The sequence below is a fragment of the Cibotium barometz genome, chromosome 9 (genome assembly GCF_041138505.1).
Source record: "Cibotium barometz isolate CiBa-2024 chromosome 9, ASM4113850v1, whole genome shotgun sequence".
Taxonomy (NCBI): Eukaryota; Viridiplantae; Streptophyta; class Polypodiopsida; order Cyatheales; family Cibotiaceae; genus Cibotium; species Cibotium barometz.
In genome coordinates this window covers 10,874,309-10,946,397 of record NC_141054.1, presented here as the reverse complement: position 1 = coordinate 10,946,397, position 72,089 = coordinate 10,874,309, and the positions used below count along the sequence as shown (strand labels likewise).

The following is a 72,089-nucleotide window of genomic DNA, read 5'->3' as shown; positions in this document are numbered from 1 at the left end:
CAGTCATTTAAAAACAGGTCAAAAAAACAGTTTCTATAATGAACTCTCATCTTTCCACATTGTTTCACATCAATCCTCATTTATTTCATATGTATTTCTATTCTCATCACATCATTTTCCATCTCCTCACATCTTTCCTCATTTATCCGCATCAGATCTCATCCACGTGTATCTACTCATATCCACATCTCATAGTCAAACTTAATGAGAATAACACTTTTGAAATAAAAATAACTCTTTTATGCATCTTTTTATGCATAAAAATTAAACTTAATGAGAATAACACTTTTGAATAAAAATAATTCCTTTATGCATCTTTCTATGCATAAAAATCAAATTTAATGAGAATAACCCTTTTGAAATAAAAATAATTCCTTTATGCATCTTTCTATGCATAAAAAATATATTTAATGAGAATAACACTTTTGAAATAAAAATAATTCCTTTATGCATCTTTCTATGTATTGAAATCAAAATTAATAATTAATATCAGTGATATCCATGCATATTCATAGGTGAATATGTACATGGAGTAATTAGAATATTTCTTTTGGATGCAAAAATGGTGGGAATTACTCTTTTGGAATAACATAAAAACAAACTTTCTTTTCCACAAAATTCTAGAAAATTTTGCCATAACCTCCTTTGTATGGCTGACCATTTCTCATTTTTATCATTCTATTTTTAACTTAAATTAACCCAAATTAGATTCATAGAACTCTAATCTACACAATTTTCTAAATTCAAGAGAGTAAACAATAAGAAGAGTTTAATTAATCCCTTAGTTAATCTTTCTAGAATTAAGAAAGGCTGGAATGTAAAGAAGAGAATGGGGGTGGCCTTTTCCTCAAAGGCATAGCATTTGAATTTAAATCAATCAACTGTAAAACATGAAAATCAAGAAAATCATAGATTTAAAATTAAACAAGTAAGAAAATTAACAACGTCATTCCTTACGAACATCATCACGGGGACTCGTCCCATTCATCCTCATTGTGGTTTTGCTCAGCTTATCGCTTTTCAACCAAAATTCAGGAATCATCATTTTTCAATCAGAATCCAAATCAGCTCATCAATTCTCAACTAGAACTTTAAAATCATATAAACCACATTCAAATTCATCATCTGGATAGCATTTTTGCTTATAATTTCAAGGTCTTAGATTTACTCGTATATACTGAGCTACAATTATACCCTCGGTATATATGGGTAGTCACGGTCTTTGGAATTTCAAGGTAAATATCATCATGTCTAGGCCTCAAGCAAGTCTGGGATTCCATACAATTGCGGTACTTCCATTTGAAGACCCAATTATCTATTTATGAATCTTCATTCTGAATATCAATTTGTATGAGTTTCATCACACAATTACAACCTTTTACTGCTACTTCATAAATTTTTGACATTTCTGGCTTCTCGGATTCACTTTAGCCAATTCGCACAGATACCAGCTCAAAGATCCCTGTCCCCACACTGCGCAACAAATCTTGGGGTGCTAGCAGCGGAAGTAACACTTCTTGCGCGGGGCAGGGTCCTTCACTCGGGGCCTCGCCCCCCACAAATATCCAGACAAGAGACTAATCCCTCGGTTCTTCCAAAACTGATAAACCCGAAAAAACTTCCCTCACTCGAAAAGCACGGGCGATTCCTCCAAGATATTTTTACTCTAACGTAGTCAAGAGCCTTAACTAACTGAACTGATCTAACAGAACCCGTAAGTATCATAGTTAGATCAAGGAAAAGACTTGCACTTGGACCATAGAGACCAACGCTTTTTTCCTCATTGAGAGGCACAGCCGTTGTTTCTTTTCCATAGAACAATTTTTATCCGAGATTTACTTCATCTATCATACTATAACAGAATTGAGTCTCATTTTAGGGATCCATCAGTCCAGCCTAACCCCATCCAATCTCGTGGGTTAGCCAACCGCCCAACCACTGTAGTGATGGGATCCATTTAAGAATTTGGTTAGGTTTTTGTCCCAGGTACCAGGGAAAAGAGTTCCCAGGTCCCCTAGCCAGATATTCATGCAAACTTAAAACTAGTCGCACCACTTACACACCCAATATGAAATTGCCTTTTTCACAGATTCCGCTGTCTTTAAAACAATCTTTTAATGAAACTATAGTATCACTGATCATAGTCCTCCAAAATTATCCGGTTGAATCCTAATTTCTAATTTTTCCTTCATCGATGTACCTATGGCATCATTGGCAACCAGAACGCTTGTTAAAATTACAGCAATGTGATGAGCTATGGTGGATCAAATGCTAGAATCAACATCATTAACAAAGAGATTAGATGATAATTAAGATGTGAGCGATTAATTGATATCTTAATGTAAGCATGGATAATCAAAAACCAGCAAATTCTCATTAGGCCAATGCCTCAATTTATAGGGTTTACATCTAAGCATCTAATCCCACTGATTTCTCCTTGATTCTCTCTACCTCTTCCCAGAATATTTCCACACCTCCTAAATCTCCTCATGCTACCATTTATTCTCTCCCAGTAGATGCTTCTCACCTTTTCACAGGTTCTCTCACATTTACAGATTCTCTTTTACAGCCTCTAGCTAAGGGCTTGTTCCCGCACACACCCTATTCACTTGTATATTTTAATACCTCTCCTCAAGTGAATACTCCTAGCACACCTGGACCCTATACCAAGTTTCCCTCTAACTTGATAGTCTGCGATGAGTGCCTCAAGTCCCTAAACTCATAGTCCTTGATACTCTCTCTCTCTCTCTCTCTCTCTCTCTCTCTCTCTCTCTCTCTCTCTCTCTCTCTCTCTCTAAGGCTACTACAAGTGCCCGTGACCTTGACTAAAGTGCTCACACATACATCTACCACATGGCCTACATCATCAGTGGCTTAGAGGTGGTTTTACTATGTTGGGGCAGGTTACATTGGGTTGTGGGGTTTCTCTCTCTCACTCTCTCAGAAAAGATGATCTGACTCCACTTCCTTAGGAGCCTCCATGAAGTTTGTCGATGTCGTTCCTTCTCCACCAGGTTTGCTATAGCAATCTCTTGCCATGTGCCCTGGCTTTCCACAGTTGTGGCAAGTGAAGGTCCTTCCTCCTACTCTACCTCTTCCTCGTCCTCGTCCTCGAGAGAATCCTCCTCGGGTGATGAATGCTTTTTCTTCTCCTGGCTGTTGAGTCGAGCCATTTCTTCTCTTTGCCTCTGGTCTCTTACTCTAGTAGATCTCCTTCTATCTCGTGTAGCTTCAATTCAGGTACATTCTTTAGTGTTGCTACAATGTTTTCAAATTCACCTTTGTCCACACTCTTCAAAAGCATTGCTAGTGCCTCATCATCTTCTACCTTTTTGCCAATAGCTGCCAGTTGTTGCTTAATGCTTTTATATTTGTTCAAGTGTGTGATTAAAGGTTCACTTTCCTTCATATCCAATTTGTAGAATTGCATTAACAGATTTATTTTTGAATTTTTAGCTTGTGTGTGCCAAATAATTTATTGAGTTCATCCCATGCATCTTTTGCCCATTGTATCCCTGTGATGTGATGAATGATTTCATCATTTAAAGGCTTGGATCTTTGCGGGGTCAGGAGAAATCCCATCCTTTGATACTATGAATCCCAAGTATTCCACCTGGTCAATAAAGAAAGAACACTTGCTTTTTTTGTAAAGAGTTGGTATTTCTTTAGGATTTCCACGACCTTGCACACATGATCTTCATGATCAGCTGCATTCTTTGAGTACACCAGGATATCATCAAAGAAGACAAGAATAAAATTATCCAAGTATTCTCTAAGAATATCATGTATAAGACGATTAAATGTCGCCAGGGCATTAGTCAATCCAAACCGCATGACTGTGAACTCATAATGCCCATAGCAAGTATTGAATGCTATCTTCAGGATGTCCTCTTCTTGGAAAGGTTAGTTAAAGGAAATGCTATCTGAGCATACCTGATATAAAGATCCTATACCATCCGGTTAATCCTAGGAATCCTCTGACTTCCTTTACTGTCTTGGGTTCCAGCCAATCTACGACTGCTTGGATCTTTGTGGGGTCAGGAGGAGAAATCCCATCCTTTGATACTATGAAGCCCAAGTATTCCACCTAGTCAATAGAGAAAGAACACTTGCTTTTTTTGTAAAGAGTTGGTGTTTCTTTAGGATTTCCATGAACTTGCACACATGATCTTCATGATCAGTTGCATTCTTTGAGTACACCAGGATATCATCAAAGAAGACAAGAACAAAATCATCCAAGTATTCTCTAAGAATATCATGCATAAGACGATTAAATGTCGCCAGGGCATTAGTCAATCCAAACCGCATGACTGTGAACTCATAATGCCCATAGCAAGTATTGAATGCTATCTTCAGGATGTCCTCTTCTTGGAAAGGTTAGTTAAAGGAAATGCTATCTGAGCATACCTGATATAAAGATCCTTCACCATCTGGTTAATCCTAGGAATCCTCTGACTTCCTTTATCGTCTTGGGTTCCAGCCAATCTACGACTGCTTGGATCTTTGCGGGGTCAGGAGAAATCCCATCCTTTGATACTATGAATCCCAAGTATTCTACCTGGTCAATAGAGAAAGAACACTTGCTTTTTTTGTAAAGAGTTGGTGTTTCTTTAGGATTTCCACGACCTTGCGCACATGATCTTCATGATCAGCTGCATTCTTTGAGTACACCAGGATATCATCAAAGAAGACAAGAACAAAATCATCCAAGTATTCTCTAAGAATATCATGCATAAGATGATTAAATGTCGTCAGGGCATTAGTCAATCGAAACCGCATGACTGTGAACTCATAATGCCCATAGCAAGTATTGAATGCTATCTTCAGGATGTCCTCTTCTTGGAAAGGTTAGTTAAAGGAAATGCTATCTGAGCATACCTGATATAAAGATCCTATACCATCTGGTTAATCCTAGGAATCCTCTGACTTCCTTTACCGTCTTGGATTCCAGCCAATCTACGACTGCTTGGATCTTTGCGGGGTCAGGGGAGAAATCCCATCCTTTGATACTATGAATCCCAAGTATTCTACCTGGTCAATAGAGAAAGAACACTTGCCTTTTTTGCAAAGAGTTGGTGTTTCTTTAGGATTTCCACGACCTTGCGCACATGATCTTCATGATCAGCTGCATTCTTTGAGTACACCAGGATATCATCAAAGAAGACAAGAACAAAATCATCCAAGTATTCTCTAAGAATATCATAAGACGATTAAATGTCGCCAGGGCATTAGTCAATCCAAACCGCATGACTGTGAACTCATAATGCCCATAGCAAGTACTGAATGCTATCTTCGGGATGTCCTGTTCCTTGATTTTGATCTGGTAGTACCCGGATTTGAGATCTATCTTGGTGAAAATTTGGGTCCCACTTAACCGATCCAGAAGTTCATCAATCCTAGGGATAGGATACTTATTTTTAATTGTTAATTTATTCAATCCTCTATAGTCAATACTACAGAGTCTTAACATTCCACCTTTCTTCTTTTGAAAGAGAATGGGCGCACCCCAAGGTGAGACACTGGGTCGGATGAATCCCTGCTCTAACAGTTGTCTTAACTGTTCCTTGAGTTCTATGGCTTCAGGGACTGGCATTTTGTATGCACGCTGGGCTACTGGCTGAGCTCCGGGGGTTAACTCGATCTCATGATCTACTTCGTAAGACGGAGGCATCTCAGTCAGCTCTTCAGGGAACACATCTGCATTCTCACTTAACCACTCTCGTTCTTTAGCCTTGCATTTTATGTCTATGGGATTCATCTTAATGACATAAACAGCTTGCCTCTTTTTGAGCCCTTTTAACAATTTAGAAGCCTTGACTAATTGCAACACTGGGGATCTGGAAATTCTAATTCCTTGAACTTTATTCCCGTGAAGGTCAAGGAAAGAGATGGTTCCATTGTGACAATAAATGTCAGCTTGATTCTTATGGAGCCAATCCATTCCAAGGATTCCATCATAGACTCCCAAGGGTAGGACTCTGAATTGGCACTCTGTTACGTTCCCATCTAGACTAAACTGAATAAGATCTATCTCAAGGTGTGTGAAAAGATTCTTTCCATTGGCCAATTCCACTTGCATAGGTTTCCCTGATTTTTGATTTAGGACTAACTTACGCAGACATCCTGGGAAAATAAAAGAATGAGTACTGCCTGAATCAATCAAAAGCTGGAATTGCTTACCCTGGTACTCTGCTAGAGTCTGGAGGACTGAAAATTGACGGCTATTCCCCTGATGCTCTATTGCGGCATAGATCTGTCCTTTTTCTTCCTCTGCTAGAGTCTGGAGGACTGAAAATTGACGGCTATTCCCCTGATGCTCTATTGCGGCATAGATCTGTCCTTTTCCTTCCTCTACTTCCTCAGCTATAGTGACGGCTCTAGCTGCTGCAGTCTAAGGTGGAACTCTCTCTCTTTGGTTTTCGCAATTCGGGGAGGAAGTTTGGAGACTGCTAGAGTCTGGAGGACTGAAAATTGACGGATATTCCCCTGATGCTCTATTGCGGCATAGATCTGTCCTTTTTCTTCCTCTACTTCCTCAGCTATAGTGACGGCTCTAGCTGCTGCAGTCTAAGGTGGAACTCTCTCTCTTTGGTTTTCGCAATTCTGGGAGGGAGTTTGGAGACTGCTTTGCATGGAGGCTGTAGACTGAGCTGGCACTCTTCTGGGGTTGCCCTAATTTTGGCACGGGGGGCCCTGATTGGACTGATACGAAGGAGTCTCTCTCTGAATTCTGGGACCCTGGCTTCCTTGGCCCATAAAAGGAGATGGGCAATCCTTCAGCTGGTGCCCAAACCCTTGACATCCAAAGCACCTGTTCTCCATCCCTCTCTAGTAAGCTACTAAATCCTTATCCTAGTGTATCTCCTACTAATGTATCCTGAAATGTTCGAATCGGGGGTTTTCACCATTTGTTTCAATTGCATAGCACCCCCATCGTGTATGGACTGGATTTTTTCTTTGCCACCTATGGAAACAATAACCTATCATAAATGTGACCACTCTAATCTCTAGAAGATCAGCAAGGTGTGGATTTGCCAACTTGGTGTGCCGTGCCACATTTTTCCACAAGGTCCTTCTCTGCCCACCATCAATATTAATTCTTCCATGTTTGGCATTGGGGCTCGGAGAGGATAGGGAACATTCTGTTGCTGCTGCTGCTGCCGCCTCGACCCTATTGTAGAGTAGGCCTCTAGCAAGATTTTGCATGTTGGCTCAAAAGGAATGATCTGAGGAGTACTTAGAACATCAACTTTGGCTTCAAGAGTGGGTCTCCTGCTTTGATTAAGCCTTTGTACTCTCTCACCTAACAAAGAATCCAATGCATTTTGATTAGTAAATGGTGAAATGTCATCCTGGGGGTGGAGAATACACACCTCATCGAGCTGCTTGTGTGGAGATACGTTTGTTTGCCACGCCGGCAACTCCTCGGGGTCAAGAGGGTTAGTAGGAAATTCAATAGGGGGTGAAGAGTAACGTGAAAAGATACACTCTGTCTTGCACAAGGAGTACTTAACCATACCATAATACAATTGGGAATACAAAAGCTCTACACCAAAAAAACGATTCAACCCACTATACATGCCTATCATGCGGCGACTCATGCGACTCCAATTAAAAGAGCAAAGGGACTCCTACGTTTGCTACAACTTTCCAAAGTTCTCGCCATTAGAGTTTCCAAATATTTCTAGTCAAACGAATCAGATGCTCACATGGATTCGACCATGGCATAGAATTCCATATCCAGACATAGTGGTTGTGGTTAGATTTCTAAAATTTATTGGGATTCTCATCGACTAGCCAAAAGAGAGATATGATGGGCATGATGTAGAACATCTTTGCTTCGACATGAACAGCCCAGATGAATGAGGGATGATGCTCTACTATCATTGCCTCAAGTGTCTACCATGATATATGCATGTCACATTCGAAGATATGAGACACCAAGTTCTAGACTTCCCACTCAGCATTTAGAAGAACTCTAAAAAAGCTTCAGTCACCATGATGCAACTTCTACAGACATGAGTTCGGTAACCAAGTCTTCCGACCTAGGTAAGAGGTTCTCAGGATAGAACCTACATCACGTAGGGGGGATGTTATTCCTATTTTAGATTAACAAATATGATCCTCCATTTGAGGACATTAACAAGTGTTATGTAAAGGCACTATAAAGGTTGTACATTATGAGATACTGGCCATCCAAGGCTTTAGTAAGTTTTGGGCGTCCCAAGTGTGAATAAGGGCCAAATGTATATAAGGCAATTTCTCATAATGAAAAGACACAATCCCCCTTTGTGCTATGAGAACTCTTGTCTTGTCTTGTGTATGAGAGGGAGAGAGAGAGTGTGTATGCTAGCATGTGCCTCTTCTATGCTTGTGTGTGGGAGAGTGAGAGAATGATTGCCTTGCATTATGGTGTGAGCGACTCCATGACAGAGTGGAGGTGGAGATTGGACGATTGGAGCTTCTACAAGCGAGCTTGGAAAGCCTTAAGGGACATGATCTCAAAGCATTGGTAAGTACCCTATGATGGTTGTTGCCTATTGCTTATTCCATTGGTGAATGTGTGGAGTTCTCTTGGGAGGTGCAATAGGCCATAACAATAAGCTAAGGGATGACCATCCTATATGAGGACTACCCTAATCACATAGTCATTGGCATAGAATAGTCTAGTAAAGTCACAAAGTTGTAACAAAAGGACATGAGTAAGAGCTTCTTTCAAAGCTTGAAAGGATCTACATTGTGTATGTATCCAATAGAATTGTTTAGCTTTCTTTAAGAGACCTATCATGGATGTGTAATGTATGTAAAGTTCTTGACAAAAATTCCTATAACAACTACATAATCCTAAGAATGATCATGAATCATGTATGTCACAAGGTCTAGGCCAAGTAACATACATGATTCCAAATCCCAAAAGTGCATACTACAGTAGAAAAATCCTTGTCATGTGTACTATAGTTGCACTCTCTTTGTTTCAAATTGTGGCTCTCATAAAAGCTAAGGGATAACCGTCCTATATGAGGATTTCCTGAATCACATAGCCATTGGCATCGTTCGCAACTACTATAAAGACTAGAAGTTATAACACAAGGGCATGAGTAAGAGCTCATTTCAAAGCTTAAAAGGATCTATAAATGTCTATCTATCCAATGGAATTGTTTAGGTTTCTTTAGGAGATCTTTCAGTGTGAATGAAAAATTCTTGACAAATTTCGTATAATAGCTACATAATCTAAAAAATGATCATAAATCATGTATATCATGAGGTCTAGGCCAAGTGACAATGGACTCAATCTTCTTTTGATCCACTTGAATGCTCTTGCGACTGTGTGGGCGGCTAAGTACTACTCTTCTCATGTTTGAGATAGCATTGATTTTCTTTCAAAAGAGAGAATACTAGCCCCACATGTTTTTTTATGATATTCAATATTTTTATTAAAGACTAGGATGTCATCAAAGAATAAAATCTTGATGTTTGAGGAATGAATAGCTCATAATCGTACGAGTGAAAGTCTAAGAGAATTGTTAAGTCCGAAGAGCATTACCAAAAACTCATACTAACCAGAGTGAGTCTTGAATGTATTCTTATACATATCCTTCTCCACCATTGTTACTTGATGATAGCCAGACCTAGGATCAATTTTGTTGAGCATATTCGTCCCTCTCAATTTATCCAATAAGTCATCAATTCTGGGAATGGGATACCTATTCTTTATCGTAATCTTGTTAGGACTCTATGTTCTTAAAACATACAGTAAATGCCATTCTTTTTCTTAACTAAAAGTAGGGGAGGTGTGTTGTTAGGTCTAATAAATCTCTCTAAAAGTTCCTCTATCAAATACTCAATTTCTTTTTGATCTAGCGTATTGACTCTATAAGGTAAACATCTCTCTAAAAGTTCTTCTATCATGCTCAATTTCTTTTTTCTCTAGCTTATTGAATCTATAAGGTTCTTTGCAAGGTGTTGTGTTACCTAGGAGAACTTCAATATTGTCGTCTTCAGGTATAGAATGTGGTAGCCTAAGAGGCAATTCCTCTAAGAAACAATCTATGAACTTAGAGAGGAATGCTTACTGTGGGGGAATAGTAAGTGTAGTTTCCATGGATGTAACTTTTTTTACCAACACCATATAAGTTTTCTCCCTCTTACACAAAGCTCTATTAACCTGGGTGTGGCTGAGAAAAGAGTTAAGCTCTTCCTTCATTTCAAACCCTAGTAATTAACCCTTACCATATTTGGTAATTCACATATGTGTATCACAATCAATCTATGGGTTATATTGATGTCCCTAAGGCATATCTAATATGATGTCTAGGTGCTCTTCCAAAGGTGCTATTAGGAAATTCCTTTTCTTCCCATAAGGTTTGATGCATAAACCTACATCTTTCACTACCTTAGTGTAATTATACTTTGTGCTAGTATTAACCTTATAATGTGAGGGAACAAACTCTAGCTAGGTTAAGAAACCTCATAGTTTTTTTAGAAACAAAGTCATGTGTGCTACCATCATCGTGCAAAATAGTAACATCTTTACCATTAATAGTTCCTTTCATTCTCAAAAGATAATGAGATTTGATTTTACCTTCATAGTCAAAATACTCATGATCATTGTCATTACCCTCTTGCTTGAATGAATTTTTACTCCTCATCCACCTCGATCATGTGTAACTTTGCCATGTTCTCTTCTTCTCTAGACAATCTATTGTAAATATGGCTTTCTTTGTTGCACCTATAACATCAAATGACACAAGGCAAAGAGTCCCCTTTGTTAGACTTGCTAGAAGTGTTAACGCTCTTGGTGGTGTTGTCACTTTGTTACCCTTGGGTTTATAAAATTTCTTTAGGAAAAATCTTAAATTTTACTATTTTTCCACTTTATGTTTGGAATTCTTTGCCTCTTTTGGAAATCCGTTTTTCCTCTAACAATTCTTGGCTAAGGGAATATCGATGAAACATATTTTACCTTAGCTCTAATGTAGGTCTAAGGCTCACTATAAATTTCGTCTTTTTCTCCTTCCCATGGACCTTGTCTATGGCTGTAATTGAAGAAGGGTTTGTTAAATCTACCAATATAGGTGGACATAGAATCTTTCTATAATTGGTGAAAGGTGTCACATTGCTCCCTAGCCCTAGCCTTATTATATTGTGGTGGTAGAAAATTCTTTTTGAACAACTTTCTTCAAAATATTTTCAAGTTTCGGATTGATGTTTATTATTGGTGAGGTTCCACCATAAAGCATAGCACTCTGCACTAGATGGTTAGTAGCACACTTGATTTTATCCCATTTAGAGAATTTCTCAATAATCATCAAGGTAGCTAAGCTAATAAAGTATAATGTTATCATCTTTATTTCCATCATAATTTTGAAAAGTAAAAGCTTTATGGCTAATTTTATACCCTTCATAGAATCGTGAGCTTGTAAAGTGACCGCAACACTCTTAAGGATTCTACAGTCTTCAGAATCTAATGAATTTGTGCCTCTACTCCTCTTTCTTTGGGATAATCTCTTGTCTAGCCCCTCCTCAACTCCATCTCAGTAGCTATTTGATTATGCAAAGTGTTAAGGCTTTGAATAGATAGAAGTAGTGGATTTTTCCCCATGATATAGAAAATTTAAGGAAAAATAGGAGATATAAATGATCAATTTATGGAAAGAGAAATAAAGCAAATAATCATGTGAACGTGCCTACAAAAATCTTGCAGAGCCAAAATGGGGCCCGAAATGTGCTCAAAATCTTGCAATGGGAATGGGATACTGGGAGTTGAGGATAACAGTGACCAACCTCCATAGTGGTATGTCTACCTCTTCCAAACACATGTTAAAGTCATCACAAAGGATGTTGGTTCATTCCCATTGCAAGATTTTGTTAGGCATACCACAATGTATGTTTTTCCTCTTCAATATATTCAACACACAAACTATCAGAATCTGCCACTCTTCACCCCCCCTTTGTCAAATGTATCCACAACCACTCTCCATTATTATTGGCAACCCATTAACAAACTATCCAATATTTGTACATCGCTATGAGGGTGCCCACTTTGCCATGCCCCCCCCTTCCTGTAAGCAAACAATATCCACCTCTTTCCAAATCTTACAATGAATTCATAACTCCCCAAGCTTCTAATACTAGTTGGAGACTCCACATACATTCCAACAATCTTCATGAATTTAAGAGTCTTTCTTGCCTCTTGCCAATGGAAGTTCCATGAGTACCATACATAATTCATTTATCTAATGGACATAGAGGGACGAAGTCCTCTTTTGGGTTTTCTTCCCTTGCTTCCTTGTCAATCTCATGTTCCATGGTTGTTACTAAAACATTTACCTCTTGCTCATATAAACTTTCCCCAAGCATCTCAAATCAGTTGAAGTAAACTGTGGATGCTTTTTCCAAGGATTTTCCTTTTCAATGCCAACCAAGGATTCTCCTAGCCATGCAAGCCTAGGGTTTCTGGGTTATGGCTATTTCAATAAACAATGATGCCTTTGCTGGTGGATAACCTATTGCAAGCACATGACCAAGCTACTTTTGAAATGTGCATCTTCTTACGCTAGTGGGGCTTACCTTCTGTTGTGTCGTTGCCATCCCCATTCTTCCATCTCCATGGTTAGAAGCAAAAGCACCATCTCTGTCTTTGATATGGTTGTTTCTTTGTCAGCCTAGCTTGCAAGGCTTGTCCCTTGCTTCTACTCTAGTTTCCCTTGAAGTCTACATGTAGAACTTTGCAAGGGACTAGCCTACAAGGCCAAGGCTAGTCCCCTACTTCTACTCTAGTTTCCCCTGAAGTCTACCTGTTATTTTTAGACACACGGCTTAACCTTTTTCACCCCCCTTTTTCTTTAGCCATTGGGGTAAGCCCTTTACATGCTGTTTTTTTATCGTAAAATACAACCGCTTATTTTTAGTGACCATCAAAAATAAGGTAAATTGTGAAAAAACCTAAATTATTTCTACTAAACCCATCATTTTGAAGGGTGACCTAGCCCATCCAAAATCATCCTTACATGCTAGTTATAGCACCCTTGCAATAGTGATCGTAGCTTTTTGTCATGTTGGCCACTCATTTTCCTTATCACATTTGGGCCTGCGAACAATGAACCATGTGTAGCCTAAGCCTCCAGGCAAAAAACGCCATTGGCACGACAGCCCTAACATGAACCTTAATCTTGAGATAGAGATTACATTCTAAGCTCCCCAAGCCTAGCGTATTTGTTCAAAAAAAATGTAGTTCATTATTTCTATATCTTGGTCGGTTCCATTTCCCTTTCTTTCATGTTTTCACATTATGTGAAATAATTGGATTTTTTCCATGTATGTCAATGAGACCAAAAAAAAAAAAACTATATCCAAGCTCCACCAAGAAGCTCCTCGAGAGATGGATTTCTTGAGTACCCTTATCATTCTTCTGTAACGATAACCCGCTTGTTTTTTGCTAATGCATCATGCTTTGTCTCTTTTGCTCTTACAGAATCTTCCACATGGAAAAAGAAAAAGCAAGGCAAATAAACTTACACATTGATTTCTCACATCCTTGTGATTGAGTCAGAAGTCTTTGCTAGTCCACACATCAAACAACTCGAAAGCAAGGGCATTGAATGGAGCCACTACTGTATACCTATATATGACTCTTGACCTTCCCATGTTTTCACTTATGGGACAATCCAAGGCACTTATAAGGCAATCTTTGCCAATCCACACACCAGAGAAGACGCACACAACTCAAAAGCAAGGGCATTGAATGGAGCCGCTACTATATACCTATATATGACTCTTGACCTTCCCATGTTTTCACTTATGGGACAATCCAAGGCACTTATAGGGCAATCTTTGCCAATCCACACACCAGAGAAGACGCACACAATTCAAAAGCAAGGGCATTGAATGGAGCCGCTACTGTATATCTATATATGACTTTTGACCTTCCCATGTTTTCACTTATGGGATAATCCAAGGTACTTATGGGACAATCCAAGGAATCCTCCTGTATCCACACCTCGCTCTAACCTTGGGAGCATTTTCACTTATGGGACAATCCAAGGCACCCTCTTGCATTATCCACACCCCGCTCTAACCTTGCAAGCATTATGCTCCCAATAATATACCACCTCCATTAAAACATGCACACCACATTATGGCCATCCAACTCCTAGGAGGCACACAACCCATAAAGCAAGGGCACTGGATAGAGCTGTTTGCCGATGGAGTCCCCACTCCCAACCTCTTGCCCTCCCAAAACTATAGAGGACTGGGCTCAAGGGAAGTAAGTGACAGCACTATATCCTATATACAAAATTCTTGACCTTCCTATGTTTTTACTCATGGGACAATCCGAGCCTCCTCTACAGATGGAGTCCCCACTCCCAATGTGCTGCCCTACCGGGTCAAGGGAAGTTACTATGGTAAGGTGGCACAATAGCCTATATACAATTCTTGACCTTCCCATGTTTTCACTTATGGGACAATCCAAGGCACCCTCTATTCACCTTGCAAGAATTGTGCCCCCAACACCTTAAACATGTTGAAGAATTTGGTCTGAGTTAAAGAACCCCATTGGTTGATGGTTAAGATGAACTCTTTTGTCCATTGCCACACAGCACAAGTGTCAACTTAAATGTAGAACAAGGACCCGACATCTTTTTCAAGCTTAATTAATTTGCTTGAAATATTCCCTTTGGTAGCGCAAGCTTTGTTTAAGGGTTTAGGTGGATTAATCTTTGTTAAAGGGGTGAGGCATGTGGATTAATGTGGGTGGGGAAGGTACTTGCAAGTTTCCCTGCAAACAGCTCTCCACGCCTATTAAACACCTAATCTTTGACAAATTTCCTAAACTAAAACACAATATGAAACGTTAAGACACAAAAGAGGTACCTTGAAGAGTGCTCATTGAAGGGTGTAGTGTGTGTAATAATCATTGAAGAGCGCTCATGATAAGCGGCATTAATTTTTGATCTAGCATGAATAGTTTACATACATTTTAAGGAAGGATTATCATGACTATTAGAAGTATACATTTAAAGGTGAAATGTGGTAACAAAGTGTATCACAAATGAGCAACAACAGATAGTTGACATCTCAAAAGAGCAACATACGAGTGTTTATCATTAAAATATTCGATGTAGTGTGCTAAATTAATTATCAAAAAACAAATAGTGTGAGATTCTATGAGAAATCCTAAATTGATACTAAGAAAACGTAAATCTAAATATATACTAGAAAAACATAAACCAAAACTACTTACTCATCAAAAAATAAATAAAAGAGAGTGTCATCAATACTTTATTCAACTTGAGTATTAGGTCTTAAGGCACAAAGAGGAGACTGTAAGTGTCACATAGCAAGGATACAGTCCCTTTGGCTCCATCCCAAAATTCATCACCAAGGGATAGTATTGATGTTGGTGTGATTCTAAAGGGACTATGAAAAAATTCATCACCAAGGGATAGTATTGATGTCGGTGTGATTCTCGGCCTATCAACAACTTTGAGATGAGATCTCAATATTGCCAACAATTGTGAGGCTTGTGCAAATCATTGCATACACAAAGCCAACCCCAAGTTTAAAAATGGCCACTTGATTGCTTTTTTTTTTTGCACACTTAAGGACTCTCATTCAAGACCCTCTACTTGTGAATTAAAAAGCTTTGCACCAATCACTTGCATCCATGTTAACAGAAAGCTTTGTACCATAAGGGTCAAAAAAGGTCAAAGAGAACATCATCAACTAATCTTTTTTTTAAGCACCTGTGTCTCTATAATTTTTTTCTCTAAGTGAAACCATTAGTGGTAATATCTAGGAAATGTTCTTGGTTGCATTACATCTTTGTTGAAAAATAAGAAAGACACAATGTTGGAGATATTCATGGGAAGGATTAGGTTCAAGCCTTGGTTCACTAAGATGGAGGTTGGGGACATCAAGACTCTAAATTATAAAGGTGATAATCTATCTATTTGGATGCCTCAAGAGAGGAGCCATGTGCTAGAATTGTGATACCGCCCCACGCCACTACTCACTGATTATATGCATAAAGCAAGTACGACTCCAAGTAGATAATCAATTGAAAGGGATCAAATTCTATAAGAGAGTGACAATCTGGAAGATCAACTTCAAGGGATGAAACTCCAAACTCTACAAGGATAATATTAATATTATATGTGATACTCAAGACTTGCTCAAACACCATAATCTACGATGTTTCAATCCTTGCCCAAACCTTTTGGCCAAGGTCAGCCACAAAAAGATGTTCCCATACACAGCTATTGGCTACATCATGGAATCAAATAGTAAGCTCTTGGTCTGTGGACCTAGAAAATAGGCTTGAAAAACAGCGTCTCTCCAATTGTGCAAGAGATCCATATCCTTTACTAAAACAAGTTTTGGCATCTTTCTCATGGCAAAGCACAAGGCAAAAAAAAAAAGTATATGAAGTCCACCTTTCTTTTTCTTTTTTTTTCCGGAAAAAAGATCCTTCTATTAGTTAATGAGAAAACGCCATATGGCTACAAAGCTCACCTCGCAAGGAGGGATAAAACACAATGAACACCTGAGCTCCCCCCCGTGGCTGGCCGCTCTCTGGGGGGGGCTACCTAGTAATACATGAAGGAGGTGAGAAAAGCCAAACTGGCGGCCGATAGTGCCAAATGACATCCTCGTCCCTTGCGGTGAGGAAAGGGCCAGGCTGCCAAGTGCGGAGGAAAGCCTTGCGGCGCCCTCTCATGCGATCCGAGTCTCCCTGGAGTTTCCCCCAGTGTCCTCTCAAGGTGTGGATGATGTCCACCCAGAGGGCCTGTATGACCTCCGCCGGTGGAGTCGTCTGGTGGTCAATGGCCTCCCTGCATCGGGCTCTCCATATGTGCCAGGCCGTCATGCTGCTGATCAACTCCCATCTCTGCCCGACCCCCTCCTGAGAGGCTGCCGAGGAGAAGTCTGGCGTCGGAACCACCGCCATCGCCCTGTCAGAGACCTGGATGGTCACACTGCCAGGAGCGTCCTCATATCCAAGTGCAGGGCCGCTATCCGTGGCCCAAGCTACCGCACCCCATGTCACCAACATCTCCCCTGGAGAACCTGCAAAAACCATCCTGAGAGCGCGCTGCCAGACCTGCTGTGCCTGTGGGCAATCCCATAAGCAGTGCCGCTGTGACTCCTGTGCATGATCGCACCGAGGGCAGGACGCTGGGTGTCTACCAAAAGCAAGCCAAGCCCCCACAGCCAATCCTCTATGCGCTGTGAGCCAGAGAAAAAGTGTCACCTTCCGGGGACGGAAGCTGGCCCAAAGGCGCTGCCAGAAGTCCCTAAGAAAGGCAGGGGAGAGCCCCTGTCGCCGCCAATGCTCGGCCGCTGCCGGGGTGCTCTCTATCCTGTGTCTCTGAATCCGCTGCCCCAGCCTCGCTGTGTACTGAAAAAAGGGAATGGCAGGGCTGGTAGGGGCCGAGTAGGGATCTCTCCAAAACCACTCCCCTGGGTCCCACTGAAGGCGAACAAGAGGCTTGCTGTCCCAAGCCCAGAGTCTCCAAGAACAATCCTCCCCTATCGAGGCCGGTGAGGGGTCTACATACCACTGTCTCTGATGAAAGCCGACCACCCGAACCCTCTGAAGGATACAACCCTGGAACACATCCAAATCTAGTCGTGACCTCTGAAGCTGGCCACCCTCTCCCACCTCGAAAGTGAGTGGGGCGACTCTCTCCGCTGTGCCGCAGACCGCTAGGAGGATCTCATGCCGAGTAAAGACACCCATCCACTGTGGAGGTGAAGGGTCCTGTACTGGGGTCCTCCACTCCCGGGGGATGGCCGCCTCAATATCCTGTCTCATCAACTCTCTGCCCCTCATCCCACTGAGTCTCCTCTCCTGAGCCTCTGGAGGCAGCTGCTGAAAACATATCCAGTCGTCTAGGGACTGGGCTGGGCCGGAGCTCAACGGGCCCCACGACACGTGAGACCGCGAGCCAACCATATGGCCACTGGGGAGACGAATCAAGGGGTTCCAGATCAATGGCTGCCTCAGGCGCTCCTCATCGGTGCCCGGGGGAGTCTGGAAGAGTGCCGGCCTCAGATGCGCCCAGGCCCTCAGAAGGCTGGCTGCAAAACGCTCCTCGAAGCCAAGGCCCACTCCTCTGGAGCGCTGCTCCGTAAAGATCCACCTGATGCTGGGGTTCCAGGGGCCGCTAAGAGACGGAGTGCGGCTGAGCATCCTGGAAACAAGAAGCTCCTTCCACGGCTCAACACCTGGCAGGAGACCACGAACTACCAGCTTGCCAAGCAAAGCTCGGCTTTGGCAAATAGGATCTACAATGCCCAGGCCGCCTCTCTCCCTCGGCTGAGTGATCACAGCCCATGCCACCTTTGCCCTAGCGGGTCGCCCATCGCCTCCGGACCAAAGAAAGTTCCTGATGAGCCTCTGCACCTGGCCAATGCACGCCCGAGAGAAGGCCCAGCAGGAAGTGATGTACCACATGGTAGCGAGCAGAACCTGGTTGGCCACCACTACGCGGCCAGCCAGAGATAAACGAGCAGTACTCCAATACAGAAGCTTCTTCCGAATGCTCAGAAGAAGGGGGGCTATCTGCTGCTCCGGAGAAATATCAATGCCCACATAGCAGCCCAAATAACGCACTGTAGTGCCGGGGGGCAGCCACTGAAAACCATCAACTGGCCTCCAAGTCGGGGGGGGCATAGAACTGACCCACAGCCCACACGACTTGTGCCAGTTGATCAAAGCGCCCGAGGCTCTGCAAAACCTGTCCATGGCTGAGGCGAAGCGGCGGAGGTTCTCCTCACCTCCCTGAAGATAGACAGCAGTGTCATCCGCAAACTCCGAGTCTAGGAGCTCCTCCGAGGTGCGGATGGGAAGCTGGAGGCCCCTCAAACCTGTATCCTGTGCCGTCAAGAAGGTGCTCATGGCCTCCGCCACAAAAAGAAAAAGAAAGGGCGCCAAGGGGCACCCCTGCCGCACCGAGCGCGAAAGCTGGAACCTCTCTCCGCACACACCCTGTATCAGCACCTGGCTATGAGCCGAAGTGTAGAGTGCAGATACCCCACGGATCCACTGAGGGGGGAAGCCCATCCTCTCCATAGTGCCTTCCAAGAAGGCCCAGTCCACCCGATCATATGCCTTCTCGAAGTCGAGAAGGAGCACCGCCAAATCCTCCTGCCGAAATCTAGCCAAGGCCGTAGCCTCCCAGAAAGAGAAAATGTTATCCAGAATGCTCCGATCCTGGATGAAGCCTGTCTGCGTGGAGTGGATGATGTCCGGAAGGTGAGGCTGAAGCCGCCTGCTGATCGCCTTAGCTAGGACCTTGTAGGCCGTGCCTAGCAAGGTGATCGGTCTCCACTGTCTAATCTCCAGTCTGTCTCCGCCCTCTTTGGGGATCAAGTGAATCAACCCCTCTGCAATGCTATCCGGCATGACTCCCGTCTCCATAATCTCCTGGAATGCCAATCTGAAGCCCCTATGAAGGAGGCCCCAGTACCTCTGGAAGAAAGCCACTGAAAGACCGTCCTCTCCTGGGCATTTGCCCCGCGGTAATGCCTGAAGAGCCTCCTCCAGCTCCGTATCCGAGAAGGGGGAGAGAAGGGAGTGCTGTAGATGGGCCGGCACAACCGGTCTTGTGAAGCTCCAAACTGCCTCCCTAGCCTCTCTCACCCTGTCGTCTGCCGGCTCAGCAGAGAGAAGAACCCTGTAAAAATCTGTGGCTATCGCCCGCACCCTGGGGGGATCCACCACAACCTGGCCATCAGCCTGACGCAGCCGCCTGAGACCCTCTCGTCTGAAGCGAGGCCCAGTCGCCTCAAAGAAATCCCGAGTCACTCTATCTCCAGCCTGAGTCCAAAAAGAAGACCGAGCATGGAATCGGAACTCCACCCGCCTCTCCTCGATGGATCTGATCTCAGTGCGAGCTGTCTCCATCTGCTCAGAGATCCAAGGACTCAGAGGATCTCTCTCCTGGAGTCTCTGGAGGGACGCTAAACTCCTCCGTAGGCTCCTCTCCTGCTCCCTGAAGGCCTCCAGACGGTCCAAGGCAGCCAGTCTGAGCATCTGACTAATCTCCTGCAAGCCACTGGCAAGATCACTGGCTGCCGAGCCTCTCCTGAACTGTAGCTCCTGCCAGACCTGCTCAACTCTGAGTGCGATCTCAGGCTCCTCTATGAGACAATCAGGAATCCGGACGCTCTGGCCCCGCTCTCCTCTCGAAGGGTCCTCAATCTGGAGAAGCACTGGGAAGTGGTCTGAAAAGGAGGAGCCAGCAAGTATGCCCACAGTGCCGCCTCTATCACAGGCCCACTCATCAATGTAGAATCTGTCGATGCGGGAAAGGTTAACGCCTGTGGCTCGTCTATCCGAGCGCGAGAAAGATAGACTCCCCTGCAACCTGCCAAACTCCGGGAGAGTCCACGGATCCTGGCCTCTCACCTGTAGCACTAGCTCCTCCCAGGCAGCTAGCTCTGGCCCATGAATGGTCTCCTGGCTGCCCCCCATCCTATCCTCTGCGTCCTCCAGCATGTTGCAATCCCCTCCTAGGCACCAGTGGTCTGCCAAGGGGAGGGACTGCCTGATGGTGCTCCAGAACTCGGCTCTCCCGGACGCCCCGTTAGGGGCGTAGAAGTTGAGGAAGCCAATGCGGTCTTCCCCAACCCGAAGGATGACCCACTGCGCTCGACCCTGAACCAGAGTGCCAGAGTCCACAACCTCAGAAAGAAGCTGCTCGCTGACTGAGATGCATACTCCGCCCTGGTTCCCCTGGGGGCCATATGCCGGGGACCAAAAAGTGTGACTCCTGCCTGGCAAGATCTTCCCGCAGATGCGGGTACGCCCGGCAGAAAGGTGGTGCTCCTGGATGAAAAGAATATCTATGGGTCCTCCAACGAGAGCCCTCTGGATCTCCTGACGAAGTCTGCCCCGACCAATGTGGCAGCGATGTCCACCGAGACCCTGGATGTTCCATGAGAGGATCCTCATGGATGAGCTGAGGCAAGTGAAGAAGCCGCCACTGGCTCACCCCTCTCAGCCGGCCCGGATGATCTGCCCTCCACTCTAGGAGTCTTGGGCGCCGGCTTGGAGGGAGAATAATCACTGTCTGTCCGGGTGCGGAGTCTCTCCAGAAAGAGGGTGACCTGTGTCTGAGTCCAGCCCCACTCCGCCTTCGCCCTATCCAGAGCATAGGCGTGAGACCAATCCTCTGCATATAAGTACCTAAAGGAAGGCTGCACCCTCGGGGCGGCATGGAGGAGAATCAGTAGCACCGCCTGGACCGGATCCACCCGCCAATCTCCTATACCAAACAGGCTCATGCGGGCTGAGTGAAGTCGGGTCTGCAGTAGATCCGTGAGCCCCAGGTCGCTGAAGTGGTGAGAAAACTCCAGTATCTGGTCACGCAGAACTTCCTCTACAGAGCTGCAATCCCAGGCTGTGTCTGGGGCAACGCTGAGAGGAAAGGAGAAGGCCACCATGCTGCTCACCACTGAAGGAGAACGCGAGGGATGGCACACCACGCAAACTCGCAGAGGCGCGACCAGAGTCTCGAATGGGCCAGCATCCAGCTGGAGGCACCTGAAAAAACTGTAATCCACTGGTAGCCCCATCACTCGCGGGGGCCCCCCAGGGGAGGCTGGGGCGAACTCTGTGGCGGGTGAAGCGAGGATCGCCATCTCCACCGGCCCGGAGTGGCGGTGAAACAGCCGCTGGACTGAACTCTGGCCTACCCAGCTGCGCTGCCCTGGGGCAGTGGGTGGTCTGGCGAAGTATCCTGGAGAGGCTGAAGGAGGGATGGGGGCGCGCGGCGAGGAGGGGGGAGAGCGAGGGGAGGATGGAAAGGCATCTGCCAGAGGATAGGAGTCAGGGGGGGCCGCCGGGGGAGGAGGGAGGGGGGGGGCGGGGGGGGGAGGGGGGGAGGAGGGAAGAGTGCTCTCCGGGTGGGGGGGAGGGGAGCCGGGGGTCGCAGAGTGCGGCCGGGGATCCTCAGGGAACTGCTCCAAGGAGGGGGCGGGGCCCCCCGCGGGGGGAGGCGGGAGTGGGGACTCCACGTGGGAGACTCCTCCATCGGCCTCAGCAACGGGCACTGAGACTGAATCCTCGTCCATCGGGGTGGGACCTACCGACCGCCTATCCCTGACTGGAGCATAAATGCGGGTAGGTGCCTGTGGGCCAGCCGGAGTCGCCCGTCCACCATCCTGTCCGCCAGCCTGCGCTGCCTGCTGGCGTCTGCGACGGTCCCTGCGAGCCGGGCGTTCCGCCGGCGAACCTCCTGCCAGCCTCCAGCCTCCTGAGTCTGTGCGGCGTCCTCCGCCGGAGCCTGCTCGTCCGATGGTGGCGCCTGCTGTGACGAGCCAGAGATGTCCGGTCTCGGAGGTGGATGGCCACCTCTCGGGTCTCCCGCAGGGGGTCCAGAGGCAGCAAAGCGTGAAGGATTAGCCCCCTTGCGGGGACAGGAGCGTGCGAGATGGCCCATCTCCCGACATATGAAGCACTGACCGGGGAGGCCCGAATACTCCACGCGCTGAATCAGATGTCCTCCAGAAAGACAAGGGAGGAGGATCGTCTTCGGGAGGGACTCCGGTGACGAAACAACAACACGAATGGCCGGGAGTCCTGCTGCCCGAGCAACCACTGAAGCCGCGGTCTGTGGCACCTCCACCACCTGCCCGAAAGCCTTGCCTATGGCCGGCAGGAGGGGCAAGTACTCCCTTCGGAGACCTGGAAAGCAGACGGTGATGGGGAATCCAGTCGCGCCTGCCAGTGGATCAGACGATGGGTCGAAACCGTGTGTCCATCGCGCCAAGAACGCCCGAGAGGAGCGTAGGGCAATGGGGCTCCGAGCCAGCACCCTCTAAGCTGCTGGTGGGGACTCGAACTCCACCTGGTAGTAGCCGCGGCCTAAAAAATCCACGCTGACGATTCTGGCAGTCTCGCCGATGAGGCTACCCTGAAGTAGGTCGCGTAACTCTCTCCGCATTGGGCGGCTACCCACCACCTTGCAAACCAAGGAGGAGGCCTCCAAAGAAGAAACGGAGGACGCGAGAAGCTGCTGCTCTGCATCTGAGAAGTCTAGTCGAAGACCTGTATCGGTCGGGGCTGACGGAGAGGCTGCCATGGAGTCCTCCTAGGGGAAAAAGACCAGGTACTGGCTGAATCGACGAGACGAACCCAAGAAAGACCACGCCACTCCGCTGAAGACGCCGAAAAAAACAAAAAAAGGGGGGGGGATGGGGGGGGCTGAGGCAGGGAGAAAGGGAGAGGCAGGGACGGGGGGCGGAGAAGCCGACGACGCAAGGAGGGGGGGGAAAGGAGGTGGAAAAAGGCGGGCGGGGGGGAGGGAGAGAGGCGGAGGAAGAAAGATGGCGAGGGGGGGGCTGCGCAGAGAAGGCGAGAAAAGGGGGGGGGAAGTGGAGGGCGGCGCGGAAGAGGAAGGCCGGGGGCGGAAGGGTCTGGCTCAGGCGGGGGGCAGAGGGGGGCAGGCGGGATGAAGGCGGAGGGGAGGAAGGGCTGCGGGGACAGGCGGGTGAAGGAGGAGGGGGAGGAGGCGGCGGCGACTGCGAAGGGGGAGGCGCAGGGGGCAGCGGGCTACACGCGCTGTCTCCAATTTATTGTTATCCATATCTCCACATGCTGTTGGTGTTACGTTGCTCACAATTGCGGTAGTAAAGGTGCTGTCAATATGTGGCCTGAAGTCCACCTTTCTTTGTTCCCCTTTGTATGTGAATACATGTACATGCCTCTTGAATTCCACCGCAGAGGCATGAATGATCATCACCTTCATTTTGCTTAGGTTTTCCTCCAAATACTTCTAATGACAAAAGGTCTCCAGTACATCCACTTGCTCTTGAAGCCCTCCTACGGTAGAGGAGACTGGTTCAATATCATCTGCATACAGCAAAATAGCAACAAAAGCATGTCCAAAAAGAGAGCCAATTCCCCCTGACCTCTATAAAATCAACTACCTCATTAGTATAGAGCCCAAAAAGAGTTGGAAGAAATGGACAGCTGTGCTTGATTCCAATGGTGCTTTCAATCTTCTCCGACATTCCTTTCGATGTTTTGATAAATCATATAACTCGCTCATAGAAGGTTATTGTTTTTAAGAAGGGGCACGATGTCAACATATTGACATCAACACATCAATGTGAAGAAAAGAGCACATTCAAATATTTTGCATGTTTCTTTTAATAATGGGCATGGTGTCACCAGCTCACCCATACTTGAGTCATTTATCTTGTATGCTTGCATCTCTCTACTTTCTTCCACATATTGACATCAACACCTCAATGTGAAGAAAACAGCACATTCAAAAATTTTGCATGTTGTTTTAAGAAGGGGCACGCTGTCACCAGCTCACCCAACTGCACATTCAAAAATTTTGCACGTTACTTAGCGGGTAAGCTCCAACAGCACTAATGAGCCACTACTGTACTCTCAGCTGTTTCTACTGTACATCATGATGCAAACATCGCAGAACTGGTGGCTCTTCATTGTAATACTTCCGTCTTGTAGACCCATAACTTTCTCTAGATTTTAATACAACTCTCTTTAAGCACAGAGACTGGCGAGTGCGCTAAACAAGATAAAGTATGCCATTTGCAGGGCAGCCTTCATAACTAAGAATCAAAATGCCTTGTGCAAACTAGACAACATCCTCTACTCATGCACATGAAAATTTACCTAACATGATTATGATATCACCCATCCACTCAGATACATCCCTGTTTCAGCTCAAACTAAGCCACTCTCCTCATGTTGCCACCACACCATGAACTGTTTAGCAACATCTGAAACCACACTTAATGACAGTAAACCCCTATCTAAGAAAACTTGGCTTTTCCAGGCTGAGAAACTGTCTAGCCAAATCTGAAACTGCACTTAATGACAGTAAGCCCTTACCTAAGACAACTTGGGTTTGCCAGGCTGAGAAGGGTCTCGCAAGGTTCCAAACATCCAGTCCATCCAAATAGTATAGTGCCCATAGTTATGTCGGTATGTTGTATGATGGATTGTATGATAACCAGCACCCATTATAGGCCAAACCTTTCCATGGATGCAATCGTGGATATTTGTTGTCCAGATACTCTCCGCAAACAATGAAAGCTCATGAGTAAAAAAGTGAGTTGGCACAAGGAATATGAATATCACATGAGGGCATGCCTGCAGTATTCCATCCAGTGGGTGAAAGGCCAAGCCTGCAAAAGAGCCAGCACATAGTCAGAACAAGGGCTACTACACAGTTGAAAATTTCAAAGGCTGTTTAAGACTCTTTAAACAAAAAAAAATCAGAAGCTCTCTCTCTCTCTCTCTCACACACGCACCCACGCACGCACCCACCCACCCACCCACCACGCACACGTGCGCACCTGCGCAGAGCTAGCCTAACTCATATTATCTGCACGATTCCACCAATGATTGTTCAAAAGAAACATCCCCTTCAAAGCATTCCTTGCTGCTTACTTTTGTAACCAACGCAACATGCTGCTCCATACTACATTGACCTCCTTTCACAACCGCTTCAAGTAGTGTGAAGGAAATGTTGAAGCCCGTCTACAAACCCCTACCAGGTATAGGTCACATTTCCACACCTGTTTGTGCGCTCCACCTCAAACTGTTGCCACCACATGACTGCAGTAGTACCCCTTCTCTCAGTTGCTGCCGCCCCTCTGTCACAACACCACCCTGCTGCTCCCTCAGCAGCCACAGAGCCACCCAGCATTGCCATCTGCTGGCTACTCTGTCTTATTGAACCCTGTTCCGCCCAGCTGTTACTCCACCTGAGCACCATTTCCAGGCTACCCCACCACCTGAACACCGCCTCCTGCAGCTCCCCCACCCCTGTGCTGCCCTTTGGCCGCTCCACCGCCTGTGTGTAGCTGCTGTCCTGCCCTGTTCAGTAGCAGCCACTTGTGCTCATAACTGTGCCACCCACTTCCGCTCAGCTCAGCCAACCACCACCACTGAAGTGCTCAGCAGCTCAGCCAGCACTGTCTCGGGCTGATCTTCGGCTGCAGCACCTGTAGCTATTGTTCTGCAAGGTTTTGCTTATTCATCATCTCCTGAAGACCCCTGTGAACCAGCACTGTTTTTGGCTAGCGCCAGCTCTCCTCCGAGTGTGGGGCATCAGGTAGAGACGGGAGGCTCTTGAGGATGGGGTCACTGCCTACCCGGTTATAAAGGAAGAACTGGGAGACCCAGAAAGTTTCCAGCCTAGAATTGGTTGCCTCCTAGTGGGGGAAACACCTTGTGATTTGGCTGGTGGGGAAATTCCAATGAATCAGCCCACAGCTTGCCCCTTGAGAGGTATTCATTGGTATCATTGTATTTGTTTTAAATTTGGAGATTGTATTTAAAAATCTGGCAGTCTAATTGTACTTGTTTTTCGTTTGGAGATCTGGCAGCCTGACGAAGTGCCCTCAAAGCTTGTACATAAATACTCCTTTGGATAGAGGTCAGCTCAAAGACCCAGTGCTCTGTCATTTCGATTTTATGGTTATTGTGGTTATGTGCTATAGTTGTTTAAGTCTTACTTACAATTATAGTTAAGTGGTTTCAAGATCCACACTCTGTGTAACAGCTATGTGGGAGAAATTGGAGGAAAATCAGAAGCAATAGGTTGCAATCAGGGGCAAAGGGGGTTTTTTAGAAAGTTTTAATATTTTCTCCCCAAATTTGAACACGACATCACCACAGTTTCAAAAACATCTCAAAACATTTTGGCCTAGAAACGTTTAAGGCATTTCAAAATAACCAAACAAGTTTTTGTGACTATCAATAATTACAGTTTCAAAAACAAACTTCCCAATAACACAATGCCCCCAAAAAAAAAATGCAGAAAAAAAAAAGACACAAAAAAGTGCAATTTTTTCAGAACTTAATATTAACTAATGAAGTAACGAGTAAGAAAAATTTATCGTTTAACAATGAAGAGAAGTAGTCTCGAACAAAAATTGAGGAAAGAAGAGGTCAGAAAAACACACACGCTATCACATGCACCCACAGCACTAGGCTGTGTGGCCATACTTGTACAGAGTGCACAGCTAGTAACCTTTTGGATGAGCACTAAACATGTTTTGAGCCCTAGTCCAGAGACAAGCCAAACACAAGTCACTAGTTGGCATCAAGATTAGACCATAGGGTGAGTCATCAGTGTGTTGTTCCACACACAGTTACAACCCACTTGGTTGTTCAAGTGTTCAGGCAGCTTATTAGGCCAAAAGCCAGGAGCTGGACGCAAGATTTCAAGTTTTCATAGAACCTGCAGGGGTCAAAATTGGTTGAAAACCCTAATTCTAGGCTCAACATGCAAGTTCTAGGCTGCTTAGGTACCATACAGAACAACAGGAGGGATTATTTTAGCAGTGGTCAACATGGTCAGCAACGGGCAGCCCATAGGTCAGGTATGGCAGCCACACAGAGGACAGGTGAACCGCATGTAAATGACAGCTTATTTTGGCCCCGGGCAGCCCATTTTTGGTTGCCAAGCTTTGGGCGCCCACATGTGTGAAGGCAAACCTTATTAGTAAGGTTAGAAAATATCCATTGGAGCCCACAACTTATTTAATGCAACCAACCAGCTCCAATAGTGCCCACATAAGCTGTTTTGCAATCCGATACCCCCACAACCAGCCCTAGGGCTGATCTACCTCCAAAAACAGGGGGAAGAGAGCCTATAAATTCAAACAACTTCCTCATTTCATTATCTCACAAAATATTAAAGAGCTTCAGTGTTCAGCCTTCATTAGCAAAGATCAACAGCCCAAGAGTTGCCCAGATCTACAGGGAGTCCAGCATTAAGCTCTCCCAAGCTCAGCAGGCAGCCCACCCCACCTCAGCAAGCAGCTCGATGTGCACACGTCATACTCTGCAAAGTTTGCATCTTTTTTGTAGGTTTCTTCTTCTCCTGTGTGACATTAGCCTCTGCTTTCTAGTGAAAGCAATTCTTCTCATTGTGGTTGTTTTTCCCACAATGTTTTCAAGGCTTCTTTGAATATTAGTCCTAATCTTCCTTTCTTCTTCCTTGAAGGAGGCTATGACCCCGCTCTTCCGGCATGGACTTTCTGAGAAGGGCCACATCATCTTCAACTTGTACCTTTACACCTGCAAGCTAGTTCATTAAGGACTTCATCCTGTTCACATGAGCATCAAAGTTCTCATGTGGTTGAATCATAAGACCATAGTACTATATCGGCAAAGAAACTTTGGATTTCTTTGCTTGAGCCCCAAAAAGCTTATCCAGGCTTATTTGGAGGTTGGGAGATCTGTAACGTGGTGTATAAAATTATCAAAGAGACCAAGGGCTATGAGGCCAAGGGCTATGAGGCCAAAGGCTTTTATCTCTAAGCTTCCATGCTTTCTTAGCTGCATCTTCATTCTCGTGCATCTTCTCTTCCATTTCAATGAAAGGCCAAAGGCCCTCTCTCATGAGACTAAAATTCAGCTTAGTTTGCCACATGTGGAAACTTTTTCCATTGAACTTTTCAATAAACACGTGAGTAGCCATGATATGCTATGAATCTGGGAAGGTCTTGGCAAAGGAGAGTTTCCAATGCCAGTGTCTAATCCCTTAGAGATAATACCCCGAAAAAATTAGGATTTTCAAAAATTAGGGTTTCCAAACAAGGTTTTGATCAATGAAGCTTTAGAGCAAGCTATAGCAACACTTCAATGCTAGATTTGCACCCAAAAATGATAAAGTAATTAGCGTTAATTACTCTGATTAAAAAGGGTTTGCAGAAAATGAAAAAAGGCCTAAATTGATTTTTTTAAAGACTTTCCTAATTGATTTCTTATAACGATTTGAGTAATATAGCTGATGTTGACTTGCTGAGGAAATGAGTGCAAACTCCACCTTGTTGCTGGCTGCGTGTGCTCTGGACTGCTGCTTTGTTGTAGAAGAGAGCCGCTCTAACGCAAGACTTCTTGGAGTGTACAGTAGCCCAACGTTCATTGTGCAATCACTGTTGGATTTGGCTATTGCAGACTGTCTGTTGCAGATGCTAGATTGTGTGTGCTGACAGGCAACTACATATGCGCTTGGCAATAGGCGCTGGGCAGCCATGCATAGACAGTAGTAACGAGAGCAGCACTGAAGCAAATGTTGTCGGGTAGCGTGCAGATGTACGGGCGATATGTGGCTCTGATACCAATCAATGGTGACATGCAGAGCTATGGAAGCTTAGAGATAAAGATGGCTATGGCATTTGTAGAACAAAGAAGTAAGGGGGAGGGAGAGAGTTAGAGAGACAAAGACAATGCCTCAAAGAGATAAATTGCACGACTAAATGATGCGACTCGTATTACTTCATTCAAGTACAATGCTTTTATAGGCTTAGAGCCTCTCTTGTATGGCATCATTGCTTAGGTCATTACACGAATAATATCTAGATATTTTAGTGAACCAAACGTGGATAAGGCTTGTTCTCCAACACCGCCCACAAGCATGAACAGGCCCATAGAAGGCCCGCAATAGCTCCAAAAACAGAAAAACGCAGCCAAGGAGGTTCTCCAAGAACAGTCGCCTATCAGTAGGAGCTTCCGGGAGCTGTCCATACAGCATAAGACAAGCGGCCTGATGACGTGGTGCCCATACAAATGGTTCAGCCAGGCAGCGGAATGGACAACAACCAATGCATGGATGGGGACACCCTTCAGATGAGGATCACAGGTATGCAATCAGAATTGCGATCAAGTGAGCATAGCCCCTATGTGAGCAAAAATGGTGGAGAGCTTGTGTGTAAGAAAAAAGACGATTAAGCTTGCAAGGAGAGGAGGAGGAGTCGTGCATGTGATTTTAGGTGCTCACACCTACCCTATGCCACTTGGGTGGTCACCCCTGACTTATGGGCTGTCCAGCCCACACAGCTTGTCCAATAGGGTGCCCATAGGATTTGGGCCTTGGGCACATTAATAAAGTGTCCACCCATTTTTTAATGAGTGCGAACGTGCAAAGGTTATAAACATTACAAAGCATCTTAATAGATTAAAACAAAGGTTTAGAGTGCACTTTGTTGGGAGTTAGGGTTTCAGAGAAACAAAGAACGCACACACACACACATGGTACACACCAACAAGCTCTCAAGAGAGTGAGAGAGATGGTGATTGCAACTCAAAGTAGATAGGATACAAAGATATGTGGAGTAAGGGAGTTGACTCCACAATATAATAATACAATAAGTGTGGTGTCCTTTCACACCTAATATCCAAGGGCGAAAACCCAGAGGGAGAAAAGTGCCCTTGGTTAGCCCATGTTCACATGTGGACCGTGGCACTACTCATAGCATATGTGGCATTACTCATAGCATATATGCCAATAAAACCCCCTGCAGTGGCAATGTGAACCTGTACAAGGTCGGCAGCAGATCACTCTCTGTAGGAGAGTAAGCCTAAAGCTTTGCGGAAAGCTTCAAACTTCTCTCGAGGCAACGCCTTCGTGAACAGATCTGCAACATTGTCCTGTGTAGAGCAGTAAGATAATGTGATCTCCCCTGCATGAATCCTCTCTTTGACATAGTGATAATGAATTTCTATGTGCTTAGTGCATGCATGAAACACTAGGTTTCGTGCCACGACTATAGCACTCTGACTGATAGTGAGTATGGTGGTGGGTGTCTGCTGACACTCTCGAAGATCAAATATAACCAAAGTGCCATGATCCTCTTGCACATAGAAGGTGCTCTCCGTTGGACTATTGAAAAATTCCTGTGTGATCAAACAAGTATGTATCTTCTCATACCAAACTCGAGGAGCTTGTTTGAGACCATAAAGTGCTTTTCGAAGCTTGCATACTTTGTTTTCCTGACCATGCATCACAAAACCAATGGGCTGATTTACATACACTTCTTCCTGCAAATCCCCATTGAGAAAAGCTGATTTTATGTCCAATTGATGCACTTTCCATCCATGATGGACAGCCAATGCAACAACACATCTAACTGTGGCCATACGAGAAGTGGGTGCAAAAGTCTCATCATAATCAATGCCTTTTTGCTGGGCATATCCTTTGGCCACTAGCCTGGCCTTGTATCTGTCAATGGTACCATCAGACTTTCTTTTTAACTTATAAACCCACTTTGTGCCGATGGACTTCTTGCCAACAGGCAAGTCTACCTGTTGGAAAATATTTCATCCCCAGATGGACTTTCCCATGCATATTCATGCTTGTATCTCGCTCCATATAAAGCCCTGCATTGGCATATCTTAGCAGAGATTATTCAACAATTTTTCCATTTTTAGGTATTTTTTAGGCATTTTATAGCATTTTTTTGCTACAGCCATGCTGTCGGCCTGCTACAACTAACCGACCAGCATACTGAGGTATTATAAGAGGGTTGGCTCCCCTTTCCCTCATATCATCTCATTTTTCAGCTTCTGCAGTGATAGGCAGCATCTACAGGACCTCCCTCATGCTGCTCCACAGCATTTTTTGAGTGGGTATCTCAGCATAGTACCCATTCTTTCACTACCAAATCCCAAGTGCTGTTTTTATGGATAGAATCCATCTCATTGGCTTATTGCAGTAGTGACATTTGCCCTTCTTTTTGGGCTTGCCTGCATCATTTTTTAGCCTTTTCTGAAGGTTGTCCCGAATCAGCCTTTGGCTGAAAACTGTGTTTGGCTTTTCCCTTGCCCTTGTCTTGGGCAGCAAAAGCCCCATCACCACGCATGCTGGAAGATTTGTTCTTCCGATTCTGCTCCTCCTGTAGCAACAAACCAACCAACTCTTCAAACAAGATTGATTCAGGGTTACCCCGCATAGATAGAGCGAGCAATGTGTGGAAATTCAAGTAGGTTTCTAGCAAAGATGATAGTGTCCTAGAAACCAACTCCTTTTTGAAAATGACCTCATCAATGTTGAGCAACAGTTGCTCCCGAAGATCCTGGATCTTCGTAAGATGATCAGCCATATTATCACCTTCATTCATGTCCAAGTTCTCAAGCTCTTTCTTGAGAAATGCAACCCTGGCCTCATTCTTTGCCTGATACATGGTTTCAAGTACATCCCAAGCTCGCCCCGTGAGGTCCTGCAAGACGGAATATGCGGTATGATTGATCGCTTTACTGACAAAGCAATCAAAGCCATCTCAAGTATCCCATCTTTTCAGCTCCTGTGAGGGAGGAGTGGGTACTACTGTTTGTTGAGCACCACGGCCAAGCGTGTTAGGTGCTATGTCAACAGGGCGTACATCTTCACCTGACACATAAACCCATAATCCTTTGGCCACAAGTAGATTTCGGACCATGAAACTCCATAGGGAGTAATTACTCCCATCCAATTTGTCCTCTTGGGACAAAACCCCAAATATATCGGTCGTATTTCCAGCCATTTGCTCAAATCTCTTCACCAAGAGATATGCAAACACGTGCAACCAAATATGCTATAAAAAGCACCTGCAGACAAAATCCAAAATGCACCAGAGTGCAATGCCAGGCAACCGCAATGTCGTGTGCAAATGTTTTGCCCCAAATTTCAGGCTACAATGCTGAAAATCCCCAAATTTCTGATCACCAATGGGCTAATTTATGTGTCAATTGCACATAATTAACAAAAGCCCCAAAAATCTGTGTACCAATGAGCTTCAATTTTGCGATTAAGCAATAATTTCACGAAAGCCCCAATTTTCTGTGTCATGTAAATGTAATTTTGCAAATTCTGAAAAATCCCCAAATTTTTCCTAAATTTTGCAGCCAAATGTTGCCTTGCACTACTATCTGCACTTGAATCTTGCAATGAAGCAATGAATTCACAAAAGCCCCATGATTTGAACCAAAAATCAGTTACCTGATTTTGAAGGGTTGCTGTGATGATTTGGAAAGGCACTATCGTGATGCTGTTGAAGATGGGGATGATGGCGGGAGTAGCAGAGAGCATCGTAGGGCACCTCCTTGCTGTGCACGGAGCGGCAGTCACAACCAGGCTGGCTCCAACAATGACGGGCAGGCTCCAACAACGATAGGCTGCTCACGTTGAATGCAACCAGGTGCTGTTGCTAGAGACAGTTAAGGCACAGGCGCCGAAGACAGCGAAGATAGAGGTGTTGTTGCTAGGAGCAGGTGCTGGCGGCGACGGGAGCAAGCTACAAGATCTGGAAGGCGGGAGTTGCAGGTAGCGTAGATAGCAGTGAGCAAACGGCACGAAGTCGGTAATGGCCACAGCGAGTGTGAGCGCCCAACGGATCTGCTACCGAACTGGCAATGACGATGAGGAAAGTCACAAAAAACACGGTTTTCCGTCGGGGCTGAGCTCCGCCCTGGGGGGCTGCCTCACGAGCCACGAGCTCGGGCGGGGCATTGGTGGATCCCTCCCCACTAGCTCCGCCCCTTCTGGAGGATGAAACTGGCAACAGGCGCCAACCAGGCGGAGGATGGGCGGCGGGAGATCAGACGGACGGGCGGTGCCGAACGGACTGTGGCAGTCAAAATTGCGACTGCGAGACCGACGAAGGAAGCTTCGCAGCAGCTCTGATACCACTGTTGGGAGTTAGGGTTTCAGAGAAACAAAGAACACACACACACACACATAGGGTACACAGCAGCAAGCTCTCAAGAGAGTGAGAGGGTGATTGCAACTCAAAGTAGATAGGATACAAAGATATGTGGAGTAAGGGAGTTGACTCCACAATATAATAATACAATAAGTGTGGTGTCCTTTCACACCTAATATCCAAGGGGAAAGACCCAAAGGGAGAAAAGTGCCCTTGGTTAGCCCATGTTCACATGTGGCACTACTCATAGCATATGTGGCATAACTCATAGCATATATGCCAATACACTTACCACCTATTCACTCTAAACCTTTGTTTTAATAGATTAAAAGAAAGATTTAGAGTGCACTTACCACCTATTCACATGCCACAAAACACATCAAAATACGAGACATCCGCCGGTAGGCATCCTAGCCCGAATTGGACATTCATAGTGAATAATCACACAAAACAGTTCACACACAAACAGTTTCAAGCACACAAACATGTGTACATGTACACTTTGTTATGACCAAATCTCCGGTCTTGGAACATGTAAAGCCTAGTATTGTCGGGCCCAAGTCTGGCACATCGGAAAGCACAAAACTGGGATCCCAGACACTCGGATCCACACACTAGCCTCAACACAAGGGCACAAAGCCCCCATAAATTGGCACAAGACTGGAGAAGACCATTTGGGTGGCCAAATGATGACATCCCCCCACGGCTTCTAAACAATTGTCCTCAACTAAAAAGCATCAAAGTACGCCTAAAGAAGCTATGGATAGTCAGTGAAATATTCTTTGTCAACCACTTTGCATCAATAGGAATATAGATTTTGAATTTCAGAAGGTATCCCTCAGAAAGCTTGCCACCAACAGCTAGCTTTCTCTCCTTGTGAAACACTATCTGCTCTGGCTAAAGTATCTCTTCAAGCTCATCAACTTCTCGTGGCTCTTCCATGACAAGCTCCTAAAAATCTGACCCCACATACTTTTGCATAAACTCACATGAAATGCATTGTGAATCTTCCAATAATCAAGTAAGGCTAACCTGAAAGTAAATTCACTGATCTCCTTGATCACCTCAAAGGGTCTATAATACCTGGTAGAAAGGTTAGGGCATGCTCCCTCTTTCCCTAGCCTCTTGCGAAGTCTTGCTTTCTCAAATTTCAACAATACCTAATCATTCTCTTTAATGTCCATGTGTCTTCCATGCTTGTCGGCAACCTTTTTATGCTTATCTTGAGACCTAACAATGATTATCCGCACCTGTGCAAAGGCAACATCAAGATCTCGAACATACTGATTGGTAGCAAATATCTCATCCTTGATACAAAGGATGGGTGGCAAGATCACTTTGCCATGGACAATCTCAAACGTGGCCTTTTCTATGGATGCATGTACTTTGTTGTTATAGGCAAACTCTAATAAAGGTAGATACTTCTCCCATGCGATCTTTTTAATCTACAACATAGCACTTAAGAAGATCTAACCCGGCCGAATTCGCAACCTCATTTTGGCCATCTGCTTGTGGATGATAAGCGGATGAAAATTCCAATTTAGTACTTTAACATGCGGAAGCTTCGGGGGAGATCTGTAACTTCAATGCTCAGAAATCCGCACACTTGTCGCAACGAAATTAACGCACAAAACTGAATATAGATGTGCAGAAAAATAGAGAGAGAGAGAGAGAGAGAGAGAGAGAGAGAGAGAGAGAGAGAAAGAGAGAGAGAGAGAGAGAGGGGGAGAAGAGGACACAGTATTGGGTCCCGAATACTCTCTAGGGCCCCCACCACGAATGGTGTATTTGCTTTTATCAGAATGATGTAAAATACTAAAATAAAAGACTGACTGAACCTTCTTGGCTGAGATGAATCTCTGCCCTTGACCTTCAATCCTTCACCCCTTCTGCGTTAGCTTCATCTAGGCTGTCCCGGCCCTTGCTTCAGCTTCAGCACTTGGTAAATGATGAGATGAATGGAATGATTTGTGGGCTGGGTATTTATACCCCTTCTGGACAGCAGTCGGCTGGCTTAAAACAGTCGGTTGTCTCAAATATGCTCCACAACTGATAAAATACAGCACACAGCCTAATAAACGCTGCGCATGACTGAATATGTGACTGGGCACCTAGCGAATGGGAAAAAGAGGCTGGGCACCGTGCGCCTGACATCCTGGAGGCTGGGCAGCCTGTATGGGCTGCCCCACACTTGCCCTACAGCCCTCCTAGAGCTGGATAACCAGTCAGCTACCCTTGCAAAGCCCCTAGGGCTGTCCTACAGCCCTCCCATGACCTACCCATGGCTGGTGGGTACAGCCAAGGCCTTCCTGGCCCTTATGGGGGTTGTCTTACACTTTCCCCATGCCCACATGAGTTCCTGGGGTAGCCCTATGGGCTGGCACCTTTTCCTAAATGCAAACCCTACTGTCTACACAGTGATCCGGCATCCAGTATTGTACCAGATACACAGACTCACTGACATCATTCCAGAGGGAGACTCACAGCACGGATTGGCACTGTTTCATGTGCAGGACAATGCACACCTGACCTTGGGCTCATGTGCAGGACAATGCACACCTGACCTCGGACGACTGGAATGGAACCCTGGCTGACTCGTCTCCCAGACTGGGTTCACATGGGACCAGTTTTCCATCCCAGGTCCTACACCTTCTCTACAGATATGTCTACGTGGAATCCAAGTGCGGGATGCACGTGACATCCCCTTCTGCTTAACTTGACGGAAGCTGCATAGCCTCCAAATAATCCGTCAATAACGCCGAATAGTTGCCGAAAAACTCTTTGTCAAGCCATACCGCTTTGTGGGTCCCTCAGTCTTGAAACTTCATGAGGAACTGTCTTTGCCTTCGGCCGAAGCCATGCTTGAAACGGTGCAAAAGGATTTGTTCGGGAACCATAACTTCTCCTTCATCAATAATATCTGGTTCTATCTCGTCTTTAACTTCTGAAGGGATCGGACCTACATATGGCTTTTACCAACTGACGTGAAACACATCGTGCATAGTCCAACTCGGAGGTAGCTACAACTGCATTGAACCTCATTAATCTTTTTCTAGATGGGAAAAGGTCCGAAGCTCCTGAAAGACAACTTTGGGCATCGCTTGCCTACTTGCTTCAACCTTTGCTTCATAATCCGAAGATAAACCCAATCCCCTTCCGAAAACTTCATATCCCTTCGGTCTTTATTAGCCTGTCGAGTGTAGGCCTCTTGCGCCTTAGCCAACCTGTCTTTTACTGACTCTAAAATCTCCTAGTAAGACTCTGTCACTCTGTTCGCTTTAGGTACTGAAGACGAGGTCCTGGTCAAAATCGACTGGAATGGTCTTCCAAACGCTACCTCATATGGAGTCTTGCCAATAGCTGAAAAAAAAGAATCATTCAGAACACCTTGAACTAAAGGCAAATATGATTCCCACTTACCTTGATGATCGTGGACTTAACACTTCAACACATCAAAGGCCAACTGATTGTAGATTTCTGTCTGGCCGTCCGTCTGTGGGTGAAATGCACTGGAAAAATTCAATTTAGTACCAAAGTTATCAAACAATGCCCTCCAAAAATGACTGGTAAATTTGGCATCGCGGTCTGACACTATGGTCCTAGGAATCCCGCCAATCAGGTACCAATGCCGAATGAACAAATGGGCAACATCCTTCGCGGTCACATTGGCCCTGCAAGGAATAAGCATAACAAATTTGCTAAATCTATCAACAATAGTTAAGCACTGAGTATTACGCTTATTCGGGAGTCCATTGAAATATCTTGGAAAGGTCCCTCAGGAATTGGAAAGGACTGTAATAACCCTATCTTCTTTCCACGAGGAGCTTTCACCTTTGGACAAATATCACAGCGTTGTACATATGAAAACACATCTCGCCTCATCTTTGGCCAATAATATTGCCGTTCCAATTTCTCCGAAGTCGAATTCATGCCCCTATGACCACCAATAATGGCGTCGTGGGCATCATGGAGAAGAGCTGCCCTGAACAACGTCATGACACACAGTCGACCTTTGTAGAAAAGCCAACATCGCATATCAAAAAGTGGCATGGTCCTGTGGCATCCAATGCCTGTTCCCACTGTGTACCGAATTCCTCGGAATCCGCATACGTGTGCTTCATGTCGTCTAGTCCCGTACTAACAAGGTCGAGTCTAGTAGTCCGAATCAAAGTCACTTGTCCCTTCTTGCTCAAAGCATCAGCCACTAGATTGACCTTTCCTAGAAGATACTCAATCATATCACCAAATTGCTGGAATATATGGCTCTAGCAGTGTTGTCGGACACTCCATTGTGCACTTGGCATTGTCTAAATCCAGTGTAATGCTTGATGGTCAATGCAAACCTCAAAGTCCCGGCCATAAAGGAAATGTTTCCAATGTTTCAAGGCCTATACAGCTGCAAGGAGTTCACGATCATAGACTGAGTAATTTTTCTCAGCGGGCAGTAACTTACGAGACATGTAAGCTACTGGATGACCATTCTGTTGTAACACACCACCAATTGCGATGTTACTCGCATCGATGATCACCTAAAATGGCTCGTCCCATGAGGCAAGTGCTAAACAAGGCACTTCTGATAAAGCCACCTTGAGGTTCTTGAATGCCACCAATGCTCGTGGAGTCATTCAAATCCGTTGCCTTCTTGTCTTGACACCCTTTAGCAAATCGGTGAGATCCGCCGAGAGGTCAGAAAACTTGTCTATGCGGGTGGAGTATGCTTGGCATATACCCACAAAGGATTTGATATCATAAGCTGTCTCAGGTACTTCCCAATTGACAATCTCAGCCACCTTAGCCGGATCAAGTCGAATGCCTTCTGCACTAATTATGTATCCAAGGTAATGCACCTGGAACAAATAAAATTCCGACTTCTTCTCATTGACGTAGAGCTCGTTGCTTTCCAACAACTTAAGGACTTTCTCCACATCAATGTCATGCTGCTCAACTGTAGCTGAAAATACCAGTATGTCGTCCAAAAATATGAACACACACTTTCCAATTAATTCCCGAAAAACACGCATCATCGTGCGGTTGAATGTAGCTGGGGCGTTCGCCAAGCCAAAAGGCATGACCACAAATTCATAGTGGGCCCGTTCCGTACGGAAGACGGTCTTGGGGATGTCCCCTGTCAAAATACGCAGCGGAGATGATTACCAAATCTGGGAACACGAGCAAAACGCAATGCAGAAAAATAACATCACAAGAGAGAGAATGGTAGAGGCGTGTAATTCTGCTCTATATACACAAGAAGATCCCGGGAATGATACAATGGTGACAAGCGGACTGGGGGCCATTTTATATGGCCCCCCAACAGCAGTCGGCTTGTTGTAGGGCAGCCGACACGGGCATGTCCACTACGACTGGTTATAAACCAGTCAGCCAGCACCAACAAGGTGTCCAAACAGTCGACCAGCGTAGCGTCAGTACACGCAAACAGCTACAGTCGGCTACAGACAAGGACATCCTACCACCTCAGGGCTGCCTCCCAAGCCATAGAAAAAATGAAAAAAATGGGAGAAAAATGGGAGAAAAATACGGAGAGTGGGGAAAAATGAGAAAACACCTAATAAGGGCGGGCACACCCACAACAAAGGCCCTGGTGTATATGTATAGACAGGAGATGACTTCTAACACCCCCTCCCAGCTCCTGGCTGTGAAACCAACCACAAGGAGCTGGGGTGCTGCCTGAGCAAATCCTGAGATAGCGACTTCATGAAGAGGTCCACCGTACTATCCTCTGTCGAACATAACTCTAGCAAGATGTCATCAGCAACGATCTGTTCACAAACAAAGTGCCTCTGGATGACCATGGGTTCCTTCAGTGGAAGCCCAATCCTGCAATGCAACCTCTGCAGCCTCACCACCTCACAAGCAGCCCAGTACTCTGCCTCTGTTGTCGACAAGGCAAAAGATGACTGCCTCTTACTGCTCCGTAAAACTGCACCTGGGACTGAAGTAGATCTCCTCGTGTCTGGATCTCCTCCCCAAACTGAGTCACTCGAACCGTGGAGTCGGACTCCATCTAGCATCAATCAATCCCCCTCCTGTGTACAAGAGTCCATGATCCTTCGCATGCCGCAGAAACCACAGGAAACGCAATCCTGCCTCCCAAAGAGTCATCCGCAACCATGAGCTCAACTGCCTCATCAGGAAGCTCCCGTCCAATCTGGTGTCCATCAACCAGATCAATGAACCATTCTGCTTCTGAGTCAAAGAGGCATCACACAACTCACAAGGATCAACACCTGTTACGATGCAAAGCCTAGTCCTGGAAACCTGCAGAAGACCACGCAAGGCCCTCTGAAACTTGTCAACCACCCCCTCTGAATCCGGAACCACAAAGCCTGGATATGCACCTCCTTCTGCAAGTAATCAACTGCCACCTGCCTGGCTTTCCAAAAGGTCCCCGTGGACAGAACATCCTCATCTACAGGAGGTTCTTTGTCCCGAATACTACGAGACATCAGAGCATAAGTTACCTGTTCAATTTCCTCTGACTGACGAACACAAGAACTACCAACATCAGTACTAGAGAGTTCCTGCCAACCGCTGCCATCTACTGGCAAGCTATCCACCATCTGGTCCCGGAAAGCCTGCACCTACAGCGTATCCACACTTAAGTGGCCATTATCAGACTGCCACTCGTCACAAACCTGAGCACCTGGGGGGGAGAGTGCTGAAAGTTTGTAAATTCCATTCTCCACTCCGCCTTCCCAAACCACCTGGCCTGTTGCTTTGTCCCGGAGAGCAATAAAATGCTCAAAACCTAGGTATTCCACAAGGGGAATCATGTAGTGTGTTCTCAATAGTCTGTAAGCCTATAGCCTCAAAGGCGAGGAATGCTTCCCCCCTCTCCCATCAAGAACTATCTCCATCCTGCCCTCACTGTTAACTGGTATAGTGGATGTATCCCCGGTAAGAATGTGACCAGAATACTTGCAGAGATCCTGTAAATCAGAACGGGAGGAGGAGTCATGTACCTGGAAGCACCACTGTCTAGAATCCACTCCCGAGTATCCGTTGCGAAGAATCCTCCAACCTCCTCCCTGCCTGAAGAAAATGAAACATCGGTGTCCATCACCTCCAAGTGCACAAAAGCCGGAGTCTTCATGATTGCTGCTGAGGAATCTTCACCCTTCTCGGTCTTCCGCTTGGGACACTGCCTCCAATAGTGGCCTCTCGCCACAATCATTACAGGTCCTCTCTGCCTTTAGATTCTCGCGGTCAGTAACGGACTTCTTCACAGAACACTTCTCCGATGAAGCCTTCCCTTTGCCCGTGTTACGGCCTTTCAACCGTTGGCCAGTTAAGGCCTCCGAACCTCCACCCTGAGGAGGGTTCATGAATCATTCCTCCTGGTCCAAGACCATGGGCACAAGCTCCTCCCATATGATGGTGCTGAGCTTGCCACTGGTAATCAAAGACGAGTAAAATGCTGAGTACTGAGAGGGCAAGTGTGACAGCAACGTTATGGCCATGTCCTCTGACGACATCTCCTTCCCAGCCTAAAGAACTTCCTACTGAAGAGCCTGCAGCTTGTTAATATGCTCCCGCATCGTCGAGCGACGACTTTGCAAGGCTCATAACCCGCATCTGTACTTCCAAGGAAATCCTCTTCATGGGTGATACCTTGTTGTAAAGAGAGGCCAAATGTTGCCATATACCTCTGGCCAGTGTCATATGCTTTACATGATTGATTACCTACGGTGTGCAGTTGAGAAAGATAAACGAACGGACCCTCGCGTTGACACGATCCCACATCTCTGTCTGAGCCTCCCTGTCCTTTCGAATCGACGGTAACTCCCCTTCCTCTACTTCCGGCCGTGGAACCCCAACGACGACGAAATCAACGAGGTCGTAAGACTCCAGAACAGATTCCATCATAACCTTCCATATGCCGTAGTTGTTCCCGTCCAACTGTCGGTCCACCGGAACGTGGGGAGTGTCGGGATCTTCACATGCCTCTTGGCCATCTCAAACAGATCTGCCATTGCGGGGATGTACTCTGAAAAGGGTGGGTGGGTGGGAACAAAGAAGAACTAACACCTGCAAGTGGCTGTCCAGCAAATCAGCCCGCCGTCCTCTTGCTTCTCCTCTTCCCAAACAGTCCCGAACAGTCCACCAATCACCAACACAACAATCCCCCTCTTGCTCACACAAATCCCAAGAACTACCTAGAGCCTAGGCTCTGATACCATTTCAGAATACGCAGCGGAGATGATGACCAGATCTCGGAACACAAGCAAAACGCAATGCAGAAAAATAACAGCACAAGAGAGAGAATGGTAGAGGCATGTAATTCTGCTCTATATACACAAGAAGATCCCGGGAATGATACAATGGTGACAAGGGGGCTGGGGGCCATTTTATATGGCCCCCCAACAGCAGTCGGCCTGCTGTAGGGCAGCCGACAAGGGCATGTCCACCACGACTGGTTATAAACCAATCGGCCAATACAATGTACAGTCGGCCAGCACCAACAAGGTGTCCAAACAATCGGCCAGCATCAGTACACACAAACACATTGTATTGGCCGACTGGTTATAAACCAGTCGGCCAATACAATGTACAGTCGGCCAGCACCAACAAGGTGTCCAAACAGTCGGCCAGCATCAGTACACGCAAACAGCTGCAGTCGGCTACTACAGACAAGGACATCCTGCCACCTCAGGGCTGCCTCCCGAGCCACATAAAAAATGAAAAAAAATGGGAGAAAAATACGGAGAGTGGGAAAAAATGAGAAAACACCTCATAAGGGCAGGCACACCCACAACAAAGGCCTTGGTGTATATGTATAGACAGGAGATGACTTCTAACATCCCCCTCCACAATTCGCACCTGGTGGCACCCACTCTCTAAATCGAGTTTCGAGAACACCTTAGCCCCATTTAGCCTCTCAAGAATATAATCTATTCGAGGCATCGGGAATCTACTCTTGATAGTCAACTTATTGAGTGCACGCGATAATCGACACACAAACGAGAAGACCCATCTTTTTTCGTGACAAACAAGATCGGTGCTGCAAATGGCGACATGCTGGGGCGGATGAAGCCAGGTTGCAACAATTCTTGGAGTTGGCGGTCCAACTTTGATTCCGTTGCCTTAGAAAGGCGATATGGAAACTTGCTCGGGGGTTCCAAGCCTGGGAGGAGGTCAATCTTGTGGTCCTCCGGTTTGGACGGAGGGAGCTGGGGAGGGAGCTTGTCCCGAAGAAAAATCTTTTGGAACGTTTCATGGAGAGCCAAATACTTCTCGGAAGTATTGGCCACCTTCTGGGCCGTCTAGATGTATATCATCGCACAATGTGTGCCTTTCCTAACTGCTTGCTTAGCCTGTAAATGGCTTATAAGCGGAAAGTTCGGAATTCCTGGCTCACACTTAATGGTCACTGGGGCGTTTGACACATTCCGATTAATCTGGAAAGTGTGCTTGTCCCACTAGACATAAGGAAGGAACTTGTGAAACCACTGAATGCCCAAAATTATGTCTGCTCCTACAAGAGGGACAACCATAAAATCACGCACAAACTCTATGCCCTAAATAACTAATTTAGCACCGAGAGCTTCACACTTAACGCTCGTTGTCATGCCTGTGCTAAAACCCTCAACTTGTTTGTCCACTAAAGTCAGGACGAAACGGGCACGCCGAGCGGCCTGTTTCGTGACCACGTCCTCCATGCTGCGCTATCAAACAAGACAACGACTCTCTGGCCACCTATGTAGCCAAAGGTCTTGAGCAATTCATTGCGCTCATACTCCTGGTCATGGGCGCCCTTCTGCTTATCTTCAAGCTCCCGGCTAATGATTGCTCCAACGGAAGCATTGGGAATTTAAAGAACTAGGGGCAGCCACTGGGGTCTGTGTGAGAGCTGGGCTCACCACGGAAGTTGTGAAGGCTGCGGCGGCGGTCTTTGGAGCGGTAGTCTTCTTAGGATACTCCCGAGAAGTGGCCTTTTGTATGACAAAAAAAACACCTACCCTCCTTCCACTGTAACATGCGGAAGCTTCGGGGGAGATCGGTAACTTCAATGCTCAGAAATCAGCACACTTGTCGCGATAAAATTAACGCACAAAACTGAATATAGATGTGCAGAAAAATAGAGAGAGAAAGAAGAGGACAGAGTATTGGGTCCCAAATACCCTCAATAGGGCCCCCACCACGAATGGTGTATTTGCTTTTATTAGAATGATGTAAAATACTGAAATAAAAGACTGACTGAACCTTCTTGGCTGAGATGAATCTCTGCCCTTGACCTTCAATCCTTCACCCCTTTTGCGTTAGCTTGATCTAGGCTGTCCTGGCCCTTGCTTCAGCTTCAACACTTGGTAAATGATGAGATGAATGGAATGATTTGTGGGCTGGGTATTTATACCCATTCTGGACAGCAGTCAGCTGGCTAAAAACAGTCGGCTGTCTCAAATATGCTCCACGACTGATAAAATACAGCGCACAGCCTAATAAATGTTGTGCATGACTGAATATGTGACTGGGCACCTCCTAGGCGCATGGGAAAAAGTGCGCCTGACATCCTAGAGGCTAGGCAGCTTGTATGGGCTGCCCCACACTGTCCTCCTTGCGCTGGATAACCAATCGGCTACCCTTGCAAAGCCCCTACGGCTGTCCTACAGCCATCTCATGACCTACCCATGGCTGGTGGGTACAGCCAGGGCCTTCCCGGCCCTTATGGGGGTTATCTTACACTTTTCCCATGCCCACATGAATTCTTGGGGTAGCCCTATGGGCTGGCCCCTTTTCCTAAATGCAAACCCTACTGTCTACACAGTGATCCGGCATCCAATATCTTACTATATACGTAGACTCACTGACATCATTCCATAGGGAGACTCACAGCGCGGACTGGCACTGTTTCATGTGCAGGACAATGCACACCTGACCTCAGACAACTGGAATGGAACCCTGGCTGACTCGTCCCGGACTGGGCTCGCATGGGACCAGTTTTCCATCCCAGGTCCTACACCTTCTGTACAGATATGTCTACGTGGCATCCAAGTGCAGGATGCACGTGACAAGTACCCATGTTATCAAAGAGAGCCCTCCCAAAAAGGCTCATATCCTTGGAATCTCTATCCCCCACAATGGACTTCGACATACCATGATACTTAAACACTTGTGCAAGAAAGATCTTCACCATATACTCGGATTTAATGGTCTTCTTGACAGGCAAGAAATGTGCTTGCTTGCTAAACTTATCCACAATTATCCATATAGCATCATTACTGTTACATGCAGAAGCTCTGAGAGTCTTCTTTCAACTCTAAACACCATCTTGGAACATGCTGATGCAAAACACATACAGAAGAGAGAGAGGAGAGAGAGAGAGAGAGAGAGAGAGAGAGAGCTAAGTTTCAATATATTCATATGGTACAAAATCTTGCGACCCTTGGCTACCTTCTTGAAAAGGTGTAAACCTAATCTATACCTATATCTATGACCCGGCCCTATGCTAGACTGAATGAATCACAAGAACACAACACAATACTATTTATAGCCTGGAAAAACCTATGTGAACTGGCCTGTAAGGTCCCTCCCAAGCCATGTATGTGTCTCTTTTAATATAGATTTCAAGAAGGAAAGAGAGTGCACTTAGAGAAGAGTGAGACAATAAGGCTAGAAACATTAGGAAAGTGTTAGAATAAAAATAATAGCTCCAAAAATCCTAAAAGTAAGAAGACAAGAATAGTTCTATTAAGAGAAGTATCTCCAAAAATAGAAATTCGAATTTAGGTGATACAAGACCGTATTTAGAGTACTTTTACATATTTAGAGTCCATGCATACTAAAAATGTGGAAAAGCGACGCGTTTCTAAAGATGGCGCATTTGCAGCTATATACATACGTTTTTGCCTATTCTACCCGCGTTGGCTTGTAGACCAGATGCCTTCCGGTTCTTTTGACTGGTTATATGACCATATTCTGAGTTTTTATCAAAGAGTTATGGCTGAAACAATTCGCTGGTTCTGTCAAGGTCTCTACACAGAGAGAAACTGTAAGAATGCAGCTAGTAGCCACAAGGTGATTCTAGACCTTGAGATGCATATATCCCTTCATTCTTATCTAATCTCTTAGAAGAGAAGGCTAGATTGCTATGGTCTTTCGGAGAAAGAGACCACTACTCCATAGCTTTTCTTTTAAAGAAAGAATAGTATGTCGTAGCCCTGCAAGAGAAGGCTACTTTGTCATAGACCTTCGAAAAGAAGAAAAGTCAAAGTACGAGTAAGAGGAGATAAAGCTTGGGGATGATCGGATGATTTCAATCGTGAGCGAAGGTATTAGAAGACTCTCTATTCTCATATATCAAGTTCTGAATCTCTTATTACCAAGCAAAGACAACGATAAACGACAAATTTCTATAAGATATATATAGTTTTTGTTTTTCAATTATATATCATTCTTAGGAATTGAGGTATGGCCCCGGCTTCTCTTTTAATGGTTAATAGTGATCTATTAAATTGATTTACTAGTTAAAGTTTGTATTCTTTTAAACAACAACATATGCCTTAATAAAGAATGTCTTATCGCAATCTCAAGTTGAAATGCTAAAATCTTTGTGAAAAGGATTGTTTTCTTAAGAAGGTAACGTGGATCCTAGTCCTATGGTTTAGTTTAGTAAATGGATTGTTATCTTGGTTAAATTAAAGTACAGGTACAACTTCTCCCTACCTTGACGCTGCCCCGTTCTTGTGCTTGTGTAGCCGGATGGCGGAGACGTTAGTAAGGCCCGGAGTTGGCCCATAGTATCCCTCATACCATTGGGAGAATGAGGTTTGCCGATTGAGGCGAGTGATTGTGATGCTGTCTAGTTCTGAGGACCCAGACTAGTGTGGTGAATAAGCCCACCCTAGTGCATAGACATCTCTCTGAGGGACGGGAGGATCGAGCGATGGAACCTAAGAGGGCGACATGGCGACTTGAGTCCTCGCCAGCGCCAACAATGAGGTGTATGGTCCCATAGGGTTTTGCCCAGCATGTAGAGGCTGGAAGGCTAAATTCTAGATCAAGGAAAAGAATAAGAGAGCCGGATTGGCTTCTATGGAATTGATTCATGTATAAACTTTTTTTTTATATAAATCTTGTCTTTGGTATTATTGTACTATGGAAAAAGGCTATTTTAACGAACCTTGTGAAAAGGGCCTTAAGTAAGGAACATGTTTATTTATGTCAAACAATGTGGTAGGATTAATTAGAAAACAAATTGATGCATGAGTAGGGTGGAAAGTGGAAGGATGGAATGCCCCGACGGCACCATCCTACGGACGGGTGGACTCGATTAGCCGGGTAGCTTTCCAACAGATTAAGTGAAAGCCCTACGCTAGATAAATAGGTCCGCGAGCAACTCTATTCTAAGAGACTAGGCCAGCGGCTGTGCCTTCCATGGATGAGGAAAAAAGCGTTGTCTCTAAGAATCAAGATTAGTGGTTGCCCAAATTATGATCAATCACCCTATAAGTAATTTGACTTTTAGAAGACCACGCTCCCCCTACGGGGTAGGACTAGGCCTTACTTACAAATCGTATCCTTGAATCTTTACATTATCAAGGTGTCGACGAGTAGGAAATTTTCTCCAAGCTAAGACTTAGTAGACTATCTTAAGTGTTTCTCCTACTTTGGAAGGGGGAACCTTACTTGGCCAGCCTCCTGTCGACCAGATCCTAGACAAATCCCCTTTTATTTATTGCAGCCAACTCAAACAATCTTCATAAATGCTGGCCGACAACTCCTTGGGTTGCTCCAGTGATTTCACAGTCCACACCTAACTGTTGCAGTTTCTAAATCAAGTCTTGATCTGGTTCTAATCTTATTCTTTATCTTGTGGCCGCTTCAGGATTTGCCTTGGGATTAGCCAGTGCATGTCTTGCACATGACATCCCCCTCTGCTAAACTCGATGACGGGATTCCAACTTCTGTTCTTGGATGATTGTCATCATCCCATTGTCTATTCACGGAGTCCCCCTGTCATCCTTCCCTTCCTGGCAACCTTTTCACTGAAAACCCTGCCTAGTCTCCAAATCCACTCTAACTCTGATGAAGATTTGTGTATTTATTCCATCTTGTCCCCTTTCCATTCCTGCCCTATCCCTAAACACTTTCTTTGGTCTTCTTTCCTAAGTATTGAGTCTTACACTCACTCCACCCCTTGAAGGATCATCCTACCCTAGAACCGTTGCCTGAAAGCCTTTCCTAGTGTGCCCCAATTGGCAATCGACTCACATGACTGCCATTCCCTTGGGCTTTGTGAAACACCACCAACTAACCTCCTAGGAATTCTTCCATGTCTTGCGTTCTTTTCCTTGGGCCTTATACCTATGCACTTTCTTGTACCTTGAACCTGCACACCTTCATCTGGCACTAAATCAATGTTTAGCCTTACTGGGTCTGATGCTCTGATACCAATGTTACATGCGGAAGCTCTGGGAGTCTGCTTTCAGCCCTAAACACCATCTTGGAACATGTTGATGCAAAACGCATACAAAAGAGAGGAGAGAGAGAGATAGCTGAGATTTAGTATATTCATATGGTACAAAAAGGTATACAAATCTTGCGGCCCTTAGCTGCCTTCTTGAAGAGGTGTAAACCTAATCTATACCTATATCTATAACTTAGCCCAATGCTGGACTGAATGAATCACAAGAACACAATACAATGCTATTTATAGCCTGGAAAAGCCAATGTGAATTGGCCAACCTACTATCGACCAAATCCCTAGAAAAATCCCCTTTATGTGTTGTAGCTAACTCAAACAATCTTCATAAATGCTGGCCGACAACTCCTTGGGTTGCTCCAGTGTCTTCCCAATCCACACCTAGCTGTGCACCTCCTGAATCAAGTCCTGATCTGGTTCTAATCGTATTCTTTATCGAGTGCATGTCTTGCACATCACAATTACCTTGCTAAATCCATTATGAATTCCATAGCTATACTTTCCCATGATAGGCAATGGCTGAACCAGACTTGGAGCCTTTTGCCCGTCAAATTTCACATTTTAATAGATGGTACATGCACATACATATGCTTCTATGTCCTTGCGCATGGCTGGCCAAAAGAAATAGCTAAATCGTGCGTGTAGTAGACAATATACCTTGATAACCAACATAAGAAGGAGCATGGCATTATCCATTGTTATGTGAGTGAACTTTCTTGAGAATTTAATTATATTTATTCAATAAAAATTATAGTTAGAGATGAGAGTACATGAATATCTCTAAACAATTAGAGAAATATAAAGAAAATAAATTCATGATAAAAATAGCATATTTATAATAAAGGTCCCCAAAAAGTAGGTCAGTTTTTGCATACGGATGAATTTAGCGAAACGGCCCACGTTAAGTTGTAGACCAGGTCTATTCCCGTAATTTGAAGTACTAACTCGACTATATTTTGACGAAAAAACAAAGAGATACAGTGGCTACAAGCTAGAAGCCTGTACTTATATACAGGGAGTTAAGACAAGCTGAGACAGGCAAACGTCTATAGGGAGTATTAATTCTCTTATTGTTTTTCTTATATGTTTTAATTATTTCGTGAGTGAGAGAGAGAGAGAGAGAGAGAGAGATTAAACATGGTTTGTAAGAATTGCAGGTTCCTTGGATGAAGCTCTCTTTTCTTTCTATGTTCTCTTTTCTCCTTTGATGAGAAGATGTATGATTGTATCAAATTACTTCATACCTTAATAAATCATTGAAATACTCATATGTGAGACCACGGGTCTTACATATGGGAGGACAGATTGTACCCAATGCTTTTGTCTTGTGTTCATAAATATTTTTTCGTTTAAGTTTTCCATTTAATTCTTCTTCTAAGGTTGATGTTTTAACTTGTAGTTAACTTATTTAAAGTAATTTGTAAAATTTGTTGAAATCTTATACTTGGAGAAAAGGTCATGTAATATCCATAACCTTCTGCCTCATGCTAGACTCCACAATAGGTGAGAGTCATCTTTGATCACATATGAAGCATGTGCATGTCTAGCCATCAAATCAACCCATAAACTTGCAAAATCTGCATCGGAAAGATACAAATCTCGCATGATAGATAGGTCCCCATGTGAGACAACTAAAACTGTAGCCACATATGGTCTCCTAGACAATGCATATGCCACTACATTCTTTCCCTAGAATGTGTACAATCTGAAAATGAAACATGGAGAGGAATTTTGCCATCCTCATATGCTTCTCTGAATGCTTGGTTTGCGTGAGAAGTACCTTAGGCTTTGGTGATCTCTTCTCATTGTAAAATCAGTCCCAAGGTAATAATGTTTTCAAATGCTTAAATCATGAATTACAACTAACAAATCTTTCTCATAGATGCCTAAAGAAAGCTCAGTATCTTGCAAACCACGGCTCTCATAGGCCACAGCATGTTCTTCTTGATCTATTTTGTCCCACTTGTGAATGATGTTCTTCACCACATTTGGGGGCAAGAATTGTCTCTTTATAACACTTCCCAAGAGTTGATGGGATAAGAGAAGAGCTTCTCTATAATCCACCAATGTGCAACCCACCCTTTCAGAAACATAATTGAATGGAGAATCTAAAACTTCTCCGTGAAGTCCTCATCACTAAAGACAATGTCAAATTGTGCAATAAAAGCCAATGCCTTACTTGCATCATACTCACCATGATATGTTCCAAATTTAACCGACTTGAACTCCTTTTGCTTTTCGGCATGATGCTCTTTCCCTTCATGTTTTCATTTTTCCCTTTCCAACAAAGTAACCCTCACACCACAAGATCATTTCCCAACTGAGGAGAGGAAAACAACCATGCTTTAATACAAATGTAATTCACCCGGTCGGTGTGAGCACTATTTGGGCACCATCTCATAAACAATTAACACTTGAACACTTATGAAATGGAAACAGCACAAGACAAAGTCAATGTTGAAAATGAGCAACTACATAGTGACACCATACTAGGGCCGAAACCGGGCCGACCCCTCCTCAATACCAAGTATATTTTGTACAATGTTCCACAAGCTCTTTATGCCGGATTTTCCATGAACAAAGAAATGAATACATACACCAAACAAGATTGTTTGTCGAAGAAGAATCCTCTTGGCACACGAAGGTTGCTTGCCCCTATAAATTGGCATGAGACTAGAAAAGACCATTTGGGTGGCCAAATGGAGACACCACAAGTGCTTCTTTGGTTTTCCTTAATCTTTCTCATGGCTAGAAGATGGCGCATGTCTTTATTGCCACCATCTAGCTCTCACTAGCTGAAGATTCAACACTCCAAGGATCAAAGAAAAAGGAATGGCATAGCTCAACTTGTCCACACAAGACCCATAAAGCTTTGATACCAATTTGATGGAAACGGACAATCAAATAAGCATCAACACAAGAGGCTTAGATTACAAAGAGAAGCATCAACAAGTTGATTGAGTGTGCATGTATTGTGTGTACAAAAGTAATGAATTGGGCTTGCCTCACTAGGAATATCAAAGATCTTCACCTTTGGACTAACTATAACTCTTCGTATCCTCTATCCATTATTATAATCACCATCTACGAACCTTAGTCTACAACCATACAAATGAAAGAACATCTAAACCAATGAGGGTAAGGTTTTTTTCCAAAGTGTACATTTCAGGTCGCTATTAGATAGGGCCCCAATTGACATTACCAAAAACTCAGGTGAAAAAAATCGTACAAAACATTTCGTAAAGCTCCAAGGGAATGAAACCCTTTTCCTTGCTACTATGAACTAGCATTAAGGGGGGAAGAATGCCATCAGTAGCCTCATCAATCATCTCAGCTCTCAGCACAATAAGAGCAGCTAGCAAGTGTAGCTATTGGAGTCACGCCTTTTACCACTACCACCTTACAATTAGAGATTCTTCATTCAAATCACAAACGCTCAAAGCTCATTCAAAAACATGCAAAGCTCATCCAGAAATATGCTAGCAGGTAATCGACATCAGGACCATAAAATTGGAAGAAACCTCTCCATCCAGATTTCATATAAATTTGTGTATCAAAAGTCACACTTTTCATCAATTTATTGGATGTGTGTACCTGCAAATGGTGAGAGTGTATTTTCTTTGTTGTAGATGTGGTGGGTCGCATGCAACCATTTGTAAAGAGGTTTGCAATCATGTAAGCCTCGATGCATCCAATAGATCCCAAATTCGACTAGCACAAGGTATAAGATGGTCAACACAGTATAGCTGAGCAATCCAACATCGTGTACGCTGGAGTAGCATCTTGTCCAGCCTCTCTCAATCATGTACTCTGATACTGTGGGCAAGGAGACATACACAGGCATGGCCTTCATAGTCACCCAAATCTGTAATAAGATGGGCTCTTTGGATGGTATACCACCTACAAAACGATGAGTATCTTAAATACATAGCTTGCCTCAAGCCACATTCTAGTTCTACAAGAAGCTATGACACCCTGAACCACCCACAACATGACACCTTGACCACCTATAACTAGCATGCAGCACTTACTGTCAAAGTAGAGAGGAAACCACTCTCCACAAGCCATGGAAGCCCAATGCATGTGAACATACATACATACATACATGCATTCATAAATATTGGCATGAATTTAGCCTTAGTGATATCTTAGCTTTTCTGGGTCTAATTTTTGGTCCTGCATGAAGAACACACCCTTGAGCAGTTCACTAGAAAAGGGGAAGCGTTGAACAGAAAACTTGATTTTCAACAGGAAATCATGTGAAGTCACTGAAATTCAACAGGGTTAACATGCAAGGAGCAACGGACTGAGACATTGATTGCACACTGTGTCTATGATGATGATGTGAGGATGACAACAACGATGATGATGTATGCATTGCATGTCGTATATTGGCTATACGACATTGCATGCCTTGAATTGGATGCATGATGTCGTAAATCTATGCATTGCATGCGATGTCAGCGGCCACGCGAATGATGATGCAAATCCATAGAGATGGGGGGGCATTACCTTTAGGAAAGTAGACATGTTTTTTCCAGTGGTAGATGTAGAGGCACCAGAAACTACCAGAGGAGAAGTAGAGCAGGAGGCCTGCAATGTAGTTACGGAGCCAGGTCTGGGCAGTGTGGGGGATTTTGGATCTCAAGGGGTGGGGAATAAGAGGACCCAGAACTAGATCATTGTACCGAGACGTCTCTTCAACAAGATAGAGCAAGGAACCTGAAATGGGCGATGGAGGCGAGAGTGATGTGGTAGAATTGGGCTCAGATTCAATGGGAAGAGGATCTATGGTGGGAGATGAAGAGGAAAGATGGCAAGCTATAAGAAGAAAAAAGGAGATGAAAAGCAGGCACCTGTAGGAAGCCATATTCTTACGCAAAGAAAGCCCTTATTTATGACGAAAACTGTGCAGAAACCATGGCTAACGGGTCTACTGAGGGGCTTCCGACAGCCCAAGAGCACACAAGAGCAGATTTCCTAACCGCCCAATAGCAAAAGACGATCTCTCTGAGAATTTGGAAACCGCCCAACACTAGAAAAGGGCGCTTTGGTGAGATTAATGATGTGCATGTGTTAACGCCCAAGAGCAGAAGACGCCCACCAACAGTGATGGGATAACCTGCGTGCAGTTTTCACCCCGTTTCCAGCGAGCTCATGAGAGTGCACTGTGCACACGGCAGACCAAAGGAACCGATGTGTTTTGTCCAACATAGGCAGTTTCAATCACGCTACCTGGGGCCCCATGGATTTCATTGACTAAGCCTTCAATATAGCAATGGATTTCATTGACTAAGCCTTCAATATAGCAGAAAGCAATTGGCCATGACAGCGTCCTGTTTTCTTGCAGGAGAGCGTCCTGTTTTCTCGAATCTCGATATGACATTCATTATTCTGGAAATCTATGTTGACTATTTTAAACAAGCATTCGATTTATATTTATAGATCAATAATAATGACGAGGTTCTGCGTTTCTACATGCTATTTTTGCATGTTGGAATTTCTATTGTATTTTTTGCGTTTTTTTCTACTTTTAAAGAGAGAGAGAGAGAGAGAGAAAACAAATGTGAGAATTGTATTTGGTGATATCATGACTCGGCTGATGAGAGTGACAATAGTGAGTAGGAGATGAAATAGTGTTTGGATGTTATGACTTTGGACACAATGTTAGTATTTTGTTTATCTCCAAGACATTATATTTTGCAGGCTTTATTAAATATCTCCAAAACACTAGGCGGATTATTTTATTAGGATCTTTATTTGGTTTTTAAATCTCATATGCCTACTGATTCTCATTTTTTTTTGTAGATGGGAGGAGGGTAGGGGGTAAGATAAATCTAGTTCATCCCCTCCCCTCCCCTGCTCTCGAAGAGAGCAATGTGTAGCCACAATAACTGTGGTGATGGGGTTCAAGTCCCCAACTCTCTATTTGTATGAATGGAAATTGCTTTTGCAGGGTATTGATGAAGTTTGGGAGCATCTTGTAAGTTACAGGGTGAAGCATGTAAGTATGTGGGTAAGTGATCATTGATTACCAATTCATTCTTGCACTTATATTTACAATCATTTATCATGCAAGGACTCTTATCGTATGTGTTGAGCACCAGATTGGGACTAGGCATGCACTTACTCAGGCTCTTTACTTGTTGCATGTATACGTAGGTTAACATGCTGGTGGAGATGCACGTTGTGTAAAGGGTGGTGTGTAAAGGGGGTGCCCATCCATGGGCAGTCACTTTTTTAATAAATGCAAGCATGGGCAGTTGGTGTGTAAAGGGGGTGCCCATCCATGGGCAGTCACTTTTTTAATAAATGCAGGCATGGGCAGTTGGTGTGTAATGGGGTACGCCCATTCAAGAGTGCACAAGGCACTTTTTGGCTACCCACATGTTGGGTAGTATTGTGACACCCTTGGGCGCGGTCTGTATCCAGCCTAAATTTAATGGGTCTGACTAAGGTGAGCATTGGAAAAGGACATGGAAAGGGTTATGGAAAAGATAATTCAAATTGAAATTGAAAAGGACATGGAAAGGGTTATGGAAAAGAAAATTTTAATGGGTCTGACTAAGGTGAGCATTGGCTACTAAGATGTTAGCACATACTAGGGTAACCTAACAAGATTTAATATGTGGCAGGGTTACATAATAGTGAAAGATTTGAAGACAAAGCACCCAAAATATGGACCTAAAACAAGAAGATGGTATCTAAAGGAGAAGCAACCTGTGTATACATTTCTGGCTTTGATTGAGAACCCTCTTGGCATAAGGCCAGATGTGAAAATTTGGACTAAGGAGACTTTATAAAAGAGCAGACCCCCAAGGACTGCACCACTAACTCTTTGCTTGTGGCATGTATGCAGTTAGGCTATCATGTATCTTATAAACATTCATCTTTGTTTGGGAGGAGGAGAGATGGGATCAAATCTGTAATCTTCTTAATAGAGAGTGGGAGTAGGGTGGCAGATGTAAAAAGAGATCCTTTGTAAGTGGCTGCTCTTATCTTATAAATATAACTATCTTTTGTTCCCCCAAAAAAAAAAGAATCCCACCTTGTCGGTGTAAGGTCCCTCCTCTGAAACTAATGGCCTCATATGTAAGGTCCCTCCCTCTAATGACCTCAGTCATTTTTTTTATTGTACTCTTAAGCTGTAAAAATTTGAACTTGTGAATTTTACTCCAATATAGCATGCTAAGAAAATTCTTAAGATGGGCATTATAAAGAGAAAACAAGTAAGCATTCACCGACACAAGCTCACTACCATAACCACAAGAGAGTGAGAAAGCGAGAGAAGGCAAGACTGAAATGTGTTTTTTCATATTTCATAAATCACTTATATACATGAGCTCTCTTTTTACAATGGTTGGCCGCCCATTCACAATTGGGGGCCTAAAACTTACTTCCCAGCTCTATGTACATCTAGGCTCATTCCTAGGACCGACATTACATAAGTCGTAAGCTCTGTCATCCCATATATCTTTTTTCATTGAGCACTTAGTGCGGTTACATAATAATGGATTAGTGCGGTTACATAATAATGGATTACAAGAAACGTAACCACACTTGAAAAATGATGTCAGCCAGTGTGGTTAACATACCCCCCTTCCTAATTCAAATCCGTCCTCAGGGTTGACAAGGGATCTAGAGGTAGTAGATCAAGTATTAGAGGCTCACGGTTGGCCCTCTATTAAAATTCAACTTGAAAGAAATACACAAGCTTAAAAATAGAAGAAAGCTATGCACGTGACACAAGAATGGGTTAAATCTCCCCCACCCCATAAGAGTGACTCACGTCCTCTTCATGGTGTATTTAAATATATTTCCTTGTACAAAAAAGCAAGAGCCAAAAATATGGATCTCCACATTGGGCTTGCATAAGCCTAAATACAAAAGTGTGAACACTCTAAGGTTCACTCATAAAATAGAGCTAATATATATCAAAATGTTGCACACCAATGTGCACATAAAACATCACTGCCATTGTCGAATAAATAATCACCACGCGCCATGCGTCAATAGATTTTCGTCGAAGTAAGTCCAATGGATCCATGCACATCCGAACACTAACCCTACCACTGATCTACACTGACATTCACAATATAAGCTCAAAATATGTGACAAGTTAGAGGTGATCAGTCTCGCTTGCACATAAAATAAATATCCATCAAATAAATCCATAAATTCCAAATAATGTGAATAATTCCAACATCGAGTAGGTGCGAATGAAGTCTTGTCGCAACATGGGATGTGGCGGGCTCGATATAGAAGACTTTGTAGCTTGTCCAGAAGGTAGTCTCCATCATGTCTATGAATATCTGCAGGCGCTAGGCGGGCATCCATTGGATGCACTCATAATAGCCAAAAAGTTGCTTCAAAGTGGGGCCTTTGTTGAGGTCAAAGGCCAAGCCTTGGCTGCCCTTGTGGTAGTGGTGCCAGTCTAGGAATGCTTCCAAAAGAGTGATGATGAGGTGAAAAAATTGGATGGTGGCCACCACTGCGGGATTACGCTCCTGCTCATATCTAAGGCATGTATGCACTTAAGCATGGTGTCCTCAGTGCAAGGGTTCTTGGTAGTCGGAGGAGCGAATCAGGGGAAGTTGTAGCAAAGCTTAGGGTTCTCTACTTGCTCCCAAAATGAAAAAGGTCCTAGGCCCAGTGGTGAGACAGATGGACAGATAGACTAGATCAATGCATAGTTGTCACCGTGCCTTAACAATATTTTTGAGAAGGAAGGACCACGCTAGCTTGGCTGCTCTCCCATGAGGTTAAACGTGATGGGGCGAGCAGCAGGCGAGGGGCATGTGATAACCTCCGCGTTGACGGGGAGTGCTTGTGCTTTCATTTGCTATGCTTGGCGTCAAGGTAGGGCTGCAAGACATGGATATCTATGCGGTCGGTCACCCTGGCAATGGGGCCTTCTTGGAGTTGTCAACCGAGCAAGATGTTTATTGCCTTCTCGAACTCCATCTGTGATATAAGGGATCGTGCCAGTTGTTGAGAGGGGTAAGGGGTGGATCCACCTCATGTTGTTCCTTCTTCTTCGGTGGGGGCCGGGGGGATTTCACCTTCCTCTAAAGGTGTGGGGGAAGGGATATCGGGGAGTGGTTGTGATGATGGTGGAGGGGCTACCGATGAAGAGGCTAGCGTGGCGAGGGTTGCATGAAAGAGAAGGGGAGGCCTTGTTGATGTCGAGGGAATGTCTTTGAGGGATACGGGAAGGCCTAAGTGAAGATTCAAGGTGGTGGGTGAAGGAGGTGTTGGTGATGGAGGCGGAGTGGGGAGGTGAGGGGGTGTAGAGGATTGTGAGGGGAATAGAGAAAGTGTGGTGGTGCCGGGTGGGGGTGGGGGTTGTGGGGGTTGTGGGGGCTGGGCGCTTGTGCTGAGGTGTGATGGATTAGGAGGAGGGGGTTGGCGCAGGGGAGATGAGGGTGGGGGTTGCTGATGGGGTGGTTGCCAAGTGCTCCTCCACTGTCATCATTGTATTGTTGTCATCCTCAGGCTTTTGGAGTGGAAGAAGGTGTGAGCGTGGCGGCTTCTTGGGTGGTGAACTCCATGGGGAAGGCCACGTGGGATTCATTGAACTGCATGATCCCCATGGCCTGGATGATCTCCAATTGAAGATGGCATTATTGATAAAGAATGAGGAGACCATCGGCTCTATAGGGCAGAAGCTCGTATAGCGGCAGAGGGTTTTGTAGGCAGCGTGTAGACAATATCCCAGCCGGTGCGGTGGAGGTAGCGGAGAGTGTCGGTGGTGCAGGGGGAGGAGTATGGATAAGGGCATAGCCCATCTAAGACCGCTAGGTCGATGGGGTTGGTTTGCTTTGTGGGTTGCCCGAAGCGAAGGAGATGGGCCCAGTTCATGAGATTGGCTTGGAGGGGATGCATAGGGAGATCAAAAAAGAGGGTGGGGTGTGTGAAAGAAAGCTAACCTTGAAAGAAAAAGGTGGCCAAAGGTGAGGGGGAGCTTGGTGAGGACATATGAGAATGTGGCTTGGGAGAGGGGTTCGTCAAGGAAGATATCGTGTTGTAGTAGATCTAGGCAAATGGTATGGAAGTGGAGCTTGAGGAGTTGGGCTGGGTTTTGGGGAGCGATGGCGAAGATGGGGAGTTCGGTGGCGGTGTCCATTAATGTGTACCTTTTTTTGAGCACTCTAGGGACAAGGCCAGATGGGGTGTGTGGGGATTGGGTTGCCCGGGCTTCTGTGGCTTCGAGCTGAGAGGCTTTGCGGTGGAGAAGAGCTTCCTCGGTGACCTCACGACGGTACTGCTGGAAGGCGAAAGTGGTGGTGATGAGGTTTTCTTCAGCTTGCACCACTTTTTGTCGGAGGTCCTAGGCTTCAACGTAGCTAAGAGAGAGGGCGTGCAAGGCCTGTTGTTCGGCATCTTGTGCCACCTGGAGCTATCGCACTGAAGCTTTGAGAGCGAGGAGAGGGTGTTTGCAATAGTAAGCTCACGATCCTCCAATGCCCATTGGAGGTTAAGGTTAGCGAACGACGGTAGCATCATAAAGGGCTTCCTAGCTGTGCTGCTCTTGGGCCTTTGCTAGCAACATCTATCACTATGCCATAGTCACTTGCTTTTGCTGCCTATACATGCAGTCCGTCATCTGGCTAATGAGCTCTTGGGCCAAGTTTGAGAAGCCTTGGGTGAAGTCTGGCACTACTCCGTGAGTTGAACGGATGCCCTCTTAGTCAGCCTCCTGTGATGATCGGAAATTGCTTGTTTGTGCCCAACGAAGGGTTTCTAATGGGTTTCGCTCTGGGAGGAGGCAGGGGAAGAAGGGGCCAGCTTCTAAGAAGTGAGGAGGGAGTGGAGAAGAGCTCGGGGGTCGGGGTGTCTCATACAAGTTCTGATCAAAAAAAGCCTTGCGATGTTAGCGGCCTTGTGTGGCGGGCTTCAGCATCTTGTGCCTCGATATCTGGTTCAAGGGTGGAGGGGGAGGAGCCTGCCTAAGGATTAGAATGCTGGTGCTTGTGGGGTGGAGAAGTGGGAGAGGAGGGAGGGGGAGGGAGAGAGACCGGAGGCATTGGGACCCTCTAGCTTGATGGCCCTAGGGAGCTCATTCCACCCTGTGACATGATAAAGGACCTTTGTAAGCAATGATATGGCCGCGAGCTTCCCCTGTGGCTTTGCACATACCAAGTGCAGCTCCTTGTGGTGCAGGTACTTACCCCAATTGACAGGTACTCCTTCCGTGACCCGGGCTACTGTGGATAGGTTGCACTGACTGAAACAGTCGGTCTAGCAGCAGGTGGTTAGTAGAAACGATAGGGCACAAGCAGTTCAACAAATTGGGGCACCATGGTTCCAGTGTGGGTAGGCCACCAAGCCTAATCTGCTCTAGGTGGGTGACAATGGCCGGGTCCGCCGGCTCTATAATAATGCCCTGTATAGTAGAGAAGCTTGTGCTCAACCTTATGATTGTTTTTCACAAGTATGTGGACGATGTGTCCACTGACCTAGAGCATCAAGGTTTCACCCAGGTGTGACAACTAGGTGGGGTGCTTTGCATATTCTTCAAAGCACCCCTGTCTATCGCTTCTTCTTTTGGGGGTATGGGTGAGGACCCCAAGGAAGGAGTCCGAATGCGTGGCCACATTGCTGAGGATAGGAGGCTGGAAGGTGAGAGCTCAAGAAACAAAATTAGCAAGAGTTGGGCTAGGGAGAGAGCAAAGAGTGAGGAAAATGAAGTGGTGGGCCTTGTATTTATAGTTTTCTAGGAAGGACACGGCTATGGAAATTTGACAGGTACGAGCGTGTCTTCACCAGGGTACGGGCATGGCTTGAGGTTGGTACGACCATGTGCCGGGCAGAAGGAATGAGCATGGCTTCAGGTTGGTATGGCCGTGATTTCAGGTGCAAAGGAGGGTAAGTCCATGTCTTAATGTTGGTACAGCTGTGACTTCAAGTGCTAGGGTAAGTCCATGTCTTAATGTTGGTACAGCTGTGACTTCAAGTGCTAGGGTGAAAGCATGTATAGGTGGTACCAAAAAGGAGTGTCTTGGACACTCTTTTTAGCCACCCCTTTGGGAGGAGAAAGAGGCTTAAATTTGAAATAGAGGCGGGCTTGAAAATGCAACTGAGCATTCATTAAGGGAATGGCGTGCCCATTAAATGCTTCTGTATATTCTCTCTCCTCCACTCAGTCTGCACTCGTCTTGCCCTGCTGTGACTCTCTCTCTCTCACTCTCTCTCACTCTCCGCCTCTCTCTCTCTCTGCCATAGCCTCTGCTTCTCGCCTACACAAAAGGGCCTCTCTTCCCGCCTGAGCGCAAGCTATATTCATCTGTACTATCTCCCTCTCTCCCTCTCTCTCTCTCTCCCATGAAGACTACACTTGTGCTTTAATGGTCTTCTTTGCAATAACCTCAGCCTCCTAGCTCCCTCATAATTGCTTTAATGGTCTTCTTTGCAATAACCTTAGCCTCCTAGCTCCCTCATAACTGGCTCCACATGGAGTCTCATAGTGTACAGAATGGCAATACAGGCTCCGTATATCTTCCCCCATTGTCTATCACACAACACATCTCGAGAGAACTTCTACCAAGTCTTCGAAACTACTGGGTTGCAAAGAAGAGGGAACAAAGAAGCATTGAGAAGAGGATGGCACATACGTGCGAGGATGGTGACATTGATGAGCGAGAGGCAAAGAAAATCTGCAGAGCAGTTTCTCAATGCTGGCGCAAACAAACAAACGGGCTTTCCGAGGGCCTTCAAACAAAGATTTTACAACAGCTCCTCCGTCATCCAACGTTCTCAGTGTTGCAGCACACGTCAGAGACAGTTTTGAGAGACTCATTTTCTCTAACATTTGTCATACATTATCTGAGGTGAAGACACCCCATTCAAATAACGAGTTGTTTTTAAAGCGGACTACTGTCGTGGCATGCCTCAATGGCGCATCTGGTGTTGACAATCAAATAAGTGGTAGAGAAGTTGTCAAGGCTTTAGGAGTTCATCGAAGGAATGTCATTGCGGCCAATTTTCGGCTGCAACATGAAGCGGAGGAAGGGTCACTTCCCTTGGATTCTTGTCACCGTCAATTGCATACGGCAAGCACCATCACCAGTGAAATCAGGGAAATCGTGTTTCAGTTTTGGTCGGTGGAAACTCGCATCTCCCCAAACAAGAAAGATGTTGTTCAAAAGAGGATAGGCAAGAGTGCGCATGTACTGCATCCCCAGTGCATCTACTCGATTTGCCTCAGGTATATCACTGTGTTGAGAGTGTGTTGTAAGAGCTACACAGTTGCTCGCATATGATTGATAGTGTATCCGGATATGCTCTTCTATACGATACTGATTTCTAAATGTTAGTGGTTTAGAGTGCTTGACAGTACTAAAATTTTGTATGATAGGACATTAGAGTGCTTTACCATGCTTCCAAATGTTTGCAAGTGCCTCACAGTGCGTTACAATGCTTAACCATGCACTATAGTGCTTTACGAAGCTTTACAATTGATTTCAGATGCTTCTGAGTGCTTCATGGTGATTCCAAGAAATTCCAAGTCATGAGTGCATCTTAGTGCTTCTGAGCATTTTCAGACCACTTCTGAGTGCCCGACAGTGCACTATATTGCTTAACCATGCTTTATAGTGCTTGACATACTTCTTCAAGTGATCACAAGTGCTTCTAAGTGGTTCATAGTGGTTCCAAGTAATTTTATGTCATTCCAAGTACATCTAAATGTTTCTGTGTGCTTCTAAGTGCCTTTTGTTGCTTCTAAGGGCTTAATAGTGCTTCAAAGAGCTGCCAGCACATGTGCCTGAGAGTTCTTCCAAATGCTTCCAAGTGCTTATGCTCGTAATGGCTTAAGAGAGCTTCAGAAGTGATAACAGGAGCTTCTATCTGCTTCCAAGTGCTTGTAAGTGCTTCCAAGTGCATCTAAATGTTTCTGTGTGCTTCTAAGTGCCTTTTGATAGTGCTTCAAAAAGCTGCCAAGTGCCTGAGAGTTCTTCCAAATGCTTCCAAGTGCTTAAGCTCATAATGGCTTAACAGAGCTTCAGAAGTGATAACACGAGCTTCTAACTGCTTCCAAGTGCTTGTAAGTGCTTCCAAGTGCATCTAAATGTTTCTGTGTGCTTCTAAGTGCCTTTTGTTGCTTCTGAGTGCTTAATAGTGCTTCAAAAAGCTGTTAGGTGCCTGAGAGTTCTTCCAAATGCTTCCAAGAGCTTGTGCTCGTAATGGCTTAACAGAGCTTCAGAAGTGATAACAAGAGCTTCTAACTGCTTCCAAGTGCTTGTAAGTGCTTCCAAGTGCTTGCTAGGGCTTCTAAATGCTTTCTAAGTGCTTGCTAGTGCTTCTAAGTGCTTGCAAGTGCTTCCAAGTGCTTCTCGTGCTTGCTAGCGCTTCCATGTGCTTCTAAGTGCTTCCAAGTGCTTCTAAGTGCTTGCTAGTGGTTCCAAGTGTTTGCTAGTGGTTCTAAGTGCTTCCAAGTGCTTCTAAGTGCTTGCTAGTGATTCCATGTGCCTCTAAGTGCTTCCATGTGCTTCTAAGTGCTTCTAAGTGCTTCCAAGTGCTTCCACATGCTTTACTTGCTTCTAAGTGTTTGCTAGTGTTTCCAAGTGCTTCTAAGTGCTTCCAAGTGCTTTCAAGAAATTCCATGTCATTCCAAGTTCATCTCAATGGATCCTCAGGCTTCTAAGTGCTTGCAGGTGCCTGAGAGTGCTTTATAGTGCTTTACAATCATTTACAAGTGCTGCCAGGTGTGCAGAAAGTGCTACTAAGTGCGTCTAAGCTTTACCCAATGAGTGTCATAGCTTTACACTGATTGAAAGTGCGTCATAATGCTTACCAATGCTATAGGTTGCTTCAAAATGATTTATAATGCTTGATAGTGTGTCTAAATTTGTCTTCTTTGTCATAGAGGGACTTCTATATGCGGTTCCAAGTGGCTCATCCTAACATAAGGATCTCCCTCAGATGTTTTGAGGGTCTAAAGGCATACTTCGTACACAAGTTGAAGGACCGCAACACTTGTTGCTGTGAATACCATGTGCAGCTTGTCTACCTCAAGGAAGCTCTTAATCAGATGCGCTAGGGAAGATATGGGCTACATGGCTGGCCATGCAGTTGGTGCCTTATTTGCAGTTCTCATGATGGAACAGCACACTGCGCGGCCTCCAATGCCACATTTCCAAGCTTAACAGACCTATGGGAGTCTATATTGTGCCCAAAACCCATTGACTGTGCTTATCACGATAGACAATGTCTTTTGGGTACATGCCAACATTGTGGCATTAAACAGATCACCTTTTGTCCACATGAAAAAAGCGATGACATCTCTATGATGACTGTCAAGCTTTTTGACAACGTTCCTACACAGGAAGTGGATGAGCACGGTCAAGCAAAAACTTGGAAAGATCTTGTTGTTCGCCAAGTCAGCCCGAGGACTTTCACTTCCTTGCTTCAAAGCAAATTGGGAAACTTCATCAAACACAATTATAACTACAGATGGCAAGCTGAACAATTCAAAGAGTGTTTGGATTAATTTCCAGATGATGTAGTGGTGTCGGTAGTGGATTTTGCAGAGAATTACTCCTTCAAGGTGCAGAATGAAATTCAGTCAATGCATTGGTATTCAACTCAGGTGACAATCTTGGTCCACATTTCGTACTTGCGTGATGTGCTTGGTACCATTCGGAAGACAACCCACTTCTACATCTCTGATGACAAAATCCATGACACTTTGCTTGTGCAACACTGCTTTATTTTGCACAATGAGTGGCTGAAAGCTCAAGGATGCAGTGTCAAGTGACACTGGGGGGTGTGGTCTGATGGCACTGCTTCACAATTCAAAGCAAGGCACCCTTTCTATTTTATAGCCTAATACTTCAATATGACAGGTATTGAGATGATGCACAGTTTGTTCGCATCCGGCCATGGGAAGGGCGAGCACGATGGGGCTGGTGCGGTGCTCAAAAGAGCTCTCACATAGGAGCGAGCACGATGGGGCTGGTGCGGTGCTCAAAAGAGCTCTCACATAGGAGCAGCTGAAATCTGACGGATGGGTGTTACATAACGCTTCAAGTGTGGTGGCATTCCTCAACGCAACCCTCAGGAAAGAATGTCCATTGACAGGGAAGAAAGTCGATCGTAGATTCTGGGTGGTCAAGCTCGGTGATGTAGACAGAGATAGAGAGTGGGATTGCATGCGGATCAAAGGGTCTCGATCCTTCCAGTGTGTCAACGGCTACAGTCAATCAGATATGCACGGGCTATGGTGCAGACCATTGTCCTGCTTTTGCCATGCGTGCATGAAAGGCCAATGGAGGAGATGTGTAAACAAGGACCACGTTGAGAGGTGGCAGTACTTGCGAATACAACTGTCAATGTTCAAAACAATGGAGAAGCATCCAGCGAAATGATGAGTTACCAGGAGCCCCCATGTATGCTGGCCACCATGACGACCTAAGTGATGTCTTGATGGTTGGCCAGAACTTCGCAGCAGTGAATGCAGAAGAGCCAGGTGCAGACTTCTACATCTTGAAGTGCACTAAAACCAAGCGCTTGACCATCAAATCTAAAAGGGATGAATGGCATAACCGTATTCAGAAGAACTCATTTGTCGTTGAGGGACTCTTCTACGACAAGGTAAATGGCCAAGATGACACCTACGTTCTTTTGGATGACAAGCCCCCTGTTTTTATCTACTCCCACCTGCTGCGATGCATCAGGTTTCCGATGTGCTCGGTAGAAGGTGAGCCTAATGTATATGAATTGTCAAATGATGTATTTGAACAAATCTATAATAGCATGCCCCCAGAGGAGGACCTTGTAAGTTCTAACTTTCAAGCTAGCACAATGAGTCTAAGAAGCACTATTTCGCACGTTCAACTCTTTGACAGCACTTTCAGTAGTAGACAAGCACTTTAAGACCACTTGACAAGCACTTCTAGTACCTACACAAGCACTTCTAGGATCTACACAAGCACTTTAAGACCACTTGACAAGCACTTCTAGTACCTACACAAGCACTTCTAGGATCTACACAAGCACTTTCAGATTACTTGAAAAGCACTTTAAGTACCTAGACAAGCACTTTAAGTAACTAGACAAGCACTTTCAGACCACTTGACCAGCACTTCCCAAACAATTGAAGTACCTACACAAGCACTTGGAGGCCACATGGTAAGCACCTGTCAGGTACTTTTAGTACCTAGACAAGCATTCCACACCACTTGACAAGCGCTTTAAGCACCTTGACAAACACTTTCAGATTACCTGACCAAAAGCACTTTTTAGTACCTAGACAAGCACATGTTTAGTACTTTCAGACCACTTGAGAAATTCTTGTCAAGCACTTCAGTACCTGGACAAGCACTTTTAGTATCTAGACAAGCACTTTCAAACCACTTGACAAGCACTTCAATACCTAGACAAGCACTTTCAAACCACTTGACAAGCACTTTTAGTGTCTAGACCAGCACTTTTAAACCACTTGACAAGCACTTCAGTACCTAGACAAGCACTTTCAAACCATCACTTTCTTAAGAGTCCACAAAATGCAACCATAGTATAAACTAAAGAAAATGACACCAGATCGACACAAAATCGTTCCAAGGTCAAAACCATTTTTGTTTGTATATATGTCAAGGAGTGTTGGAAGTTAGCCACACAATAAAGGCACGGTGTCAGAGTACATTAAGCTACACAATAAGGGCATGGTGTCATGGCAGTGAAGGGGCTACAGGCAGTCCTCTGTACAATGGAAAAAATGCCAGCAAAAGCACTTCTAATTTGTTGTTTTACTCTTTGGACGCTTATACTTTCTTTCTTTAGGATCCAGGTTGGGGGCTTCAATTTCTTTCATTTCCTCAACATTGTTCCGCACGATTCTCCAATTCGACCGTTGCAAGGCATGATCCCTGACATCAAAAGGGCACTCTCTGACAAATTTTGCTCTGTCAGCACTTTCTGCCCACTACAACACAAAGTCAGGCACATCCTGTTTCAGAAAATTTTTCCATTACCCCTCAGTCTGCTTCTCCACTTCAGGAAGGATCACATAGCATGCAGGATCATTAGAGTACATTTTATACAATGAGTCATCTAGCACAAGTGTATTTGTCTTATTGAATTTCGGGAAAAGATGCCAGAAGGTATCTAGGTTTTTCAAGAACATTGGCCTAGGAGGATTATCAAAGCGCTAAGTGCAAACATGGCAAGCGGTTTGTAACAGCCATCCACTCATGCATTTCTTGGCTTGAGGCAGGCACTTATCCATCCCCTAGCAAACTTTGTCATTAGTTTTCCATTAGAAGGGGCAGCCTCGTACACTTTCTAATACAAAAGACAGCAAGCGTCGTATAGGTGATCCTACACCATATGCAGGAAGACCTTTGTCTTCTTCTTTTCTCGGGAACTTTGAAGACAGTCAACCACTCCTCAGGTGGCAAATCCTCGACAGTAAGGTCTTTGGGTAGCTTGCCCTTCATGCTCAAGCCGTACTCAGCTGCTGAGTAGCAAAAATGAGAGAGCTTTACGTACTCAGATGACACTATCAATAAGAGAACAAGCAAACGTTAGTTCTCAAGGGGAGCATGCATTGATAGGGAAACAATGTACAAACAAAAGCCAATGGAGGAGATGTGTAAGAAGGATATGTGCATGCAGCAGACATGGAAGAGGAGCACAATACCTTTCCGAGCGGACTTTCCTATTGGGGGGCCGCATGTTGTCTGGGAAGCTTCACCTTGCTCTGGCATCAGTGATGAAGGGGTCTGCACGATTGAGTCAGCATCCGTAAAGGGTCTCTTGCACCTCCTAGGGGGGGTGTTCTTCTTGGGGGTGGGATCACTCATCTCTGTGCACACGGCTGTGAAACGGTGAAACCGTGAGTGATGCGAGGCAGTAGAGGGATGAATGGGCAGGAAGCTCGCTTGGTGATAGGGAATGCAGGAACGGAGCAGAGGGAGAAGAGGAGTAGAGGGAGAAGGGGGGCGCGCGCGACAGGCCAAATCAATGCATGCTTAAAAGAGGGTGGCTCGTTTCCTTTTCATGATGGCCCACTATTTTCCATATTAAGAGAAGGGGGGCGTTAAATCATTGCATGCTTTGAAGAGGGGGGCCAATTAATTTTTTGATGGCCCACTATTTTCCATATTACTAATTTTAAAAACACTAAACTTCCCTCCTTTTAGGGGCTATTGGTGGTACCACCAAAAGGTGAAAAAAGTGGTACCACCTATACATGCTTTCACCCACTAAGGAGGGTACGGCTATGTCTTCTTGTTGGTATGACCATGGCTTCATGTTGGTACGGCCGTGACTTCAGGTGTTGAGGAGGGTACGGTCGTGTCTTCTTGTGGTACATCCATGTCTTCAGGTTGGTACGACCATGGCTTCACTGATTGGATTTTTTTTTAAAGGTTTTGTAACCTTGGGCTATGTAGCCAACACCCCATTGCAGGTTTTGTACTGACTCCTTGCCCAGTTTACCTGAGTGAAAAGGCGGCTCCAATTTGGCTATGGCGAGGTTGGTAGAGGCTTCCAAGGAGGGAGCAACTGAGGGTGGAGAGGCAAGGGGTTTAGTGGGAGTACATCGAGGAAGTTGGATAATGAGTTTTGGGGGAGTAGTTGAAGTCGAGGGTATATCACAATGAGGGACCGCTGTTGGAAGGGCAAGGGTTCTTCTTGAAGTTTTTGTTTCCTTTTATCCTACGCACTAGTGGTGGTGGAGGCCACTTTGGGCTTCCATTGAAATGTGGGTGCCCGTGACATGAAAGGGGTAGGAATGGGGTACCATGGGTGCTGGGGGGACCCAAATTTGTTTATTGCCTTGATAGAAGTTTTGAGCTTGAAGCAGAGGCTTAGGGATCCATCGATAAGTTGTCGCGCTGGGCAAGGTCGAGGTTGTGGGCGAGGATGTATTGGTCTTGGGGAGCATTTGGGCCGACGAGTGTCCCATACGCAATGGGCTTGTGGTTGCTGAATGGGTTGCTGTCAAGAGGGATGAGGAGTTGGTGTTGTCGGTGTGTGAGTTTGGAAAGTGGATCGGTGGGGGATCCACAGAGTTATGGTACCTTCATACTATCCTCCTTGGGCTATGAGAAGCTTCTTAGGTATCCACTGGCGAGAGTGCTTGGGCACCATCACAACCTTATTTCACATTGGCAATAATCCCTTGGAAGGGAAGTTTTATGTGATGCCTGTATAGGAACCATGTGTGAACGAGGATGGATGGGACACAATCACTGCAACATTGATTGGGACGCAAGGACTATCACCCTCCAACGACTGGCCAAATATACAGTCTTAATGATAGAAGAAGTGCTCTTGTCCCCTAATCACTCATCCCAAGCTGATAACCCCCTCCTCCCCTCACCACTATTACTCCGCCCTCTGACCAATACAAATCCATGCCGCTCATGCCTACCTAGTTGCATCATTTACCCTCACCACTACCCAACTCTATAGCAACCCAGCCCTACATCATAAACGCCACCACTGTTGCTAACCCCCCTCACACCACTAACCCCACTCACATGACTAACCCTACTAACAAGTCTAATTGTTGGGGTATCTTTTAATGGGAGCCTCCCAAGGGAGAGCCAAGTGTCATAAGACATTAATTTGTGATTATCCCATGTATCGAGAAGAGCCAAATTTTGGGTGAATCTTGTCGGGGTGATCATTCCTAACCACAATCGAGCAGGTTTCACCTCCTAGTCTTCTTCTTCGAGGCCTACTACTTGGGCCATGTTTACTGCTATATTTTTGCTTCGAAGTTTGGCTTGGCGCTCTGGCTTCTCGTTGAGTTGTTTCTTTCATCTCTTCATGTTATGTTTTTTGTTGTTTTTTTATCATGAATGGCCCTTACTGTAGTTTTGGCGAGTGGGCCATAGTAGCGTTTTAGTTTGCTACTACCATTGAAATATCTCGCCATCTCGACGCCGTCGAGTGTTTCGATGTGCACTACACCTTGCAGGGTTATCTCAATGACTAGGAAAGGTCCTAAGCCTCTGAGTTTGAGTTTCTTTTTGTGGTTTTTTGTGCTAAAGAGGAGGACCATGTCACCCTCGTTCATTTGTTTATCCTTAAGTTGGTCATCAAACTACTGTTTACGCCTCAGGTTTTCGACAATCATACTATATATAGCAAGGAGGCATGTTTCATCATGCTTTTCTAGCTCAAACAGGCAACAGCCGAGGACATTGCCTGAGTTTTTCCTTTACTGCAGTTTGCAAATTGGGGACCAAGAACTCCATAGGCATGACCACTTCAATACCATAGGTTAAACTAAAGGGTGTTGCATTGGCGATAGCCCTATAGGATGTTCGATAGGCCCAGAGTGCTACATGCAATTTTTGTTCCCACGGGTTGGCCTCAAATGTTTTAGTTAAAATGGCACAATGGACTTTATTTGTGCTCTCTGCTTAGCCATACTAATAAGGGGAAGATTTCCTGGTGACTAGGAATTCTTGTAAGAGGAATTGTATCACCACATTAATGAAGTGTGTGCAGTTGTCGCTCATGATCTCAAGATGGCATCCAAAGCTAGTGATCACTAATTCATACAGCAATTTGGCAGTGGGTTACATGTCAGCCTTGCGGGTAGCCCTGCCTTCGACCCATTTCATGTAATAGTCCCTGGCTGTGCAATGATGTATCGAGCTTGAGTGTATCAAGTTGTTGGACTAATGGGTCCTATGAAATCAATGCCCCATTTTTCAAATGGTTGCAACGATACAACGGGGTTCAGGGGCATATTGTCCTTAAAGCGTGGAATTGCCGCTCGTTGGCATTCGTCGCACCGTTTATTGCCATCAAGGTGGGCCACCATAGCCTTGTCGTGAGGACTTTGCGAGTAGTGATATCTACTATGAAGTGCCTCCCAGCACAGGTGGAGTGAGCCTGTTCTAAAAGGAAGACATACTCATCTTCTCGGACATAGTGTCTTATAATTCTATCCTTCCCTTGCCTGTAGAGTTGGCCTGCCAATCAATTGGTAAGGGGGATGCCTTTTTAATGAGGCGCCTTGCTCTGTCTTTGTTGAGGAGTGGGTCGACGGGTAGGCCATTGGCCAGGAAGTATGCAGCCTCCTCTCCCCATTCTGGAATTAAGCACAGTTGGAACAAGGCGACGTCTGATAATTCATCATCGACTCCCTGCATATTAAATGCTGGAAGGTGTCGGGGGCATGGGTTAGTCCAAAGGGCATAATACGGTATGCATAAGTTCCCCATTCATATGTAAAGGTTGTTTTGTGTTGATCTTTTGGATCGATCAATACCTGGTTATATCCAGAGAATCCATCCAGGAAGCTATAGGCTTCCTTCCCTATGACTCTCTTGAGCACGTGCTCTGCGAAGGGCAAAGGATAGTGATCTTGTATAGTGGCGGCATTGACCTTTTTGAGGTCCACACACACTCATCTACCTGTTTAACCAATTCGGGAGGTACACCCTTCATATATGTGTACTTCCAGGTGAAGCAATCATGGAATTGAGTGAGGAGAGCTACGAGTTCTATTTCTTCCTCGGTCAAAAGATCATCCCCAATGTAGATAGGCCTCGGGTCTTTGCCTGGACCTTCCAGGTCAACTTCTTTCACCTTGGCTGGACCATTATACGAGGTCCCTAGCTCTCTGTTATACAAAAAGGTTGGCCATCTTAAAGGTTCTGAAGTGTTTGGGGACTTGTTTAGTCTCCTTTGCTTTAGCGCTTTCTTCTTTTATTAAATTTTTGGCTTCTTTCTCTGCAAACGCTAACTTTTTGTTGTGTGCTTTGTGTGCTTTGTGCGCTGAGCGGCAAACGCTAACTTTTTGTTGTGTGTGCTTTGTGCGCTGGAGCGGCAAAGCTTTTGGGGTTTGGGTTGGGGGTCAACGGGTTCCGTTGGTTTGGGGTGGTCGTGTAGACCAAGAGGGAGTTATTGGTGAACTCCTTTTGCTAGACTTGGTTGAAGTACTCATGTGCTTCAATTGCCCCTACATAGTCAAGCGAGTGCGTGTCTGAGTCAGTAGGGAAGACATAGGTCTCTTGCAGGGAACCCATCAAGTTTACAAGTTCTATGTGAGTGTTTTCCCTATACTGTTTCCTCAATATTGGCCTTTTCGGGCTAGGGAGTGGCAGCTTCGGGCAAGTATGCGGTGCTAAGCATGTAGAGAGACGTAATCTCTTACCCATCGGCTACCGAACCGGGTTCCTATGCGCCTCAGAAGTATGTCCAAGGTAGCAAGGATATGCATCCAATTCTCTCAGTCTTCCGACTCTGGGAGGGGTGCACATTCCTCGCTATTCTTTTCCTCATGAATCATTTTGTGGGGAAAGTTTGACATAGGTGCACTGCAGTGGACCAGGTTGTTAGCGAGTCCTCTGCGAAGGGTTGGCCACTCATGGGTTGGACCTTCCAAGTGCACAGGTTGATCTTGACTGTTTGGTCCTTTCTCCGAATATAGATGTGGTTGGTATCCCAGTCATGGATCATTTTTGTCTCCCTCATAAATTGTCGTCCAAGGATGTAATCATACAAAACTGGCTGTTGGTTGAAGTTCATCACCACGAAGGTGTGGCAAAAATTGGTCCTAAGGATTTTGATCTTTAAATCCTTCAAGAGACCTATGGGCCTAGCAGTGGCTCCCCATTTTTCCCCCAGCACTATTTGGTGACAATTCTCACTCCTGCTCCTTCATCCAAGATGGTGATGACCTATAGGCCATCAAAGGTTATGGGTAAAGCCGCATTGAGTTTGTCACTTTTGAAATATTGTCCGAGTTTGTTGACTTGAATGGTTGGAGTGCCACTGATCCCATAAGGTTCGATGAATTCATCATCGTTTGTCTCATTAGAGCTATCTAGCTTTGTAGACTCTTGCATCCCTGCTCCAAGGCATCCCCCCTTCCATACTCTTGGGCTATCTTGGAGTAAGATGCCAATGGGGATTTGGATCTAAGAAGAGAGGAAGCAAGAGAGGCCTGCAATGTCTCTGGGAATAGGTACAGTTTCGTGAGGTGGATCACATGTGCTTGTCCTTAAGCTCTTGCTCGTATAGGGTATTGGGATTTGGACTTCTATGTCCATCCTTTTGAGGCGGTCCCCCCAGGTTTTGAGATATTCAGCTACCGAGTTTCCCTGGTGGGGGGTATCTGTAGTGGTGGGTGTTGCAGCTTGTGTGAGTCTATTAGGGGGTGCTTGCTCTTAGAACTCTCTAGTATACACCTGAGCTTCCTCAGTAGGTCACATGTTGG

At 45.2% G+C, this 72,089-nt stretch overlaps 1 protein-coding gene across 1 annotated transcript; it reads right to left on the bottom strand.

Moving 5' to 3' along the window:
- Positions 1-24,139: 24,139 nt before the first annotated feature.
- Positions 24,140-53,089, bottom strand: LOC147635258 (delta(7)-sterol-C5(6)-desaturase-like). Its single transcript, XM_086802484.1, has 3 exons — positions 52,415-53,089; positions 51,497-51,802; positions 24,140-25,173 (listed from the first exon to the last, which is right to left on the bottom strand). The coding sequence occupies exons 1-3, from the start codon at positions 52,770-52,772 to the stop codon at positions 24,878-24,880; spliced, it is 960 nt and encodes a 319-aa protein (XP_086658610.1). The 5' UTR covers positions 52,773-53,089; the 3' UTR covers positions 24,140-24,877.
- Between the last annotated feature and the right edge of the window lie 19,000 nt (positions 53,090-72,089).

Bases quoted from the DNA above. Each gene is read 5' to 3' on its own strand.
- LOC147635258 (XM_086802484.1), bottom strand. From the start codon at position 52,772: ATGGCTTCCTACAGGTGCCTGCTTTTCATCTCCTTTTTTCTTCTTATA. The intron at 51,803-52,414 runs GTAATGCCCCCC...ATCGTTTTGTAG, and splicing joins ACATGTCTACTTTCCTAAAG to GTGGTATACCATCCAAAGAG. The intron at 25,174-51,496 runs GTACACACATCC...GCTCTTTTGCAG, and splicing joins TACACTCTCACCATTTGCAG to GCTTGGCCTTTCACCCACTG.